The sequence below is a fragment of the Triticum urartu genome, chromosome 3A (assembly GCF_056163025.1).
Source record: "Triticum urartu cultivar PI428250 chromosome 3A, HENAU_Tu73, whole genome shotgun sequence".
Lineage (NCBI taxonomy): Eukaryota > Viridiplantae > Streptophyta > Magnoliopsida > Poales > Poaceae > Triticum > Triticum urartu.
This window is the reverse complement of record NC_141875.1, coordinates 83703144-83775232: the sequence shown is the minus strand read 5'-3', so window position 1 is coordinate 83775232 and position 72089 is coordinate 83703144. Positions and strand designations below refer to the sequence as shown.

The following is a 72089-nucleotide window of genomic DNA, read 5'->3' as shown; positions in this document are numbered from 1 at the left end:
GCGTTATTCTGCTTGCACCTGTAGGGCCATACTTCTGGCAGTGAACATGTTACATGTGCTAAATTACATACCAGTGCACATATAGTTAATATGCTTTAGTTTTGTTCTGATGCCACCTATTGGTTCCATCAGACTGCTTAATGTTCTCTATGCTTAATTACACATCAGCAAACTAGCATGTGGTTCCGCTGCTTTTTGTTCGTTTTACCCTACATTTTCTGATGCTAGCTATTACATCACTGCTCCGAGCCTCTGTTCATTACTTGTTTGTGTGTTCTTGATCTTCCCAAGTTGCATGACTAATTTGATGCTTCTATTAATTATGGAGCTGCCAACCCCATCAAGCAAAATATTTGTTCTTTTGGGGCTGGCACCTCGAACATGCATAAAAATAGAGGGAAGCAGATATACTCCCTCTGATTCTATTTACTATGCGCATAACTCTTGACCCGCATACCAAGGAGGGCACTGGTTTAATTTTCTGGAGTAATTTGACAATTAATTAGGACAGAGGCGGATGGGGCGGGGCACAAAAGGAAACTAGCGCTAGGAATCGGCAACGCGCAAACTAATACGAGAAAACTAAGAAAAAGTTATACGCAAAGTAAAAAGAATCAGAGGGAGTATTGTCGTGTATGCACACACCCTTCTTTCATTAGTTTAGATGAACCATTGATGATCAATTCGGACCAGTGCATGCGATTAAAATTAATGTTACCTAAATAGATGGTGCAGAATAAACTACAACAACTAGATTTGCAACCACGGGATGCTGACGATATCTTCAAAGAACATTGCAACAGCAGCTAGGCTTCACAGCAACATATGGTAAGCCAGTGTGTTTAAGTACATGTGAAATGTAATGCGAGTGGGCTGCTTTCTTGGCTTGTGCCCTCAACGTGTAATCCTACCGAATTACAAATAGTTCAGTTGTCTGCTTTGCTCTATTGCTTGATTCGAATGCTTATTTGTTGTTACGCTATGCCTGAGTTGGCCAATATGTCAGCAGTGCCTGCTGTACTATCGTAAAGAAATACATGCCTATTTCATTTGAGTCCTTAACTTTTCCTCTCAACTTCATCACAAGACTGTCTTCGTAGTTTATATGAGGCCACACTGTTAAGTGCTTTCTCAGATTATTTCAACTGCTTAGATGCCTTGGCAACTTAAATATAGCGGTTGTACACTCCCTTTCAACTAGGGATGTCAACTGGGTCCGGTTTAATCCCGGTTAAAGTCCACTAGTGGTATGATAGTTCAAAAGGGTTTCTGTTTTTTTTGACGAAAATGAACTAGGGAGGTAGCAAAAACTAACTAGATGGGACTGGCGGATTTCGTTTATTTGCCACTTACATCCCTAGTTTCATCTTACCATTTTAATTTCTTTTTGGCTGATGCTGCTTCGAATCATTTAAATATAGTTTGCCATGCTCGGCAATAATTCGTCCGTCGTTTACCATGTAAGCTTACTGCCTGGATTATACGATAACTATCTCTTACTGATGTCCAGCGGAAACCTTTCAGGATGCCGTTCACACTAGGACACAATGTACAACCCCAGAATCTATTTGTGGAAGCAGTGCGCCATCCATGTTACCAGATGGTAGCAGTTCAGAGGCAACACCGCCGGAGAGCAGTCTGAGCACAGATATTATAGTGCTTGAGGCTCTACTAGAGACAGAAAGAGATGGTGTGGCTGCCATGAATGAGGTAATATTTATCTTGAGGCTGGAAATTACGGAATTAGCGGCACGCATTATGCAAGCAACCCAAGAATTGGAGGAACTAAGAATGTTGCATTTGAAGACGGAGGAGGTCCTGCTGTTTCTGCTATCTGAAGCCCAAGATAATCCCGGTTCTTCTTTAGATACCAGTTCAAATTTTCATTAGATTATTGTACTTGCATGTTGTGTCATGTCTCTGAATGGATTATGTTGCAAGACCCCCTATGTTGTCCATGTGTTGTAACGATCCAAATTTTTTAGGTGAGGTAATCCTCAGAACTTGTATCATTGACATAAGGTGAACTGTTTGTCGTGTGAGCATATTGTATTGGATGAAATAACTGTTTGACTCAGAGTGTATCCAACCTACTGAATACGAAGATCACGGCATTTCTAAATCATAATCATATATAAAGGTGGAATAAATCTTTGTTGTGGTTTTGAAGAAATAAATAACAAAACGTATAATTATCTGTGGATATTCGTAATCGAATACAGATTGGATTTGAATTTAGTTTGCTAGGTCCCAGGGCAAACGTGAATGCTAATTCTCCCAAGTTTTGAACGAAGCGGCTAAACACCCACTATAATTTGTGGGCTGCTCAAAGCAAGTGTTTGCAAGATGGAAATTACTGTCTACCCCTGACACTTGACATCCTTATCGACGGGATTTACACTGCTGTCGATAGGGGTAGACTAGTAACTTCAATCAGACGTGACACGACGGCCTCTGAGCCCATTCAGACACGGTGGGCGCCAAACGTGGGCGGCAAAACACATTTGATTCAAGCTCATCCGAAAGACATGTGTCTCTTCCTCCATTTCCCCATTCATACACGGTGGGCGGCAAAACAAACTCTCCTCATCCGAAATCGATGTAGGCTTATATTTTAAATAGGGGCAGATGTGTAACTTCCATCAGACGTGACACAACCGCCCTACCTGTCAGCCCCGTTCATACACTGTGGGCGCCAACCGTGGGCGGAAAAACACCCTCTCCTCGCCCGAAATCGATGTAGGCTAATATTTTAAATAGGGGCAGATGTGTAACTTCCATCAGACGTGACACAACCGCCCTACCTGTCAACCCCGTTCCTACACCATGGGCGGCAAAACACCCTCTCCTCGCCCGAAGTAGTTACCGGCAAATATTTGGGAGATGCGAGATTACCGTCCTATCCCCAACTGACGCGATGTCCGAAATTTTAAACAGGAGATAAGTTCATAACTTTCCCCCATTTCAGAGAAGCGCGTCCCAAAGTTTGAGATCCCCCCTCCCCTCCATTTCCCCATTCATACACCATCGGCAGCATGACAACCTCCGCACTACGGCCATCCTCCTCCGTCCGCCACCCCATCCTCCACCTTGCCGGAGCCGCTACCCCTACCCCGTCGTCCACTGCAAGAGATGGACGTCTCTCATCCATGGCGCTGGACCAGCATCCTTTCATCGCCTCCTCTTGCTTCATCGGCGCTGTAATCCACCTTGCCATTGCCGCTCCTACGACCGCCTCGTCCACGGCAACATGATATATCCCCTGACCCGGCTGTCTGCCGTCTAAAGTCTTCTTCCCCGCTGCCGACAGCCATCGCACTACACGGCGTCGCAAGAGAGGTGGTACTCTTCCATATGTGCTTAAGTTATTGATCTCACCCGGAAAATAGATCGTAATTTGTTTACTGTACTTTTCTTGTTCGTACCAAATCGTAGTGGCTAGTTGAAAGTAAACATTGGTTGCGAAGTAGCTTTGTCTGGTTTGCACCTTTAGATCCGCCATGGCACGGGCACTATACTCGTAAAGCTTATGGTTTCCCCCCTTTATATTCACTACCATCATCGTAGGTGCTTCTTGTCGTGCTAGCACTGCTCCTCAAGACCTCAACCCAAAGCTTACGTGTTGAAATATGAATCTGATATGATGCTCATATCACTAAAACAGAGAATGTTTAATTGGTCACCTAATGTTCCTATATTCGTTTCGAAAAGCATGTGCGCCACCCACTGGTCCAGCTAGTTCCACTTTCCTGATTTTTCTCTTGATGCTTAGGGTTTTCCCCTTTTATCTACTCTACTATGATCTGCGTAGGTGCTTTCTGTCGTACTAGCATTACTCCACCCTTCAAGCTAAACAACACAACACTCAGAATTTGAAAGCTTAGTTGTTCAAATATGATTGTGATATGATACTGATATTAGTTAACCGACACATTTAATTGGTTAGCTAAAGGTCCCACTTGAGTTTCCAAATGCATGTCGCGACATATAGAGAGACAGCATAATTGCATTTCTTTGTCACTTGTTGACCGTACTTTCTTGTTCATACCAAATCTTAGTTGTTATTTAAAAGCAAACATCGGTTGCTAACTACCCTTTCTGCGACTTGCAACTTCAGATCTGCCATCCCACTGCCACGGTCAACACTGTACTCATCATGCTTATGTTTTCCCCATTTTATGATGACCACAATCATCCTACGTGGTTCGTGTCGTAATAGCACTGCTCCACCCATCGAGCTAAACAAGCTTAGTTGTATGAATTCATATCTGATATTATTGCTGATATTAGTAAAACTGAGAGATGTTTAATTGGTTAGCTAAATGTTCCTACTTTAGTTTCGAAATGCATGTGAGCCACATATGGAGAGACCGGAAAGAATAGTATTTCTCTGTGTGCTATGGTTCATCATGGGTGGCCAACCGACATTTTATTAAAAGACTTGTAATATCTTCAATCTGCTTGCTCTTCTGCTCTTCTTTAAGATGATACTCTTCTCTTGCGGTCGACTGGTCAGGTCGAGTTGTTCTCCCTTAGTATATTTTGAATCTGTCAGGTCGGGTCAACTTGTTCTTCTTTACTATATGTTGAAGCTATCATCTGCGAAGTGTCATCACTTCTGGAGCTCTCATATTTTGAATAGTAGGCCACATTATATTAATGCACACAACAAATTACAGCATGCATGCCATCTTTTAAAAGAATTGCAGAGATAGCACAAAGGGGTTTACAGGGAGGCAGTATTGGATTAGAATCACTTCTGCATTACAAAGAAAATCTCACTTGTTTTTATGTTTTCATGCATGTCAGATATTGATTATCAAAATGAATATGAGAATGGGCGCACGAGAGGAATATTGCGGAATGATCCACTGCCTAACAAACTTGGCATGGTGGAGGATGGCCTATCTTATTCACCCATCAAGGTGCTTGCTCTAACTTTGCAAAGTTGTATTGGTCGCACATATTTTGCTTCTGACCTCTTGCATTACTTCTACTTTGTTACACCATCTGCTTAGTTTAAGCATCATATATGAGTATATGCCATACCTATCCATTTTCTGTACCTATTCCATGTGTCGTCACACTATGTTTTTCCAGTCAAATGTTGTTCTTTCGTAATAGGTGTACAAAAGGAAGAGGGTGAGTGCAGGTCGTCAAGGAGTACAAACTAGGTATTTGGAAAATGTAGTGATACCTGTTAAATCAGATAGATCAGCAGCCATAGAAAACACAGGCCCAACTGTACCACACTTTACCCCTACTCTAGTGGCCAAACCCCTATTAGAACTGCTGGGAGCCCAGCGTTAGGTAATGTCTATGATATCAATTCAAAATTTGAACTCCTAAATTTCTTCTTGTGCCTTACCTTCTCTCTTGTATGAAAACTAATTTCAGATGAATCTCCTTACTCAAAGGATCATATGATCTCAAAACAATAATGGGCTCTGCATTGCTCTTGTCAGTACCTCTCTCCCTTTTGCCTTGTAACGATGTACTTAATTAATTGCTATTTGATTATGTATCATCAGTCTGCACCTGAGCTTCATTATCCTCTGTTTCTTCCAATATTATTTGATCTATATTTACTCTTTGCAAAATGTAGAATAATGGCAACACTTATAAAGAATTTTCTTTGGGGAATTTATTGAATTATCCTTCCATCAACATGGAGAAGGGCTTTGTCCAGCCCGTGTTAACATGTAATGTAAGTTCATCCTTCTCAAGCCTTCAAACTTTGTTCTAGTATAGATTTGGATAGGCATCATTTCCTCCACAGTTGTTTGCTTTGCTGTTTACATCTGATTGGATGTTTGCAACAACTACCAGTTTCAAATTGTAGTTGTAAAAACATGTTCCTTATGCAGAACAGATCCATTTATTTGCTTATATAATTGTGAAACCTATTACGTGTCTCCTTGTTTCTCTTTCAGACTCGTACCTCTTACGCCAGGCAGAACTTTAGGGAAGATAGTGAGCCAAACCATCTTGAGGACAGTGAGATGACCCCAATGTCCTGTCTTGATGAAGACAGTGAGTTGAAGCTACTCACCAGCAGGTGTGAGACAACCTCTGTGCAGTCGCTGCCTCAATCAGTTAGACTTCTTCAGTCTCGACTTAAAGCAGAAAGGCTTGCTTCAGCTCAGCTCCAACTTGAAGTCAAAGATGCAATGAAGATGTCAGAGGACTGCCGTGTGCACCATCATGCCTTAAATCTAGTGTTGATGCATTTATCGTTGACACAACTGAGGTCTACTCAGCTTCTTCAGCTGTTTGGGGGGGGGGGCAACCTGGCCAGGCCTAGTGCCTTCTGAAGTGCTCTCAGTTTTTGTATATTCTTTTGTCGGCGCGTTTATTTGCACTGGTGGCGAACTTTGATGCCTAGTGGATGTAATATGTGTGATAGCCGTGATAGCCTAGCGTAAGTTGCTTGCTTATTTATTTCCTTGTTGTCTTGTTTATTTTTTTGCTTCTAGTCATTGCAGTTCTTTTTCCGCGGTTTGCTAGTGGCTGCAATAACCTATTTTTTAAAACTAGGCCACAATAACCATGGGCTAATATTTACTATAGTGACACTAGGCCTCCTACGGGCCGTAGAAACAGTGGGCCTTCTACGGGCCGTAGAAACAATGGGCCTTCTACGGGCCGTATCATCAATGGGCCTTATACGGGCAGTATGATCGATGGCCAAACATGGGCCAATAACAGGCCGCATTATGGCTGTAAACGGGCTAGAGTTGGAATCGTCCGTTCATGGGCCGACCATAACGGGCCATCGTTAATAGGCCGTATTTGATGACGCTATGAAAACGGCCCAACGTATTAACGGACCACAAACGGGCCGACTGTAACCACGTGCTGAATTTGGCCCACAAGCAGAAAATGACAGTAACGGGCCGTAAGTAAACGAATGCTGGAAATGATCCCAAGAATAAATGGGCTCTAAGAAGGCCGAAAGATAACATGGGCTGGAAACGGCCCAACGGAATATCGGGCCGTTAATGGGCATAAAGTGATACACTGTTCATTACGGGCTAGTTTCACCCCGGGCCGTTAATGGGTGTAAAGTGATACACTGTTCATTACGGGCCAGTTTCACCACGGGTCGTTAGTAGGCCAAGAGTTACATAGGGCCTCATATGGGCCGAAAGACGTCATGGGCCATACATGGGCCAGAAGTGAAAACAGGCTGGAATCATATTGGATGGCCCAGATGACGCTACTGGGCCTAATTCGGATAGGGTGTAACGGGCCTTGGGTTAGCGGGCTGTAAATGGGCTATATTCGAACAGGCCGTTAACAGGTTTTCCATGGGCCGGCCTGCCAGCTTTTGACCAACTCAAACGGGCCGGCCTTTTCACAGGAATAGGCCTCTGTTGGGCCGTGCCACGTGTCGACATATCATAGGCGCCTTCCGTCCACTGAGTGGTTGACATCTGTCCCAACGATGAGCCGACATGTGTTTCCTCCAGCCAATGATGATTTTACACATGGAAAATCCCCATTGGTCGGGGCTGTTAATGGGTTACTGGATCCAAAACCCGACCCAATAGCTTAACGGCATTCCGTTACGGTGGATGCCACGTGTCGGTCACCCTTGACGAAAGCACTTCTGTGACACGCGATTTATCATCATGGAAGTGGACACTTCCGTGATGATAATTTTGGTAATGTCATGGAACACTTCTACGACAACACAACTATGACTATCTTGATTCTGTCATAAATTTGTCATGGATGTACATGCATGACAAAAAAGCGACCTACTGTGACAAACCCGTATCATCACGGAAGTGTATTTTTTTGTAGTGGGTGGTACCGCCGGCCTCTGCAGTATCTGAATGTCAACCTGCCGCATGGCTGGTATCTAGACCCGCACCGGATCCCCATTTCGGCGGCGCCGCGCTCGGCGCTGGAGCACGCCGACGAGGTTCACCGGCGTCGCGAGGTCCTAATGCCCGAACATTGCGCGATGTGTGCCTACATGCCAGACTCCCCCAACTGGGAGCGCTGGTTTGTGCTAGAGCGTGAGGAGGAGCGTTGCCGCAGCATCCATGTCGACCATGATGTTCTTCCACCACACCCGCAGGTTTTGCCAGAGGAGGAGGAGGAGGCGGCGTACCAAGTCGCCCTCAAGGAGGCCTTGCGGCACCCACTAGAGGTGAGCCGGCTCGAGTAGGACGCCCATTAGGATGGGCCGGCACCTACCTATTATGGCATTTCCATAGCCATTCCGAGATATATTGCCATGCAACTTTCCACCGTTCTGTTTATTATGACACGCATCATCATTGTCATATTGCCTTGCATGATCATGTAGTTGACATCGTATTTGTGGCAAAGCCACCATACATAATTCTCTCATACATGTCACTCATGAGTCACTGCACATCCCGGTACACTGTCGGAGGCATTCATATAGAGTCATATCTTGTTCTAGTATCGAGTTGTAACCATTGAGTTGTAAATAAATAGAAGTGTTGATCATCAGTAATAGAGCATTGTCCCATAAAAAAAGAAAGGCCAAATAATAAAAAAAAAGGCCCAGAAAAAGGGGGCAATGCTACTACCTTTTTTCCACACTTGTGCTTCAAAGTAGCACCATGATCTTTACGATAGAGAGTCTCTTGTTTTGTCATTTTCATATACTAGTGGGAATTTTTCATTATAGAACTTGGCTTGTATATTCCAACAATGGGCCTCCTCAAGTGCCCTAGGTCTTCGTGAGCAAGCAAGTTGGATGCACACCCACTTAGTTTCTTTTGTTGAGATTTCATACATTTATATCTCTAGTGCATCCATTGCATGGCAATCCCTACTCCTTGCATTGACATCAATTGATGGGCATCTCCCTAGCCCATTGATTAGCCGCGTCGATGTGAGACTTTCTCCTTTTTTGTCTTCTCCACATAACCCCCTTCATTATATTCTATTCCACCCATAGTGCTATATCCATGGCTCACGCTCATGTATTGCGTGAAAGTTGAAAAAAGTTTGAGATTACTAGTTATGAAACAATTGCTTGGCTTTTCATCGGGGTTGTGCATGATGAGAGCATTCTTGTGTGACGAAAATGGAGCATGACCAAACTATATGATTTTGTAGGGTTGAACTTTCTTTGGCCATGTTATGTTGAGAAGACATGATTGCTCAGTTAGTATGCTTGAAGTATTATTATTTTTATGTCAATATTAAACTTTATCTTGAATCTTTCGGATCTGAACATTCATGCCACAATAAAGAGAATTACATTGAGAAATATGTTAGGAAGCATTCCACATCAAAAATTCTGTTTTTATCATTTACCTACTCGAGGACGAGCAGGAATTAAGCTTGGGGATGTTGATACGTGTCCAACATATCTATAATTTTTGATTGTTCCATGCTATTATATTAACTATTTTGGATGTTAATGGGCTTATTTTTACACTTTTATATTATTTTTGGGTCTAACCTATTAACCGGAGGCCCAGCCCAAATTGTTGTTTTTTCCCTATTTCAGTGTTTCACAGAAAAGGAATATCAAATGGAGTCCAAACGGAATGAAACCTTCGGGAGTGTGATTTTTGGAACAAACGTGATCCAGAGGACTTGTAGTGGACGTCTAGCAATCAACGAGGAGGCCACGAGGCAGGGGGCGCGCCCTCCACCCTCGTGGGCCCCTCGTTGCTCCACCGACCTACTTCTTCCTCCTATATATATATCCATATACCCCGCAAACATCCAGGAGCACCACGAAACCCTATTTCCACCGCCGCAACCTTCTGTACCCAAGAGATCCCATCTTGGGGCCTTTTCCGGAGCTCCGCTGGAGGGGGCATTGATGACAGAGGGCCTCTACATCAACTCCATGGCCCCTCCGATGATGTGTGAGTAGTTTACCTCAGACCTTCGGGTCCATAGCTAGTAGCTAGATGGCTTCTTCTCTCTCTTTGGATCTCAATACAAAGTTCTCCTCGATTCTCTTGGAGATCTATTCGATGTAATCTTCTTTTGCGGTGTGTTTGTCGAGATCCGATGAATTGTGGGTTTATGATCAAGTTTATCTATGAACAATTTTTGAATCTTCTCTGAATTCTTTTATGTATGATTGGTTTATCTTTGTAAGTCTCTTCGAATTATCAGCTTGGTTTGGCCTACTAGATTGATCTTTCTTGCAATGGGAGAAGTGCTTAGCTTTGGGTTCAATATTCTGGTGCTCGATCCCGGTGACAGAAAGGGAAACGACATGTATTGTATTGTTGCCATCGAGGATAAAAAGATGGGTTTTACATCATATTGCATGAGTTTATCCATCTACATCATGTCATCTTGCTTAAGGCGTTACTATGTTCTTATGAACTTAATACTCTAGATGCATGCTGGATACCGGTCGATGTGTGGAGTAATAGTAGTAGATGCAGAATCGTTTCGGTATACTTGTCACGAACGTGATGCCTATATACATGATTATACCTAGATATTCTCATAATTATTCGCTTTTCTATCAATTTCTCGACAGTAATTTGTTCACCCACTGTAATACTTATGCTCTTGAGAGAAGCCACTAGTGAAACCAATGGCCCCCGGGTCTATTCTCCATCATACAAGTTTCCAATCTATTTTATTTTGCAATCTTTACTTTCAATCTATATCATAAAAATACAAAAAAATATTTATATTATTATTATCATCTCTATCAGATCTCACTCTTGCAAGTGGCCGTGAAGGTATTGACAACCCCTTTATCGCGTTGGTTGCGAGGTTCTTATTTGTGTGTGTAGGTACGAGGTGACTCGCGTGTGGTCTCCTACTGGATTGATACCTTGGTTCTCAAAAACTGAGGGAAATACTTATGCTATTTTACTGCACCACCCTTTCCTCTTCAAGGGAAAACCAACGCAGTGCTCAAGATGTAGCAGGTCCCGGCAAAACCCTCAAGGTTCGAACTCTCAGGTGCGCGCGAAGATCTCCCCCCACCGATCCACGTCCTAGCTTTGCTAAGATCTTACGGGCTAACTCGATGAACTCGCAACACAAAGGACACAAGATTTATGCTGGTTCGGACCACCGTTGTGGTGTAATACCCTACTCCGGTGTGGTGTGGTGGATTGCCTCTTGGGTCGAGGATGAACAGTACAAGGGGAAGAACAGCCTCCTGAGGAGAGGTGTTCTTGTGCTCGTTGGGCTTGTGGTGGTTCTGGTCTCTCTCGATCGACCGATCCCCCTAGCTATGGTGGTGGCTAGTCCTATTTATAGAGGCTCTGGTCCTCTCCCCAAATATTGAGCGGGAAGGGAGCCAATAACGGCCAATTCGAAAGGGGACAGCTAGTACAGCATATCCTGACAAAAGTGGTCTTCGCCTGTCAAAGGCTCTGGTGGTGACGCCATCTTGGGCTCCACGGTGACCTCCGTCTTGCCGTCCTTCTGGTCTTGGTCTCGTTGCACTGATATGGAAACCTTTGCTTGATGCCTCGGTACTCCGCGCCTGCGCCTGCTTCTTTAGCACCAAAGAGGAAACAAGGACACTGTGCGCGCTGGCGCCCGCCTGGCCTTGGTCGTCATGGCTCACGTCACTAGAACCTCGTGAGGTTTGCCTGGCCTTGAACTCTCTGCCCCTCGCGAGCCAGCCTAGTGAGGCCGCTCCTGATGAGGTCTTGTGTCGTCTGCCTCTCGAGGCTTGGCCCCTCGCGAGGGTCTTGAGTCCTTGCTGGTGAAGATGGGTCGTACGGGCCCGCTCGCAGTGCCACGCCGTGGGCCGCAGGCAGGCAAGTCTGGGGACCCCCGTTCCAGAATGCTGACACATGTTGAATGTTTTTTTATCAAAGGTCATCTTGCAGGTCAAATCGCTCACGCAAAATAGGCTATTATTCACATTACCCATCAGACAGGGTGTCTGGTAGGGCGCGCCACTTTTGGCTCGTGATAGGACTGTATTCGGATGGCTGTAACTTTTGCATACGAACTTGGATTGTGACAATTTTTATATCCAAATCGACCATTTCGACGAGACGAAGAACTTTGAAGTTGTAAATTTTCCCATCCGATGTCATCTTGATAGGGTTTTGTGCCATGCGAAAATCCGATGTCAACACATGCCCCCCTGTTTTTCAGCAAAGCTTGCGCGCTGAAAAATAACTTGCAATATGTTGGTCTAAGGACGATGTCAACACTCCATCAGCCATTTATATGTTGTTAGGACAATAATTTCTATATCGGCCATGTTTATGCTTAGGGCGATAATTTTATATCGGCCATTGATTTTAACTTCTTGTTCACATCATACCTTGTAACCGATTACCACCAATCGGCTTTAAAGAGATGGGAATGAACCCATTCCTTGTAGCACTAAGGAAATCAAACTCCGAGAGGTCATGCCATGTTAAGAAAGTAACATTGGGATGATTCCAATCCATCGATGCATCGACCAAAGCAACACAAGCCGAATTATCCACGTGAATGACTTCTACCTCATCATCGATCCATTGTATTAAGAATTGATGCATGGTAGATGGCACACATTGATTAGCATGAACCCAATCGCGGCCTAATATAACATTATAGTTACCTTGCACCTCAGCGATGAAGAATGTGGTGGCCAAAGTTTTACTTCCCACGGTGAGTTTCATGCACATCACACCTTTGGCCTCTGTCTTTTCTTTACCTTCAAATCTATTAAGTACCATATTGGTCTTCATCAATGCATCATCATCTAACCCCAACTTCTTGAAGACCGAGTAGGGCATAAGATTTACCACGGCACCACCATCAACGAGCATCCTAGCAACCGACGATCCGTTAATATGACCTTTGAGGTACAACGGCTTCAAGTGTTTCACCGGTTCTTTTGGCTTCTCGAAGATAGCATTCTTAGGACCAAAATCCAGCTGGGCTACATCCCCTTCTTCACCTATAGCATGAAACTCGGCAGGTAAGTAATATACCATATTAATATCGATACCTTCCCGAACCGGCGTAGATTCATAATCCACCATCTCATCTTCATCTCCCAATGTGTATATTGGGCTTAAATATTCCTCAACTAAAGAGGATGTTTCAGGTGGTGTGGACAATGTAATAGGGGTTGCATCATCCTCTTTTGATGGTGAAGGTGTTGCTAGAGCTAATGTAGAAGCATATGTGTTTTGTTTTTGTTTAGGCCTCCACACTTGTTTTGTGAGTGCCATGGGCCAAATTTCACTTAACAATTCGTCCCTTTGCCTCTCCTCTTTGTGCTCTACCTTCTCATGGTTCCTCATGCGTTGTAATCTCCTTTTCATGGTCTTGGTTAAACCGGGAGGACACCACTTAGGTTGAGTATATTTGGGATCCCTTGGTTTGGCCTTGCTTGTGCTCGCCTCATGATCACTAACCATGGAACCCTGCTAAACAATCACAATATCACCATTAGAAGTAGCCAGATTACCAACAGCCGGCTTTTCGATCTCCTTTTGCTTGTCGCATTCTAAAATTTTCGCATTAGATGACTTAACACGCCACACTTTTTTATTGGCCTTACTTGGAGAAATTTTTGTTGGCCGATTAGCACCATAGCTCAAATGGCCTTGTGTGGGATAATAAAGCCTCTCGCGAGGAAGCCTTCTAGGTACTGCCTACCCCATATGGAAAGCATAAGGAGCCATTGGGGGCTGCCCCCATCCTCCACTGAAGCCTCTCATGTAATATGGCGCATAGGAGGGTTGTGACATCCACGGTGTCGGTGCCCATGACCCATATGGTCTTGCATATCATCGAAACTCTTGCTCCAGAGGCAATCTTGAATGCTTTGAATGTGATGGCTCATTAGAGCTAGAACCAGCCGCTTGACTTGCATATTTGGATAGCAACATGTCAAAAGTTGGCCTGATTTGCTTGCGCTTAGCTTCACTCTTTTCCCACTTGCCAACTTCTGAATTCTTGGGCTTGATAAATTTAACATGAGTATCTTCTTGTACTTGTGGTTGCCCCCCGAGTGAAGGATTTTTTATGGTGATCTTCAATACTTCTTTGCCATCAGGTTGTTTATCAAGCACAACCTCTCGTCCCAAGACTTTGTCGCCCTCCTTGCCTTTCCTGGGTTCACCAATAACAACATTATATTTATTAGAATATTCGGCTATGTTAGGCCGAATCAACATTTTGTTTCCCTCCAAGTCCATGGTGTTTATCGGGAAGGGTTGTTTATCAACTTGCATCTCAGCAAAATTCAATCGTCTGTCATTAATGGCCGATTGTATCTGTCGTCGGAAAACATTGCAATCGTTAGTAGCATGAGAAAATGAATTATGGTACTTGCAATAAGCACGCCGTTTCAACTCCTCAAACGGCGGTATGGTGTGTGATATTCTAATCATCTTATCTTGCAAGAGAGCATAAAATATTTTATCACACTTTGATATATCAAAAGTAAACCTCATCTCCTCATCACGATTCTTGCGAATCGGCTTAAGAGCATTGCACATATAGGGTTTGGCCTTTGAGGACCAAACAAATTCAGTAGTATAGACATCAACCTCATCGTTCAAATTATCATCATTGTTTTCAACCATATGCATTCTAGGACGATCGGTTGTAGACCTATGGACCTCTTTACTTCGACTCTCTTGGACCAAAGCTTTTTGTAAGACTTGATTAATGCTCAAAAACTCATAACTTTCTAGCCTCTCTTTAATGTGATTTTTCAAACCATTAAGAACAAGATCCGTCAAGTCTCTCTCAGTTATCACTAAGCTATAACATCGGTTTTTTATATCTCTAAATCTCTTGACATAATTGGTGACCGATTCAACATGTTTCTGCCTAACCGATGTAAGATGTGAAAACTTTAGCTCATTATCGCCGCTATAAAAGTGATCATGAAACTTTTTCTCTAATTGCGACCATGAGAGAATTGAGCCATGTGGTAAAGCAGCAAACCATGAAAATGCGGTACCAATTAAAGATAATGGAAATAAACGCACTTCCAATTCTTCTATGGAACCTGCTTCACCCAACTACGCTAGATACTGACTCACATGCTCCCAAGTTGTTTTTGTACCCTAACCACTAAATTTAACAAAATCAGGAACCTTATAACCTTGAGGGTAAGAAATTGCATCCAAGTGTTCAGGATAAGGCTTTTAGTACACACAACTCTTTACTTTCGGCTCGTTTCCGAAAGTTTCTAGAAACATCTTATGCAAATCCTCCCTTAATTTAGCTAAAATTGGATCCGGGGTAGATGAAGATGTTTGTGGCAATGACACAGGAGCAACCTTAGTACTAGCTATTGGTGCAACTTGTGGGATGGGCGCCGAACCATAATTCGGCGGAAGACCAAACATGCTTGCACCTATGGGTGGTGTGAGAAAGTGATTCGGCGTAGACGCCGAATTGGGCACATTCATAATAGGAGTAGGGTATGTAGGTGCAGCCACAAGCTGGTCGGTTTGAGTAGGATAAAAATTCAACGGCATATTATATTGTGGTTGCATATGTGGTGCCGATGAAATAGGTAAAATTGGAGTAGGGTTTTTCAGATATACCAACAGTACCACTAGATGATGGAGGCATATTTTTCTGAGCATTAGCACTAGCCACAAAAGAATTGTATGCCATCACATTACCCTTACTAACAAGACTTTCAATCACAGCCACTTGCTCTGGAGAAAAAACTTAACTCATAGTGATTACATCTTGTTCGTCGATGAGGGGAGTAAGATTGACGTTTCCAACCGGAGTGATCTTGCCTTGACGGTCCTTCTTGAAACTTGAAAGAAACTCTTCCAAATCCTCCTCCTCACACTTCTTCTTGAGCATCTCAAAAGCCTCTTCACGCTGCTTCTTGCGCGCTTCGTAGGCTTGGCGATGTTCATCCGATAGTTCATCAAGACCGGGCTTAATGATGTTATCGGCGTCAACTTCTGAGGGCTAGGGGAGATTAGACATGGTTGATGATGATTCTTGATCTTTCTTCTCCAGCGGAGTCGCCAAAAAGTGTGTCCGCACACAAACACGTCACCATGTACCTCCAACGCCGAGGGTGATGCACCACAGCTCGCGTCGAAGGAGACCCGTTCGGAAGCGCGGTACGCAAGCAATCCGGCGGGTGCTTTTCAGGACCCAAAACCCCACGCGCCCGGGAGGGACCCCGTCTGGACGCGCTACGGCTATGGGCTGCCCTAGGTCGATTCGCCCGCCCCTAGAGCCTCGAGGATCGCTGCTCTTCAATACGAAGAACGAACGAAGAGCGAGAAAGAAAGAACAAGGGAGCGATGTAAAACTAGGGTAAAAAGTAGATGGGTTTTGCGATTGTGTGTTGTTGTTCAATCGGCCGTCGCCCCTTAGGTATATAAGAGGCGGATGGAATTCCCGTGCAAGGAAAAGGCTTGGATTCACGTCCAAAACCCTAGTCAAATTCGGATTGGTTTTATCCGAACTTTCCAAAATTGTTCGCTTTAAACTGACTGGACCTAGTGGGTAATTTTTGAGGTGGTAAACGATCTCAGATGGAAACGAGCCCAAAAGAAATCTTGACCGTTTCGACGAGACGAACAACTTTCATGTTGAATATTTTTTAATCAGAGGTCATCTTGATGGTCAAATCACTCGCGCAAAACAGGCTATTATTCACGCTACCCATCAGACAGGGTGTCTGGTGGGGCGCGCCACTTTTGGCTCGTGAGAGGGCTGTATTCGGATGGCTGTAACTTTTGCATACGAACTCGGATTGGGACGCTTTTTATATCAAAATCGACCGTTTCGACGAGATGAAGAACTTTGCAGTCGTAACTTTTCTCATCCGATGTCATCTTGATAGGGTTTTGTGCCATGCAAAATTCTGATGTCAACAAAGAGTTCTTTGGAATTTTGTTCGTGAGACTCTGGGGCCTGACTGGGAGGCACTGGACCTGACCAGGTTCCTTCAAACCTGTCCCAACCAGACCGGGAGGAGGAGACACCTCTTCTAGCTTGTGTTTGCGGCCCTAACTTTAACCCTTGTGGAAGATGCATAATAAGATGGTCATGGAGCATGTCTTTCTTGGGCGGGCCTCTGACTTGATCTTCAAATTCCTTACATTTTTGTAGCACTAGCACCCATTGTATAGACAACACGATTGCGATTGGCTGGGCAATATGATGGAACAATGATTGTTCTCGCTCACCGACTGGCCTTGCCATAGTACAATGACCACTTGGTGGTCTTTTTCATATTTATTTTATGCTTTTTTTGGGTGTGCTTGTGTTGATACCCTTCCAGATTATTTTATTCCTATGTTTCACTTGAACTTGTTGTGTGGACATGGTGGTTGCTTTGTATACATTCTCTTCTTCAAGAAAGCTTATTTTGAGACAATATGGACATTCCTCTTCTTCAAGAACGTCGACTACACAATTGTCCTTCATATACAATGTTGTGCCCTCTATGGGGGTGATGGCTTTTAGATGTCAAATGTTCCTACTTTGCTACTTGTAATTGTACACGAACATGATCAATGATCATTCTGACTAATTTGATCAATGATCATTCTATATATACATAAAGTGCAACATTATGTTGATTGATCTGTATTGTGTTGCATGTCTATGTCCAAATTCATATTCTGACTAATTTGATATAAAATGCATGTATTAAATATTAAATTGCATCCAAAAATGGTTGTGCTCATCATTGAGCATTAGACATGATTCGAGAAAACAAACCGTGTACAATAGATCTGAAAAATACAACAATTGAAGATAAGAAAATGCCTGCGATGATATGATTATCACACACAATTTTCTTCCAAATACGCGCCGGAGATAATGTAACAATCACACACATTGTAGAAGATATAACTCGTCCGTGCCAAAGAAAATTAGCACACAAGATTTTCTGCCAAGCTGCTAGAGATATTATGACAATCACACACATTTCCAGAAAGTCATCATGAGTACTGCGGAAACTATCACAAATGATTGCGGTAGAACGTACATGTGTTTTTGTCACAGCCCTAGCTTAGTCTTTTCTTGTCTTTGCATCAGCATTCATGCATAAAGTTTCAACTCAAGAAACTTGAACTACGGAAATTTGAAAGCATAAAAAATTTAAATAAAAAAGGGCAAAGAACCCAAAAATCTCATTCAATGTTTCCAAAAATCTCCTCATTGATGTTTGATAATTTTGGCAAGGGTTTTGGTCTAAACCAAAAATATTGAACATTTTTAAGGATTTAATTGTGGGAGTTCGAATTTAAATCAATAGCTATTTGAATTTGAATTATACTCATATAATTAGAATATAACTTCAAATGCCCCTGAAATGTTCTATGTGCTTTGGAAAAGTCCATCTAGCAACATAAAAATATTTTAGAGAAGTTGGCACTGGTTTTAAATCTTGTTTGAATTTAAAACAATGCAAAATAAATAAAAACAAAACAAAACAGAAAATAAAGAAGAGAGCAAAAAACCTTACCTGTCAGCCCACTTACCTGGTGGCCTAGTGGAGCCGGCACAGTCCACCTCCTCAGCGCCAGTCGTCGTCAACCTCATGCCAGAAGGCAAGAGGGCGCGTGTTCGACGTGCGCGGGCACACGCCCTCCACCTCCTGCTTGCCGTCGTTTCCTCGACGCGCCTACGAGCGCCATGCAACCCCTCTCCCCCTCTCTCATGTGCCTCTCCCTCGTCTGCCCCCTCTCTCGAGCACCACCGAGCGGAGCTCGTCGCTGCCGATGCTGTTCACTATGGCCACCAGCCCTCCCTCGCCCATCCAGCGTGTCCAGGAGAACCGCTGCGGCTCCGTCTTCCTCCTCGAAGACCCATGCAACTGGGGACGCACCGCAGCATCTGCATCGCCCTCTTCTTCAACCTCAGACGGCCGAGATCCCCAGTGCCCGTTCGCAACCTCCGATGTCTCCCTCGAGCTACTGGGCCCTGCAATTGACCCCCTATGAGCCCTGCCATCGTTCATACCTACCCCCTTCCTCTTTTGCTCACCCTAGCCGTCGATTCCATCAAGGCCGAAACCCACCGCTGCACGAGCTCAACGTCGACACCACTCCGGTGACCATTTGGTCGCGCGCCAGTGTCCAACTAGCCCGTGGCTGCACGTAGAGCATGGCTAGCGCGTTAGTTGGTTCATTTGCATGCTGCAACACCAAACCCGCAACCCACCCGAGCTCCGGCCACCACAAAGCTCATCGCTAGCGCCGCTACAGGCCACCCCAGCAGTACCCACTGTCACCATTCAACGTGCACAAGACCTAGCTATCTAAGGATGCCATTAGCGCATCATTCATGCCCTGAGCGGCGTTTCCGAGCCGCTCTGCCGCGGCGGGCCTCGCCGGCGGCTAAACACCGGCCAAAACCCAATTTAATTAGCGGTAATGACTCCCTCTATCACTAATAGGTGCGCCCGAGCACTCTAATAACTTTGGTTAGATTTAATTAAAAGCCCTAATTAACACTTTGCCTATGACATGCGGGTCCCACATGCCAGGTTTGACTCTAGGCGGCTCAGTTGACTGCTGACATCAGCATAGCATCATGCTGATGCGGTAACTAGTTTTCTGGATTTTGGAAAAAACAGGAAATGGTTTATTTAATTCAGAAAATACCTTAAACTTTGAAAAAACAAATAAATTAAACCGTAACTCCAATGGAAATAATTTATATATGAAAAATTATCAGCAAAATCCAAAGAATCTGTTTATGGTATTTTCATGCATGTTGAAACAACTTACAGCTTCTAAATTGGACAAACCAAATAAATAGCATTTGAATAATCACATATGGAGTTGAATTTGGATCTTTGATTCAAACCAACTTCATCTAATCTGGTTGCTAGTTCCATTAGCTCGATCAACAGCATATTGCCATGTCGTGATCATGCATCATATTGTTGTATTGCATTGATTGTGTTCCCTCTTGTTTGCCGGTGTTGTTCCGACGTTGTGATCGTTGACACCGATGAAGAGCTTTATCATCTTCAGAAGTGCCAAGCAAGCAAACCCCCTTTGAGAATTCTGATACAATCCCACTCCCTCGCTACTACTCTCTTTTATTGCATTAGGACAACAACAATTCAACTGTTACATGTTGCGGTAGTTGAACCCTTTCCTCGGCATGACCTGTCTTTGCCACGGTAAATAGTTGAAGCCCACTAGCATGAGTAGGATTTGTTTGAGCCATGATGTTCCTACTCATTCCTGCTTTCTTGTTATGCCTGCTATGCTTAGAGTTATGTCAGGTCTGATTCATCTGGAATGAATTCGAATGTGGTGAACATGTCCTACTGTTGTGAGCTAAGTGTATGAACATGATTTGGTAAAGGTAGCGATGACAGGCGATGTAGAAGTACATGGTGGGTTGTCTCATTGGGACCGTCCATAGGAACTAAGTTCCATGTTTGTGATCCAAGACAGTTACTACCGCACATTGGGCTCCGGGCACTCCAAACTCTCTCGACTTATTAGTGGCCTCGATCTTTGTCTAGGAGTTGCAACTAGTTTCTGGTGTTTGCAGGTTGTGTTAGTAGTCTACCAAGTGGCACCTGGTACATGTGGGCTTGGGACATACTAGGCACCATGGCCCGGTGTACCAAGTGGCACCCATTTGGTGGACTTGGGAACCCTACACACACCGTTTGGGGCCGTAGTGGAAACCTTGGCCGGACTTACTTGCGGATGGAACTCAAATAGGCGATAAAACTGGATTAGAGACTTGTGCGATTAGTCAGGTCGTGGCCGACACCCTCGCTGGGCTTCCGCTTGAAGGTTGTCGAGTACATGTCGTGTAAACGGCGGTAAGTGGTGACAGCGTTGATACGTCTCCGTCATATCTATAATTTTTGATTGTTTCATGCCAATATTACACAAGTTTTACATACTTTTGGCAACTTTTTATATGATTTACTGGACTAGCCTATTGATCCAATTCCCAGTGCCAATTCCTGTTTTCTGCATGTTTTTTGTATCGCAAAAAATCCATGCCAAACGAAGTCCAAACGCGATAAAAATTTATGAAGAATTATTTTGGACTATATTTGATTTTTGGGAGTTGGAATCACCGCAAATGGAGTCCCGTGGTGGGCACAACCCACCAGGATCCGACCCCTGAGCCAGGCGCGTGGTGGTGGGTTGTGCCCACCTCGTACGTCGGTTGGAGCTCTACTTCGGGCGCATGGAAGCTTATTTCCGGAAAAAAATTGTTAACATCTCATCCCAATCGGAGTTACGAATCTCCGGGAATATAAGAAACGGTTTTCGTCTAGATCTGGAAACGCGAAATAGAAGAGAACAGAGAGGGAGATCCAAACTCGAAGGGGCTCCTGCCCCTCCGCGACCATGGAGACCAAGGACCAGAGGGGGAACTCTCCTGCCATCTAGGGGGGAGGCCAAGGAAGAAGAAGGAGGGGGGCTCTCTCCCCCTCACTTCGGGTGGTGCCGGAGTGCCACCGGGGCAACGATCGGGACGACGATCTACATCAACAATCTTTCTACCGTCAACACCAACTTTCTCCCCCTCTATGCAGCGGTGTAACACCCCTTCTCCCTGCTGTAATCTCTACTTAAACATGGTGCTCAACTCCATATATTATTTCCCAATGATCTATGGTTATCCTATGATGTTTGAGTAGATCCGTTTTGTCCTGTGGGTTAATCGTGATCTTGGTTGGTATGATTGTATATTTTATTTATGGTGTTGTCCTACGGTGCCCTCCGTTCTCGTGCAAACGTGAGGGACCCCCGTTGTAGGGTGTTGCAATATGTTCATGGTTTTCTTATTGTCAGTGTTGCGGGGGATGACAGCAGCCCAAACGCGGATAGGTGGGTTATGGCGTATGGGAGTAAAGAGGACTTGATACTTAATGCTATGGTTGGGTTGCATGACCTTAATGATCTTTAGTAGTTGTGGATGCTTACTAGATTTCCAATCATAAGTGCATATGGTCCAAGTAGAGAAAGTATGTTAGCTCATGCCTCTACCTCATATAAAATTACAAGAATGATTACCGGTACTTGTTATCGATTGCCTAAGGACAAGTAACTTTCTTGTTGACAAAAACCCTTCTACTAAACACCTAACTTTTATTATCTTGCAAAGTACTTCTAGTTTTATTCTTGCAAAGCAGTTCTAGCATCACAACTACAAAATAGTTTCATACTTGTTTCCGGTAAAGCATACGTCAAGTATGCGTAGAGTTGTATCGGTGGTCGATAGAACTTGAGGGAATATCTGTTCTACCTTTAGCTCCTCATTGGTTTCGATGCTCTTATTTATCGAAAAAGGCTACAAACGATCCCCTATACTTGTGGGTTATCAAGCGTGTGTGAAGAAGTACATCCCTGCAGGGTTAACATGATCTATTCGAATAGCCGCGTCCGCGGATATGGACTACTTGGAACACTTACATTATTTATAGACAAGTTAAATGGATACTCTAAAATGCGCAAGATAAGCATAAGTGCTATGGATGGCCTTCTCGAAGGGAGACGGGAGCGGATCCATAGTGGTGTATTAATTTGGTGAATATGTGGACTCGTGTGTGCCACCTCAAAGGAAGTACTCGCAGTATAGGATAGCAACCGAGTCAAAGTTGGCTTGCTGTAGTTAAACTCCGCCACCACTACTAGGAAAAAGCCTAGTAGTAGCGCAGGTTAAAAGCTAGTAGTAGCGCGGGTGCCTGCGCTACTACTACGGCGCTACAGCTAACTAGTAGTAGTAGAGCGGTGCATCCCGTGCTACTAGTACGTGTGTTAGTAGTAGCGCATGTCTGTGACCCGCGCTACTACTATTAATTTGAAAACCCAAAAAAAATCTCAACCCCATGACGCGCGCACGTTGGCCGGGAGCAGGGAGATCTCGTCCATGACGCGTGCCTCGTGGACGCCGTCGAGGGCGGCCGCGGAGGCCAGCCCGGCGTGGGCCAGGAGCTGGAGGACCTGCATCTTGGCATCGTGCGTGGGGAGCAACACCTCGCGGCGGCCGTCGCTGTTGAGGTCGGCGACGAGCGGCGGCAGGAGGCGGTCAACGTCTTTCGGAATGAGAAGTCGCCCTCGTGCTGCCGGAGGAGGAGGGGGATGGGTCAGCTAGCGTTCCGGATCGAATCGGAGAGGGGGGAGGGCTGACCTGGAGCAAGAAGAAGACGGTGAAGGCAGCGAGGAGGAGGATGTTGTTGTCGCGCTTCCGCATCTTCGCGGCGGCGAGGAGCTCTGGCGACCGCCCACCGAAGGGATCTCGGAGAGGGAGGGGGTGAAGAAAGCAGAGTGTACCAGCGGCGGCCACCGCTGGAGTATGAGGGAGAGACGAGGAAACTGAGAGGGGGGAAGTGAGGGAGAGAGGAGGGATTCGGCTGAGGATACGGGGATTTCACCTACCTCGTACTTAGTAGTAGCGAGGGGTGTAAAACCGCGCTACTACTATCAACTTAGTAGTAGCGCGGGTTTTTAACCCTCGCTACTACTAAGCGGTCTCTACCGTGCCCTCCCGGGACATGCCATAGTAGTAGCGAGGGGTACAAACCCGCGCTACTAGTATCAACTTAGTAGTAGCGAGGGTTAAAAACCCGCGCTACTAGTAAGTAGCAGTAGCGAGGGTTATGAACCCTCGCTACTAGTAAGCGTCTGTCTATAAGCTTTTCCCTAGTAGTGCACCCCTTTGTTGACACTGATGCATATGTAGTTAGTTCTAATGTAAGTCTTGTTGAGTACATTTTTACTCAACAATTTCTTTATTTATGTTTTGTAGAGGAGACTTCAGTCTCACTAGTAGTTTCATGTGGGCTTCGACGATTAGCTTGGGAATCCCAGACAAAGGTCTGGTTCCTATGGAGGGTCTTGCAGATAACCTTTTCTTTTGTAGATGTCTGTACTCAGACATGTTATGCTTCCGTTGCTTGTATGATGGGTCATGTGACCTCTGTTTGTAATATCATGATATGTATGACTCTTCGGAGCCTTTCAAATAAATACTTTGAGTCGTAGAGTTTTTTTGTGACCATGTTGTACTTACACATATCGAGCATACTGTGTATGTTATTGAAATGCTTGGTATGTGTGGAACCGACACCTAGTTGTTTATTTTTGGTAGCCTTCCTTATGGAGAAATGCCTCCTAGTGCTTCCACTGAGCCATGGTAGTTCGCTACTGCTCCGGAACAAATGGGCTGACCGGCATGTGTCCTTCTTTGCTCCCGTGTCTGTCCCTACAGGGAGATGTCACGCGGTGTTTACTGGAGTCCTGATAGCTTGCTACAGCTCGGTTATAGTCGCTGCTGACTGACACGTGCATTGTTGGGTCATGTATGCATGTCCCTATAAGTTTGTGCCACCTTGGATTTACGACTAGTCATGTTGGCCCGGGTTCTCTTTCATATGGATGCTAGCAAAACAATCATATACGTCATCCAAAAGGCACAAACGGTCCCGGCCAAGGTAAGGCTGCAGCAGTGGGAATGCCGTGCATGAGGTCGCAAAGTGATATGATGTGTTACATGCTAGATCGGTGTGACTTAGGATTGGGGTCCTGGGTGTTTTTGCATGGCCCGTTGCACACGATTTCTACTTGGTCAACGATGACCCCCCCCCCCAAATAGCCAACCCACTTGAGTAAATAGTTCTAGAAACTGTGTGTGGTTGGGGTGTGCGTAGCCCTGTGAGGTACTAGTACAACAATGGTTAACAAACTAATAGTAATTTAGTTTTGCCACAAACTTGTGGGGTCTTTCTGATGTTGGAATCTTTATACCTTCTTATATTTAATAATTGGGGGCTCCTTTCGAGCCTCCTTGTTGATCCTAAAAAACTGCTTAAAACTAATTGTGGGATTTATATTTTACTTTTACAATAAAAAAAGAGGAATAAAGTTATATTTTGAATTATGTACGGCTGTATCACCTTGATGCATCATTTGAGCCAATAATATTCTTCATATCATGTTTTTCAACCATGAAAAACATATAAAATATAAAAATATGAAGCTCTTATTGATTATTTATGTGTCTCATTAATTGCTAGCCATGTGGAGTTGCACGGGTTGATGACTAGTTGCTATTAATGATGAAACAATGTCTATAACCAATACTGATGTTGAGTATGATATGCCTATTACTTATGATAAAATTCATGATTGGGATGACGATTGTGATGCATCTTATGATATTGAAAATCTATCTGGAGCCAATGAGGATTAGGAGGGAGGAGCAAGATGCAAGGACTTGTATTATCACAATGTTGGCGTTAACCATACAGCATGCTCCTTACAAAAATGCAATATGAAATAATGAATACAATTACGACACCAAGCAACCTTTTTTGGGTTTGAAGTGTAACTTACCCCTTGATTGGATAAGTTTTGATGATTATTTTCTATTATACTAGGAGGAAGAAAGAATCTCTATGCTTGCACAATGGACTAGGGTAGGACCACACACAGAGCAAATGAATGAAAGAAAGCATTTATGTTTCAAAAAGCCAATGCATAAAAACGAAGTTTAATGTCACTCATACATTCCCGGAAGTGAGCACGACACGTTTGTTTAACTGAAAAAAGATACATTAACATGGTGGCAATCTAAGTAGAGTGCTCTTGATCACCATTCTAACATGACTGGGCATTATTGTTGCAAAAGCAGTGTATAACTGCTACTTTTCTATCCCCTGTGGATGCATTCCTCGTACATCTATTCCACTGGATCAACAAAAAGCATTCTTATAGTATCCTTGATTGTCTCTGAATTAGTGTATGCGTCGGTATGCTTGCACATGTTATCCACGGTTCTTGAAAGGTCAAGTATAATTTGTGGCACAACCATTGGTTGATCTATCAATTCCAAATAATGTTTTAATATATCTTTCCATGAATTCTCAATAAGTTCCTTTATCTCTTTACACACGTCATCTTTTGTCGTCTCATGCTCCTTCATGTAAGATTGGATAGTAGATGCACAATGGATCCCTTGTTGCTCACGCTCCAAAATATAATGGTAGAAAATGTCAATTATGTTTTAGTACAATAGCTAGTTTAATCACATATAATGGTAGAAGGTGTCAATTATATTTTAGTACAATAGCTAGTTTAATCAAAGGGATGTTCAGAAGACCTCTAAAAGAAATTAAAAAAAGACATTTGTGTTCCACTTTGCCGCTCCTCACTTGAGATCTCATAATGCAAAGGGCTATGTTTCACCTTTCTTTAGTGAATTTATTTGCTACCATCGATCAAGATACATAAGACAAGGAAACTTGTAAACATAGCAGCCAATGTATATATTACACATGACACACATGTTTCATGGGCCCCACTCTCTACGATGAATGCCATCGTATTCATCGTCATGCCTAGGTCGGGCATGCTTAGTCCAGTTTCACTTCAAGCTTGCATAGCTAAGCAAGATTGAAAATGGTTATAGCTTCCATTTAAAAAAATGTCTATTAAAGTTTAAATATTCTAGCAATACCATAACAATATGTGGTTATCACCATGGAAGCATGCAAAAAGATACATATGTGCCTTAAATTGTCACGGTAAATATGATTGAATATTCATTGTGTATAGCTACTTCTTTAAACACATGACAGTAATTATGTTCAAATCGCTGCAAAACTTTCCCAAGATGCATGCAAAATATCCATTTGAAGTCAAGTACATCTCTAAGAATGTGTACCTCTGTTGATGCCATGTCGTTCCTGAGCCGTACAAATATAGCAAAAGACTTGAGAAGTTTCGCCTCGCTAGAAAGCCAATTGAAAGTCCCCGCATTTATGTTATCCATGCAAACGAGAAAAGCACATGCTACCACAGATGTCCCAATACTTATCGTTGAAACTTCAAGATGTTCGCTTATTTTCTTTGGCACATATTTTTCATCACGCCATTTTAGTTCAGCGTTGTTTGCTTGAACTAATTTCTTGAACTGCATTGTTTCAAAATTAATCACCCAAAATGTTTGTAATATTGCTAAGAATTACAAAATGATTAAAATTGTTTGAAACAAAGATACGAAATTGAAATTATCCATTGTCCATCTACATGTTTGGTATATATAAAGTTATCTTGTCATCCAAAACTTCAACAGTTACATTTGCGGGGAATGGACACAAGAAAATTTTACTAGGGAATATGGTTTTCATGAAAAATATCAACATTAACACTAACTCTTTCATGAAAAGCAATACCATTTTAGTGAATTATTGTAAGTCATACTATAATTTTTTGGAAACCTAGTACAAACACAGCTCAGATACACACACGTAGAGCCCGCTCGCCCACACACACAATGTACACAAGCATGCACACCCTAGCCCTATGAGCTCCTCTGAGAGGCTAAGCCAAAAAATCTTGAGATCAATGAAGTTACCACGGACAACTTGTAGGGAACGTCGACTCCCAATGAACAAAAAGCTTGGAATAAATCTAGTAAAATGGAAGCACCCTTTCAAAGTATAGGACTTAAACCCCGGTTGATAGGTTCACCACAAGGAATCTAATCTTCCGAGCTATGCTCAATTCGTTGATACTATGAAATTTCAAACAACATATGGGAAAATGAAAGATAATTACAGTGCCAAGAAGTCAATTGGTGGGTTAATTTTGTACTCTCATGAAATGTTTAAAGGTGTGTTCTATTTTGGTAAGTCATATCTTGTTCAAAAAATGTATGTGATAACATCTGATTTTTCTAAATTGAAGACCTTGTCCCATTTCTCTATTTTAAAATAAGTTAAAATTACATACATGTGAACTAGCTAGGTTTATCACACGACCTACATCCAAATTGTTTCATTGAAAGTACATCCAACTCCCTAAATGGATATTGATTACTAACGAAAATGTGTGGTGGACTAATAAATATATTGTTCAAATGTATAATTGTGTTTCAACTCTAACAACTAGAAAATTAATGTTATTGGCAGTCACCCACATGAATAAGAGAAGAAGAGACCACACTTGTTGATGATAAAATTATATATTCCAAAGGTTCCTAATGATTCAAGTATTATATTTATTATAGAACAAATTGTATCGGGCGTGACACATCTTATAGCAGGTGAGAAAGCTTAACATTGTTCTAATGCTTAACCGTTATCACCCGTAGCTACACAAGATTAACTTCCTGAGTGTCAGTTATTAACCACTAGTATATGGAATAGAAGATTGAAATTCTACGAGTCAATGAGTTCAGTGGAAACCACTATCCTAGTACTCCCTGCATCCCCTTATATAAGGCCACTTCATATTTTTATATCTAACTTTGACCATTAATTTTACCAATAAAACATGAGTTATATGCCACAAAAAGTATGTCAGTGAATGCACATTTTAAAGAACTTTCTAATGGTATGTTTTGTATGACATATATCCATATTTCGTTGACCAAAATTATGAATCAAAGTTTGACACGAAAAACAAAGTGGCCTTGCATAAGGGCATTGGAGGGAGTATTTTTTCCTACAATACTTATTTCAAAGTTTGAATTATCTAGAATTTCCATCTAGATCGATTGGTCATTATATCAGTTCAACCAAGACTTGGTTTAGATTTTAGTACACCGTCTCATTAATTTTGTAGAAGTGTTTGGGTTATGTACCAAATGCATAGGGCTGGAATCGCAACCTGTATCCAACCATCTATAGGTATCGACTTAAGTTTGATATGTATGTATGAGTGCTTGAGTAGCAACTGCAATTTGGATCTCGGGCAACGTCACCCGGGGCCACATAATTACGAAATGGGATTGTTGCAATAATGACAATTTCTATGTGATGACTATTTATAACTGGCTCTAACGCTAAGAAACACGAAGCATTACAAAAGGCTCACCGGGTCATCATAGTCCTACATGTTCTAGTTCCACTATTTGAAGCGAAAGTTAAGTATTTTCTCTTGTAGACTTGCAAACAGATCTATATGGTTTTAATTTATTTACTTAAAGTATGTTACCATTTTTACTTTATATCAGCCTAACAACATTAATAAAATATACCACTTCTAGTCTTAGCTAGATCATGGTATTTCATCTTGGCAGCACACGGCGACCAAATATTAGTAAGAGAATGCATATTAAAATATACTAAGTGCACATTTCAATATGCCAAACTAGTTTTCTATGGTAAAATATAATACTTGCCGATTCTTTAAGATAAACCACGCGGTAGCTCTTCTCAGGTCCTAAATGCTCCTCAAAAGAATGAAATGTTTCCAACAAATATAAGTAGATATCCTTCATGTATTCTGGAAGCACATCTATTGCACCTTCATCCCACCTGCATTTCACTATGTTATACCATACTACTACTAATTAATAAAGCAATACTCATACTGCATTTAAAAAACTTCGAGAATGAAATGAATTTGTGTTTCTACAAAAATTTAATACAGTTAAATGAATAATTAACAAAAGTACTTTCCTTCATATCTTATAAAAATATCGCTCCATGACGATGTCCCAGTTTTCACTCTAATGTTTACATGTGCATTAATAAATTGTTTCTTGAACTAGAAATACCATAATCCAATGGTACTACATTTTTTATATTTTGTTGCCAAAATGGAATTACTTATAGTTCTAAAATATTTATTTATTTATGGAGTTGTAGTGTAACTAGTGTGTGAGGTACAATGTTTATTACGTAGACAACTTAATATAACTATTTCACTTTTTCTAAAGAAAAATTGTATTAAGACACAAGGTACAAAAAATATAGTAATATAGCTAATATGCCATCCCAATAGAATCATGGGCGTCATGAGGACATACCCGACATAATACATTCTACTCATAATGCAACACTTCACTATTTCTTTTCTGTTTGTATGACTCGATATTGCTATTTATCTTCATGCTTATTCTAATATATATTTAGTTCATATATTAAAAATATTATAAAACACATGTATTGTAATTATTAGAAAAAACTAATTGGTGAAGGGAAGGAGGATTTAACCTATTAATTGCTTCTACAATTTGCATGCTCTCTTTAGTGCTACCATAGGTGTCCAATATGTCATCTATTATAGTCATGAAAGCAGTGATCTTTGTTGCTATAATACGAGAATAAGAATATTTGCGATTGTAGCTAGTTCCATTTATCCAAAAATAAGTTTCTACTATTCTATCTCTTATGAAACTCAAATTTGATCCGACGCTCAGTTTCTGCCACCACCTAGAATGAACATAACATAAGTCAGTTGGCATTCTTATGACTAGAAGAAAAAGAATGCATTGTAGAATAATTTCAAGAAGAGAATTATAAAAGAAACTTACAAGGTGACCTCTTTTAACTCCGCACAGAAATGAAATTGAAGAATATTAAAATTCAATTTCGCAAGCTCCAATATGGCTTCATTTCGTGTAGCCTCTTTTTCATAACAAGGTATGTAGCTTCTTGCTTCTAATATCCTAACCCTTCTAAAAGGAGGTGTAAGAAGGGCAGAAGACACTTCCTCTACAAATGGTGATTCCAAATGTTCTAATGCACCAAGGAGGTGTTTTTAGTGAAATAGATTGCCTTGTCAAGTACTTGCTCTCCCTTGATCCTCATATGTGCTGCACTATATAAGCTCAATAAACTATTTGTATCCGATTGAAAGAAATCTCCTTGTTTGTCTTGAAATTTATTGAATACATCTGCAATGATTATTGAAAATGGACATTAATAATTTCCAAAAAATTAATGTTTGATTGCTATATATCTTGGTTGCGTAAGTTTATGAGGCCTTACCAGATGAGACGTCATATCTATTTTTCCGCAAAAGATAAAATCAAAGTGAAACCAACTGTAGATTATTATCATCATAATCAGAGTTCAAAACGCCATCCAGTAGTTCCCCGATCTCATTCTCATAGTGGTAGTCCAAGCCAAGTCGTTCAAGCAAGAGTATAAGCTCTGTTACTTTTTGTATTCCATTTGACTCTTTTATTACTGTTCTTACTTGCTCCAATAAAACTTCCATTCTTTCTTTCATTTGAGGTTGCTGCAATAATATAAATGGTATTACTAATCAATCATGTGGACCACTAATGCTTTGCATCATAGTGTTTGCCATAATGCTACAATTTCAAGAACTGTGATGAACATGACACACCTTTAAAATATCTTAACAAACTAGACCATTTATTTCTAAGTTAGTTGATTCTTATTTTTTAGTCAATGTTCTAACCATTTAATATCTATGTAATGAAATTTGGATAGCCACACATTCAATATATTATAGCAATTTTAGTTCTAGAAATATGCAATGAGGCAGTTGCATGGTTTTACAAATAAACTTCAAATGGTGTGCAACTCTTGGTTTTACGATATGCTACTTGGCCAATTTAAAAATAATAGTTGCTCTCAAATAACTATGAAATATTATATAAGAAAAACATTCTTAATTAATACAAATAATGGTAGAATCTAATTTATACCTAATATGGTGACTATTGTTGTAAAAGTTTCGACCGAGAAAAATAATTCTTTCACACATAAAAAGATGTTACAACTAATTAAAACCTATACCCATCACACAGTAAACATTGCATAGCATCGAAACAAATCATGGGTGTTTTCTAGCATTTGTTTGTTGAACGCTATTTGTGATAACAAATCCTCATGATAGTGCAGACTGTCATTTAGAAAAACAATTTAATGTTGCATTGTACTCCCTCCGTCCGGGTTTATTAGGCCCCCTTGTATTTTGGGCCAAATTTTGACTCTAGATTTGATTTGTAAAATATAAGTAATATTTCAAACAAAATTATATTGTCGTATTCATATTCAAAGGAAGTTTTCAGTGACACGTTTTGCTACATATAATTCATATTATGTTACACAAATGTATGGTCAAACTTAGGCTCAAAATGTGAATGTGTCTAATAAACACAGACGGAGGGAGTACAAATAATGTATTTTGTGTGTACAACGTGGCATAGTATGATTGTCATGTTTTCACGAGAAAAGCTAAATCATGAGTTTACTTAATAGATATAATAATTTTTCTTTAAAATTGGGTCGACGTGTGCATGCATGCATGTTTGCTGTTGCATTGGTTCGGCAAATTGAAGTCATCTGTGTATTTACCTAAATAAGCCGGTGTCATGCAAAAAATATTTCCAATACCCTATAGTTATCTCCAAATGATTGTAACATCTACTTTATATGTAGTACTACGAGTATGTACAGTAATACCTTCCCTGAAGATTGTGGCTGGTGTGTAAGGAAGTAATCTCCCCACAAAGTCGGGTGAAAAGTTGCCATCGTCTCCTCCTGGCCGGAACAGTCCGTGTGAGCTGCTGCCATCGAGTTGTTTGGATATACGAATGATTCGGAGAACAAAGTGAGAGGTGTACTTGGAAGTACTGTACTGTGTGGAGGTGCTGCCCGTGCTGGTATATATAGAGATACCCAGGCCGACTTGTCCTCTTGTCCTTTTGTTGGCAAAAAGGACAAAAATATTAGTAACATGGAGTCGTGTACGTATCAACTCTCAGGGTTCAACGTTTATAAATCAAGTCGGATCCGGAGCAACGAGAAAAAAAGAGTATTATTCACGGTGAGAATAACTTCAACACTAACATGTTCAACTCAGCAAATTTGCTTTTATGACAATGATTTAGTGAGGAGAGAGTTGAATTGAGTAACATAACTAGTTACTCATACTATGAGTAACATCACACATGCCAAGACAAGATGAGTCTAGAAGCTAATAAATAAAGTATTGCATGACACCACACATATGTTGATCCCCACTATGGAGGTGGTAACATAGACTAGTAACATATGCATGTTACTAATCAAAGTTACTCCCCATTGTGAGTAGTCTATATATGCGTGGGAGGAGTACCTGGTCTAGAGGTTCTTCTCTCTCCTTGTTCATTTATATTTTCTTGGAATCATTTGAATCTACGATATGTCTAACATTTGTGTTCCAGGTGACAAGATCTTCAAAACAATAGCAATATTGAAAATGTTGATCCATTGGAACTTGGTGACAATTTTATGCAACCTTTGTGAAAATGTTGTGGGTACATGAGATATTATACGTTTTATATTATATTATGATAAGTATATTTTCTTCGAAAACAATTGGATCCTATTTATAATTTTGTGTAACTCTTATATGAGACTTGTGGCACCAGATGAACACTAGTATTTGTCGAGACTTATGGCACTCGATGAACACTAGTATTTGTCGAGACCTGACAGAGAAGCCCCCCCCCCCTGTTCGCTTGATAGGGTGATACGGGTGTGTCGCCCTCATCACCACCGCGCCACAGCCCTCCTCCCCACCACCCCCTCGCCGCTGCCGGACGGTGCTGCTTAAGAGAAGCCGCGTGTGGGGCAGGTGGCGGGACCTTTCTCCCATGTCTCATGATCTCCCTGTCCACATTCTCGTTTTTCGCCGTGGCCATGGCAAGGTGGGTCGGTGGCCTCTCATCAGCGTGTGGTCGTTGCTTGGAGCTTGTCTCGCCCAGGAGGGGCTTGATGGGGGTCGCTTGACTCGGGATTGGGTGGGCTCGGCCAGATGGGTTGTAGTTCCTCGATCCTGTTCTTGGACAGTGGTATACCGCTGGTGGATTCTTCTATTGCCCAGATCTAGGTGGGGAGTCCCCTTGGGTGTGAAAGGAGGCACCTTTCCGTCCCGTCGTGGCAGTCGATGGTCATGGCAGCGGGCAGCAGGTGGTGGCACGAGCGGTGGTGCGGGGTTGGGAGCTCTTGTATGCCGGGCTGACGACCGCGGTTATTGTGGCTGCGCGGTTGGCTTTGCAGCGAGCAACACGACAATATTCTCCATGGCTATGAGGGTAAGGAGGTGAGGGGCGCTGGGAGATCCTGTTGTCATTATGGCTTCGACAATGACGGCTCCATGGTCAAGATTTAGGGGACCCGTGCTAGCACGGCGACCCTTCCCTCGGGTTGGCTCGGTTTGGTAGCTCGGGTGTGCAAATGAGGCTATGAGCGAAAGCTCCACGCTGGCGATGGTGATGCATGCGGTTGTCTCTTCCCTCTAGGGGCATGAGTGTGTCTCCCCTCTTCGCGTGAGTGTTTCAGGCTTGATGGTAGGTGCATGTTGCATCGTTACCCCCTTCGGGGTGTCACTGGGGAGCTCGGGTACCTACTGGTTGCAGTGTGCCAACTTTAGATTTGCTTTGACCCTTGCGTGAAGCTTCTTTGACTAGTGTGTTGTGGATTAGTTGGTCTCCTACCATACATGTGTCCTTGTTGTCACCATTATCGGTCCTCGATATGCGCTGGTAGGGTCGGTGCCCCACAGCGGGAGCAAGAAGGCAAGCGACCCTCTCTGGTGATAGCTGAAGGAAATATGCCCTAGAGGCAATAATAAAGTTATTATTTATTTCCTTATATCATGATAAATGTTTATTATTCATGCTAGAATTGTATTAACCGGAAACATAATACATGTGTGAATACATAGACAAATAGAGTGTCACTAGTATGCCTCTACTAGACTAGCTCGTTAATCAAAGATGGTTATGTTTCCTAACCATGGACAAAGAGTTGTTATTTGATTAACGAGATCACATCATTAGGTGAATGATCTAATTGACATGACCCATTCCATTAGCTTAGCACCCGATCGTTTAGTATGTTGCTATTGCTTTCTTCATGACTTATACATGTTCCTATGACTATGAGATTATGCAACTCCCGTTTGCCGAAGGAACACTTTGTGTGCTACCAAACATCACAATGTAACTGGGTGATTATAAAGGTGCTCTACAGGTGTCTCCAAAGGTACATGTTGGGTTGGCGTATTTCGAGATTAGGATTTGTCACTCCGATTGTCGGAGAGGTATCTCTGGGCCCTCTCGGTAATGCACATCACATGAGCCTTGCAAGCATTGCAACTAATGAGTTAGTTGTGAGATGATGTATTACGGAACGAGTAAAGAGACTTGTCGGTAACGAGATTGAAGTAGGTATTGAGATACCGACGATCGAATCTCGGGCAAGTAACATACCGATGACAAAGGGAACAACGTATGTTGTTATGCGGTCTGACCGATAAAAGATCTTCGTAGAATATGTAGGAGCCAATATGAGCATCCAGGTTCCGCTATTGGTTATTGACCGGAGACGTGTCTCGGTCATGTCTACATTGTTCTCGAACCCGTAGGGTCCGCACGCTTAAGGTTTTGATGACAGTTATATTATGAGTTTATGCATTTTGATGTACCGAAGTTTGTTCGGAGTCCCGGATGTGATCACGGACATGACGAGGAGTCTCGAAATGGTCGAGACATAAAGATTGATATATTGGAAGCCTATATTTGGATATCGGAAGTGTTCCGGGTGAAATCGGGATTTTACCGGAGTACCGGGAGGTTACCGGAACCCCCCGGAAGGTATATGGGCCTTAGTGGGCTTTAGTGGAAGAGAGGAGAGGTGGCCAGGGCTGGGCCGTGCGCCCCTCCCCCCCCCTAGTCCGAATAGGACAAGGAGAGGGGGTCGGCGCCCCCTTCCTTCTCTCTCTCCTCTTTCCCCCCTCCCGAATCCTATTCCAACTAGGAAAGGGGGGGAATCCTACTCCCAGAGGGAGTAGGACTCCTCCTGGCGCGCCCTCTCCTAGCCGGCCGCACCCCCCCTTTGATCCTTTATATACGGAGGCAGGGAGCACCCCTAGACACACAAGTTGATCCACATGATCATATTCTTAGCCGTGTGCGGTGCCCCCTTCCATCATAGTCCTCGATAATATTGTAGCGGTGCTTAGGCGAAGCCCTACGACGGTAGTACATCAAGATCGTCACCACGCCGTCGTGCTGACGGAACTCTTCCCCGACACTTTGCTGGATCGGAGTCCGGGGATCGTCATCGAGCTGAACGTGTGCTAGAACTCGGAGGTGCCATAGTTTCGGTGCTTGATCGGTCGGGCCGTGAAAACGTATGACTACATCAACCACGTTGTGCTAACGCTTCCGTTGTCGATCTACAAGGGTAGGTAGATCACACTCTCCCCTCTCGTTGCTATGTATCACCATGATCTTGCGTGTGCGTAGGAAAATTTTCGAAATTACTACGTTCCCCAACAATAGCTTGGTGTGTTCGGTGCAACAGGGTTTGTTGGTTTTCCAAAGCGGCGATGTTTTGTCCCTGTCTAGTATTCTAGGTCGCCTTTTGTTAGGTGCAGGGCCTACAACTTTTATGCTCGGGCGTTTCCGCTTATATCTCGGATGTCGTTTTTCCCTTTTGAGCTCCTTGTATGGAGATTTTCTCACCACTTTGTATGGATTAGGCTTGGGTGAAAGCCTGCTTCAAGACTTATGTGTGTACTCGAGATCTTTTGAGTAATTAATGTGGAGCTTTGTGAAGTTTATGTGAGGCTTGATTAAAAACATTGATGTAATATTTTTTGGAGGAAAAACACATTAATTTAACTTGGTGCGACTGTAGACTATTGTGATTTGTAGAACTTGTGTGGAACCGTTGTGGTGTCGTCTGTTCGTATGTTGACGAAGAGAAATGGTGCATCTACGCGTTGGTAGATCTGCCTCCCACCACCATCAAATTTGACACATAATAGGACTATTGCAACTATTAAGAAACATACGCAGATTTGTCTGCTTAGATCACGGTTGGGCAAACACCAGCCAGAAAGGTTAGAAACTCCGCTTTGACTTACTATAAGTACACTTTTAGACTAGTCATAGTGGGAAGCAACTTATACTAGTGCCATGCATATGACACAAGTCTAAGTTACTATTTTTATAGTGCAAAGTAACATAGTAATACTAGTGTCATTTATTAGCTCATACACTCATTTTGCCTTAGAAAGCGCTGTGTAGTACCACAAGCACCTTTTTCCTTATTAAATATTTGCCACATAAGCAAAATTGTCTTGAGATGCGTTAAGTTACTACTACGTAAGTTACCCCCACTGTGGCTAGCCTTAGACCTGTTCAACCTTCCACATATCAACAGCCAATGGGTGAGTAACATATGGAAGGAAGTCAGAATTTATTAGAACCCATGGCACATGCATGCTGTGATTAAACCATACAAATGGGCGTAGCCGTTGCTGTTCTCAATAGATTAATTAAAGTCATAAAATACGAAAGGAATCTTCATAAACCATGTTGGCTATGAACATCGATATTTGATTGCCAGACCAAGGTATTTTTCAAAAGTTATAAAAGTACAATAAATAATGGGCATAGCCGTCACTACATTTACTGAAGAAAGCCGCCTAGTGAGAAGGCCTTGTTTGAAAAAAATAAGAGGTGTATTACCTCGGTCCTGCTTTACAGGTCCGGCAGTCAGTGTAGGTCAGTATTACCTCTGCCTCGATCAGACACCCCATGCTTGTACGTCTCCCAACACACAATTAATTTCTCTTTTAGGCCCTTCCCAATGCTCCACCTTGTACGGGTGCTAAGCATGCCATGTAGACGAAAAATCTGATGTGGCAAGGTAATTAAGAGAAAAGAGAGATGGGTTTGATGACCCTAGGAAGAACCAATGCCAAGCGTGCGAACCTAGGCAAAACATCTAAATGAAGCAAACTCAACAATGCATGAGAGAGTTTAGTAGCTAAATCATTAAATGGAGGGAGCTAGCTACAAGAAGCTAAGCACCTATGCATTGGGGAGTCTAGTTGCTAAGCTATTTAATATGCTTAGCACCCCATCTAAGCACAGGTCCATTGGGAGCAGCCTTAATCTCCATCCTTTAGTAAACAGATGCGGACCAATTCATGGGTAGACAGCTCGTTGATTGGATGATGTTGTCCACAGGAATGAGAAAGTGCTAAGGCCATTTTCAATGCATAGATGCTTAGATAAGGTGCTAGTAAAAAGTTTAGCAACTAGTAATGTTCATAATGCATAAGTGCTTCATTTGTTGGTGCTAAGTTTCCCTTATTTAATGCTTTAGCAATTTAGAGGGTGCTTGGATCCAAGGGACTTATTTTAGTCTGACTAAAAATAGTCTCTTTAAGAGGCTAAAGTTCCAAGCACCCCTTACTAAAGAGGGGCTAAAACTAGTCTTAAGACTAAAAAAATTTAGTCAGGGGTACCCCTACTAAAATGTGGATTAGTCCTCTCTCTGTTCATTTAACTCCTCTTCTTTAACACAGGCGAGTTCTGGATTGGAGGGTTTGGAGGATAATAAATGCTCATTAACTTGAATTTAATCTTTCTAGTATTTGGATCCAAACATGGATAAGGCTAGCAAGTTTTAGTCCCACTACTTTTAGTCATGGAACTAAAATGTATCCAAACAACCTCTAAAGTATTTCATGCATTGATGGATTTATGTCATTTAATTGTTTTTGCCTAGGTTCACGTGCTTGCTGTTGGTTCTTTCTGGAATCATCAAACTCACGTCTCTCCTTTTTATGACATTGTCATATCAGATTTTTTTGCCTACATGACAAACTTAGCACCTGTACAAAGTGGAGCACTGAGAAGGGCCTAATTTCTCAGGACTACGTACATCTCCCTGCACGCATGCAAGTGAAATTAGGGGTGGAAATCAAAGTGTTTCATGCAATAACTACCTGCGTGCATTGCTAGGAAATCGTGTCTCGTTAGAGTCAGATTCTTGCCTTGGTCCATGCGTTTTGATGGAGGGGACCTGTTTAATACTCCTCTCATGAGCAGCCTTAGGCTGGTCATAGTGGAGAGTAACTTATACTAGTGTCATGCATACTCCCTCCGTCCGCGAATAAGTGTACTTCTAGCCTTTTTTCTAAGTCAAAATTTTAAAATTTTGACCAAATATATACAAAAAAGTAGTAACATATATGACATAAAATTGATATATTATGAAATTACAATTCAAAACGAATCTAGTGATACTAATTTAGTGTCATAAATGCTGCTACTTTTCCCTATAAAGTTGGTCAAAGTTTTAAAACTTTGACTTAAGACAAAATCTAGAAGTACACTTATTCATGGACGGAGGGAGTATGACACTAGTCTAAATTATTACCTTCATAGTGCAAAGTAACATAGTAGTAGTGTCATAGAGGACTTCATTAATTAGCTTGTAGACTCATCTTGTCTTGGAAACGCTATATTACAGTAACATATTATGTTACCACTTCTCATTAACTACATGCCACATAAGCAAAAATTTCTCGAAGTGCACTATGTTACTTGCTAAGTTACTCCCACTATGAATAGCCTTACACTTTTTTAAAAAAACAAGGCCCTCTCACCAGGCGGCTTTCTTCAGTAAATGTGGTGATGGCTTAAAAACAAGAGTGCGGCGAATCTGCACCCGGGCTCAGCTGCACCCCTGCTCACGGAAAAAATCAAAACAAATACAAAAAAATTCAAAAAATTCCAAATTTTTTGTGTGTGATAGATAATTAGATGCGTGAGGTTCGCTGAAAAATTCAACTCGTTTGGACATTTGAGCAAGTCTGTGCAAAAAAGACAAAATTGGGGTCTGTAAAAAAGTTTACTGTTCATGAGCTGTTTTGACCCGATTTGTCTTTTTTGCCGAGACCTACTCAGATATCCAAATGAATTGAAATTTGGAGCGGACCTCACGCATCAAATTATCTACCACACAAAAAAAATTAGATTTTTTTGAATTTTTCTAGTATTTGTTTTGAATTTTTTTCTGACCGGGAGCAGCTGAGCCCGGGCTCCAAGATGATTTATCGTAGAAACAAGGCCTTCTCACCAGGCGGCTTTCTTCAGTAAATGTGGTGGTGGCTTTGTTCAGTAAATGCAGGGACGGCTATGCCCATTAATTACCGTAGTTTTATAAATTCCAAATAATAGCTTGGCCTGACAATCAGATTATCGATGTTCATGGCTATAGACTATCCATAGTGAGAGTAACATATTTCCTCCATTTCTTTTTAGTCTGCATATAAGATTTGGTCAAAGTTAAACTTAGTCAATTTTGACAAAGTTTATAGAAAAAAAATCAAGATTCATAATATGAAATCAAAATTGTAGATGCATCATGAAATTAACTGTCATACCATATAACTTTAGTATTGTAGATGTTGATATTTTGTCCAACAAAGTTGGTCAAACTTTATAAAGTTTGATTTTGACCAAATTTTATATGCAGACTAAAAAACAGAGCGAGTAAGTGGTAACGTCACACATATATGTGGTAACATAGTATGACAAGTAATTAATAAGGAAAACAAGGCATGTGGTAACATAGTATGTTACTCACACTATGAGTAACATCTCACATACCAAGACATGATAAGTCCACAACGTAATAAACGAAGTGTTGCATGACACCACACATATGTTACTCCCCATTATAGAGGTAACAACATAAACTAGTAAGATGTGCATGTTACTAGTCTAAATTACTTCCCACTATGGGTAGTCTTAGAGACTTTACTTCCGATGATCGGTGTGCGGGCTGTGTTGATGAGGCAGGATAGCACCAGCGACTCCCTATTGGCATCGGCGAAATGACATTTGCGTCCCTTCGTCGTTGGCTAGATCATGTGTGTTTCCCGTGGAGGATGTCGAGGCCGAACAAGTATAGCAAGACTGTTCTTGGCAAGATCATTCACTAGGAGGACGCCAGGGCAACATCCTTGAATCATGGTGGACATTGAAGGTAGGTTCACCACGGTGTGGAATGGCGGCAACTAGTTGAGCGTCGTGTCATGGGCACCCACGACTAGAAAATGTTTATTGATGGGCTCACATTACTTGCAGCCAGGCCGAGGGCCCGCCACTGCTATTTTGGCCAAATGACATTGGCAGGTTAGAGAAGATGTCCAAAAATTCTAGACGCACGAACAAATACGGAATTTTATAGGCTATTTTCATCTAATAACTAATCACAAACTTGCACCTTCAAATTTCAGGGGGTGGGCTGGATCCCTCACCTATTAACCAATCATAAGGTGAAAATTTAATCCTGTTAGTAAAACCATGTAACCTATTCTTGCGTGTAGCATTATTGAAAGATGTCGGGTGGTGGTATTTTGTTACCAGTTACGGGTACACATTCTAACCCACCACTAACTTTCTGGGGCTAGGTTAGCCGTGGGCAAACAATGCCACTAATGGGTGTCATACGACTGCCCGCCACTGATAGTTAGATCAGCAACAGATGTCCGAGTTATTTGCCCGACATTGCCAATAGCCAACGATTTGGCCCTCTTTAGTTGTGGTCGGAGGTGGCGGGCGTCTACCCTTGCCCGCCACTGCTGAAACATGTAGATATTTTGTTTAGTTCCCTGTATTTTTTTATAAAGTAGTGTTTTTATTTTTCTTATGATCTTAACTGGTATTTTCACAAATATTTGGGCCTTTTTAATGTACATGAAGTTCAATTGTGATTTATGTCCATTAAATGACCTAAATACACCATATTAACCTAGAATGGTCCCAGATTTGACAATGAAACTTGCAATGGTGTATATTCAACATAGGAAAAAGTTACAAAAGGGAAATGATGACAAAATAAGTTTCAGTTCAAAACCCCGACAATTTTCTTTCAAAACCCTGATACTTCCCCAGAGACTCTTTAGTTTCTATGCAAAGTGCATCAACATTTTCCCGTAACTCTCTCAAAATTTTACCACACCCTACAGGGGTCATATAATGACACCGTATCATTTTCAATGTTTTTTTACATCTTTTATTTAATAACAAATCATTTAGCTCATCTTAATACGTAAGAATTCATTTAATGCTTTAAAAATAGTAAATCAACCCAAAAGTGGGTAAAGTTTCACTTGACCCGACTTATGAAATAACTTCAACGCCACACAGAAATGTGAACAAAACTCTACCCCTAAACCAATAAAACTTGACAATTACAAAAAATGTGCCAAAAAGTAGCAGCGGATGGCACCACAAAACACCCGCCACTAGAAAAGCCTTTTATTGGCGGGTACTACGCTACACATGCCACTGCTAATGTTGTTAGGTGTGGCGGGCTCTACTTTTCGCCTGCCATTGGTTGGGACATACCCTTCAACAACGTAGGCATTATCCATTTCAATCAAAACCAGATGGCCCGACCCCCTTTCATTCTGCTAAAACCCCTAGCTAGTGTCGTTGTCACTGTCATCATTTTTGGCCAGCACCGCCGTCACGTCTGTCCAGTGCTGCCGTTGATGTCATAAATCCCCATAAATGCACTCAATCTCATAATATAGCAACTGGACCTGAAAAATGTAAAATTTAAACATGTTATATGTAATGGAGTTTGTTGATTTTAAGACAAGCTACAAGGCCAATGGATGTAGCAGCAACCGTTTTGCCTCCAAGCTAACTCATCCCTCCTTGAAACCTAGATTCTTACTTAGAGATGGTCCGGTTTATAAGCAGTCTACATGAGTAAATATGTGAAACATTCTCAAAATTCTATCACAGCCTCTTGGGGTCATATCCTGACACGATGTCAAGTTTCGTGTTTTACTGGCTTTGAATTTTCAGAATTAATAAAGCACTAGGATCCATGTCGATGCTTGGCCCCTGGTGTTTGAAACCCCCTTTCTTCTATTCTATAACGCTTGAAAATAGAATATAAACCACCACTAAGATTTTTCAACCCATTCCTAACCCTATTTTAATGCATCCACAATTCAAATTTAAATTTCATCAATTAAATGCTTAAAATGCACTTAAAGACTTAAATATAGCAAACAGATCCAAAAATGACAAATTTTATATATCACATGTAATGGTTGTATTGCGTGTGGAATTTTTTTAGGCCAACGGATGAAGTGACCCGACATTTTGCATGCAAACCTAACCCAAGAAGAAAGGAAGAAAAGGAAAGAGAAGAAAGTAAAGAAAACAAAATAGAAAGGAAGGAAAGAGAAGAAAGCAAGCAAAGAGAACAAGAAAAGACAAGAGAAGAAAGCAAAGAAAATGCAAGAAACAAAATGGGGTTTGCCGAGTTTTCTTTGTCGGGCACTTGACAAAGCTGACCGCACCATCACTCTTCCGTCAACCATCACGATGGCGATCACATGTCACCTTGTTTGCCGAGTGCCTGTCAGTAGACATTCGACATAGGTGTGGCTTTCACGAGTGCCATTGTGTTGCTGAGTGTTTTTTGGCACCCAGCCGACAAAGATACGACTTTGCTGAGTGTTTTTCCTCTGCACTTGATTAGACGGTCCTTTCCCAAGTTCCCTGCCTAATGCACTCGGCAATCCCGCAAGAACTCGACAATCTGGTCGATTCTCGTAGCGCACGTTATGAATAGTAGTTATTTTAAACTAAGCTATGAGTTGGACACGTTGATGAACATACCACAATTTTTGGATCACATGTCCTTACATACACATCCTTACAAATAAAAATACATTCAAATCTTTGGCGGTGCCAAAGTCTTTTTCCTTCTGCATCCATCAGCGGCACGTCGTGAGCAAAACTCATTGCCGCCTCCAGGCCTGTCTGTCTCGATGAAGCAAACTTGTTTAACCTAGAAGCTTCTAGAAGAAGCGGCTCGCATCGACGTAGACCAGAAGAGATCGATGACCATGATTTGCGTAGCAAATTGCCGCAGTGGAAAGAAGAACGGCAAAGGGATCCTGCATATACTCCAAAAATCACGAGCGTCGGCCAAATCCAAACAAATCTATGAAGACCGGAACCAACCGGATTTACGAAGATTTGCCGAAAAAACACCACCACATGACCTTTGGCGATACTAATCGCATCGATGAAACGGGGATATGACAAGAAAGACACTATTGCTACACTGGGACAATGCTGCAGCCGCCTCACCGTCTCAACCAAGATACTTCCTCCGTTCCACAATACATAACTTCTATTTGTCAAAATATAGATGTATCTAGACATGTTTTAGTATATAGGTACATCCATTTTTAAACAAATAGAAGTCTAAGTATTTTGAAACGGAGGTGGTACATAGAGTACCAAAAGCACGCAACCAAGCCACCATCCAATCATGCTTTACCCACGGCGCACTCGCCACATCAGTACACGACCAAACCCCGCCACAACATGGCCCCCACGACCACTATTGAATTTTTCACTTTAAGTTTATCAAGCTTTGAGTTGAATTAACTGAAAATTTGTGACATGCTAGATATACACTATATCTACTTATTTAATCAATTTCAGATTTCATAGGAGCTTGTAAAATATATTTTCAATGATGGTTGCACGGTTACATAAAAACTTGGAATGGACCGGATATGTTTTTGCTCGGTGACTATCTCGTCCACAATCTGCATGCATACGAATTGGACGAAAGTTTGACCCTTAGCGGCCACAAACTACTCCTTCCGATTTCATAATATAGAAGTATTTTGACACTAATTTAAATGATACCATATGTCATCCCTCGCCGACCAAGGCTAGGATTCTGCCTGTCTCAGATCCAAACGTCCCGGTCCCGGTAATAGTACTTATGATGCGCCATGCTTAAGCTGAAAGCCAACAAGCTGGCTGCCTAGCTAGCTGCCATGGAAGCGTGGTTAAGCTTGTGTTTCATAGCCCTGCCCGCGGTACTAGCCCTTTGGTTTCTCAAGCTCTCCAGCGGCGAGAGCAAGCCAGGCAAGCGGCTGCCACCTGGGCCATGGACCCTGCCGATCATCGGCAGCCTCCACCACATCGTAAGCGTCCTCCCGCACCACACGATGACAGAGCTCTCTCGCCGGTACGGGCCGCTGATGCTCCTTAAGCTGGGCGAGCTCCCCACGGTGGTGGTTTCCAGCGCCGAGGCAGCTGCGCTGGTGATGAAGACGCACGACGTCGCGTTCGCAAACCGGAAGAGCAGCGTGACGCTGGACATCGCCGCCTGCGGCGGCAACGGCATCTTCTTCGCCCCCTACGGCGACCGGTGGCGCCGGATGCGCAGGATCTGCGTCACGGAGCTTCTCAGCTCCAAGTGCGTGAAGCGCATGGAGGGCGTCAGGGCGGAGGAGGTGGGCCACCTCCTACGCTCCATCGCAGCCTCGGACGGCGCCGTCGTCAACGTCAGCGAGAAGGTGTCGGCGCTCAGCAACTCCGTCGCGTCGCGCGCATTTTTCGGCGGCAAGCTGGCGCAGCAGGACGTGTACCTGCGGGAGTTCCACCAAGTCATGGAGCTGATGGGAGGCTTCTGCCTCGTCGACCTCTTCCCGTCGTCCCGGTTGGTGCGGTGGCTGAGCAACGGCGAGCGCCGCATGAAGAAGAGCCACGGCAGCATCCGACGCATCATCGAGGACGTCATCGAGAGGCGCAAGGCTGAGCGCCTCGCCGGTGGCGCCTGCAGCACCGAAGACGAGGGCCTGCTGGACGCGCTGCTCAGGATGCAGGAGGAGGACTCGTTAGCATCACCGCTAACCACAGACGCAATAGGCACCATCTTATTTGTGAGTATTCTTACTTTTTTTAACTCATACTCCCTCCTTTTCTAAATACTAAGTATAAGTCTTTGTAAAGATTTCATTATGGACCATATACGGATACAGATGTATATAGATGCATTTTTAATGTAAATTCACTCGTTTTGCTTCGTATATGATTCATAGTAAAATCTCTACAAAGACTTATATTTAGAAACGGAGGAAGACCATACACACATACTCTGCCGGTCATGCTGTTCGTTCACCTTATGTCACTTCCTCCGATTTGCTGCCCACCACCGACTTAACTTGTTTGGGGGAAACTAAACATGCAGCTATAAGATGAAATTTACTTGTAACATCTTAATTTGATAAAGTAATATTGGTCTTTACTGTTGATTTCAACTCGCTAATAGTACATTTTCATCAACATATATAAAGGCAAATAGTTCTACAGATATATAGAGTTTCGGTGACAAATTTAATTCTTTAATGATCCACAAATACAATCTCCATTCATAAGTATACGACTCTCTAGAAAGTGTGTAATAAAATCTTTTTTTAAGATAGTGATATTTGTGTTGGGTGGATAAAAGCAATATACTAAGAATTGTTGTGTAAAATAGTTGAAAATATACGTCCCATAATATAAGATCGTTTTGCAAGCTGTTTTAGCTTGCAAAACGATCTTATATTATTGGACGAAGGGAGTATTAGTCAAAGATACATGTTAAAGAAGTGTCAATGTTTAAAATGTCATCTATTTATAAAGAAAAGGAGTATTTCCATATTCCCATTGGTCAAATCCGAGTAAAGAAATCAAAGCTAACAAAGAATTGTATTGATTTGGTAAATGTGCATCATTGTTCCATCTTTATTGAGAATCAACTTGTCTTGCTTAAGTAACTATAGAACTTTTAGTGTCGACATAGACTAGACTATGCGTGGTGGCAATTGTTCAAAATACAATCTAGTATGTCCTATGGTATATTCGTATCAATATAGTTAATTGCCTCTATTAGCAATATGTTTAATTCTAAGAACCGCAACCATCATTTTCAGGACATACTTGGAGCTGCCACGGAAACCACGGGGCTTGTTTTGGCATGGACTATGTCAGAGCTCATGAATAGTCCTGAAGCCATGTCTAAGGCACAGCTAGAGGTTAGGGGGTTGCTAGGACAAGGTAAAGCTGTCATTACTAATACCCACCCCCTCGTTGAACTCCACTATATGCAGATGGTCATCAAGGAGGTTCTTAAATTGCATCCGCCCAGTCCTCTTGTGGCCCGTGCAGCTAGAGAAGATTGTCAAATTATGGGCTATGACATTCTTAAAGGCACAACTGTATACATTAATGTCTACGCAATCTCCCGAGACCCTAAATACTGGGAAAATCCAAAAAGTTTTAAGCCAGAAAGGTTTGAAACTAAAAACATGGATTACAATGGGACATACTTTGAATTCACTCCCTTTGGTGCTGGGCGGCGACAGTGTCCTGGGATGATGTTTAGCTCTGCAATTATGGAGATTGTATTGGTAAACTTTCTTTATCACTTTGACTGGAAGCTTCCCGATGGAGCCAGCCCTGCGCCACTGGACATGTCCGAGAAATTTGGGTTAACTGTGGGCAGAAAGTCTGACCTGCAACTCAAAGCCACTCCACAAGTCTGGTCTAATGCTACGGAGATCTAGATTATGTGGTGATGCATGTCGACATACTTGTGCCATGAAGCATCACATTGTATCTTTATGCATTAGAATAAGGGAGACACGTTGCATAGAACAACATCTTCTATCAACGTGGTCAAGCATGGATTATCATATTTTGTTCTTTGCCTTTGCAATGTTGAATAAAGCATAAATTTCGCAATAAATAAATCCAATGGTATAAATACAAGGTTCACACAAAGTTGAGAACATGCATCACACACAGCTTTAGAGGGTTGAGGAAAGTCTCTGAAACGTGTTGTGCAAGGAACAATTGTGTGCGATGTAGGGGTTTATTGCACATGGTTTGTGTTTCTAAACCGTGTGGACCAGAACTATGCCCGAACATGTGCGGTAGGGGGGGTCTGGCGCACATGGTCAGAAACAAGGAAACATGTGCGACTAGGTGGGCATCACACACGTCGCGGGGAGAATAACTCCGTGCGATGTAGAGGTTTCATTGAACATGCATGGTTTGTGTTTCTAAACCATGTGGAACTCAATGACCATTACAAAATTTTTTTTCCTATAATTTAGTCCATGCAATAAGAAAATTCGCTAATAATTTGAACGTAATACATATATGAAACACAACATATTTCATATTCATCAAACATATCCAACATAAACTCAAGCACCATATGAACAATGCCATATTGTTTCAAAAGCACAAAAACAAGTAATAAAACGGTAGCATTTCACACTTGAGTACAAAACCATTAATATCATCAACATCATAAATAGGTAAGAGGCCTGTATTGTTTCCTCTTGGATGTGTCCAACCACTTGTGACGATCACCTGCCCCTCATTTTTATACATATTGATGGGGACTTCAAAATCAGCATCATGCTATGGGTGAAATACTTGTAAGTTCCATATCTAATCAAGAAGGTAGTGTGTCAGGTTATCCAAAGTGAACTTCAATGAGAAGTGCCAAGAAGGAAAAAAACAGATATTGTTATTTCAGTTGTTGTGCATAAGAAATAACTTGGATAGCTAGTTCATACCATCCTATATTTGACTGTTGTCTTGTGTATTGTGCAAACATAAGAGTGGAACAACTCGTCTCCTTCTCGAAATGAGCTTTCTAGTATGTTTACTTTTTGCTTGTCCACGAAGGCCTTATTGTCCCATGTACAAAAATGGTTTAACACTATCAATACCCGTGACGTTGGGAGAAACATGAAGCAGTAACTATTAGATTATTATCCACAATTGCATAGTAATGTACTATAATCCAAAGGACCGAACATATCTTGATGATAACCCTAGTTGTCATACAAAAAAATTCGAAACGTAAAAAAATGGATGAACAATTTCCTCAAATACATTTGCCGCAGCGGTTTCTTGAGCTAGGGCTTGGAGTCGAAGGCCGGAGCGGGCAGTGGAGGAGCCGAAGAAGGGGATGATGACGAGGTAGCAGAGGAGGACACGTCTGGCGTAGGACGGCAGTGCCCCTGAGCCGTGGCAGAAGAAGGCGGCGGTACGAGATCCCAACTTCCCGGCTGAGGGAGTCCTGGACTAAGGGGTCCTCGGGCGTCCGGCCTGTTAGCCATGGGACGGACTGATGGGCTGTGAAGATATGAAGACCGAAGACTGCACCCGTGTCCGGATGGGACTTTCCTTGGCGTGGAAGGCAAGCTTGGCGGCCAACTATGTAGATTCCTTTCTCTGTAACCGACCTTATGTAACCCTAGATCCATCCCGTGTCTATATAAACCGGAGGGCTAGGTCCGTAGATAGGCCAAATACTCATTACCTTAGCCATACAAGCTAGATCTCTAGGGTTTAGCCATTACGATCCCGAGGTAGATCAACTCTTGTACTACTCGTATTCATCAATGTCAATCAAGCAGGACGTAGGGTATTACCTCCATAGAGAGGGCCCGAACCTGGGTAAACATCGTGTCCCCTGTCTCCTGTTACCATCGACCTTAGACGCACAGTTCGGGACCCCCTACCCAAGATCCGCTGGTTTTGACACCGACATTGGTGCTTTCATTGAGAGTTTCATTGTGCCGTTGACGACAGGATCGATGACTCGCCTCGTCCTTAAAGACAATATCACTATCAGAGGAGAACTGGCCCCAGGCCAAACCCTCTGGTTGGGCAGCTTTACCATGACCGCCCGTTCGGCCGTTAAGCCGACGATGACCTCTCGGGCCACCGAAAATCCTCTTCGTATCGACCCCAAACACTCCAAGCTGATGGATCTGGCGGAGTTTTCGTCTTTAAACGAGCTCCTTGATCATATCGCCGCCCTGGGAATCGCCACAGATTACAATCGGATCGGGCTTAAACCCGACCAAAGAGAAATCAAATATCCACCGATCACCCACCAGATTGCGGTAGTCGAGGTGCAAGATGGCGACTCTTCCCCTATACTGAAGACGGACTACGTCTGGATCACCGACCCTACAGAGCCGGATACCCACCCGCAAAAGGAGGTGACCGGCCTTCCGAACATAGAATCGGATGGCGAGCAAAGGCAACCATAAGATACTCTGGAGCCCGGACTGTTAAGTGTGGAAAAACTTCAGACTCCGGATCATTGATCGGGTCAGGGTCCAGATCCAATTCCACCCACCCACCCAGACATAAGCGCTCTCACGAGCATACAACAGCAGTCTCAGGAAACGGTCCACCACTTCTGGGCCAGATTCCTCCTTGTCAAGGACAAGGTTAAAGATTGCCGCGACGAGGACGCAATATCATCGTTCCACAACAATTGCACGAACGAAGGAATCCTCAACGCCATTAATCGCCGCCGCATACTACACTTCGCTGACTTGGCAACTATCGTATAGAAGTACAGTGCAATGGAAAGCGCTTGGAGGGATCAGGCAGCTTGTTGGGAGCCATCGAACCCAACTCAACCACTGGTCCAGGCGAAAAGGGCACATCCCCGTGATGCGCCCAGCCCAATAGCCAAGAAATACAAACCCATTACGCGGCGCGGAACCGTTCTGGAGGGATGGCTTGATGGCCCATGCAAAATACACACAACACCGGATACCATACCAACCCACAACCTTAGAGCATGTTGGATACTCCGGCAGGTAGCCAAAAGCGGCGAGGACATCCTTACCAAAAACACCCTAGAGCAACACCCTCCAGAAGACGACGACCCCAGTGTACTGACGGTCTTTGAGACATTCGCTTCAAACAATAAGCGCAAAAGGGCACTTCACGGCCTCGCCAAAGTTTGTCAAATCGCCACAGTAAACCCTTGGAACGACACGGCTATAACCTTTAATGCCGGCGACGCACCAAAATACAGGACAGCCCGAGCACCAGCCGTTTTAGTCCTCAGTCCCATCGTGGGTGGCTTTCGACTCACCAAGGTCCTCATGGATGGTGGCAGCGGACTAAACCTCATCTATGAGGATACACTCCACAAAATGGAAATAGATAGGAGTCGCATCAAGCAAAGCAGCATGACCTTCCGAGGAATCATTCCCAGTCGGGAGGCGCGGTGTGCGGGAAAAATCACACTTGATGTGGTATTCGGCACGCCGGAGAATTATCGGTCTGAAGAAATCACCTTGCAAGTGGCTCCTTTCAGCAGCGTATACCACGCCCTGTTGGGGCAGGATTCTTTTACATGCTTCCAAGCTATACCTCATTACAGGTATATGAAGCTCAAAATGCCCGGACCAAACGGCATAATCACTCTTATCAGTGATCCGGACATAGCACTCTGTGCCGAAAACAAAACCGCATCCCTGGCCCTTGAGGCATTATCTGAAGGCCTCGTGGCCGAAGAATTAACCGCACTGCGCTCCACGGTGGATAGGAACGATGTGATCTTAGACAAACGACCCAAATCCACCTCCTTCAAACTGGTGGAAGAGATAGTCAAATTCCAGGTCCACCCAACGGACCCCAAGAAGACATCATCTATTGGAGCACAACTAGACCCAATGATCGACACCGCACTAAGGGATTTCCTTTGCGAAAACTGGGATATATTCTCCTAGCACCCTTCTGACATGCGTGGAATCCCACGTGAGCTGGCCGAACATAGCCTTAATATCTTAAAGGGATACAAACCAATCAAACAAGCACTGCGGCGCTTTTCCGAGCCCAAACGCCAAGCTATGGGGGGGAGCTGGCCAACTAATTGAGGTCGGATTCATCAGAGAAATAAAACATCCGGACTGGCTGCAAACCTGGTGATGGTACCAAAGAAGGACAAATCCTGGCGGTTGTGCGTCGATTTTAAAGACCTCAATAAGGCTTGCCCTAAGGATCCCTTCCCCCTCCCCCGCATTGATCAAATCATCGACACTACCGCAGGACACGACTCACAGTGCTTCCTTGATGCATATTCCGGATACCATCAAATTAAAATGAAGGACTCTGATCAAGCTGCAACAACATTCATTACCCCATATGGGTCATTCTGCTTCAACACCATGCCCTTTGGGCTCTGCTACCTCCTGAGCACTGTGTTGGTTTCCCTTGAAGAGGAAAGGGTGGTGCAGTAAAGCAGCGTAAGTATTTCCCTCAGTTTTTGAGAACCAAGGTATCAATCCAGTAGGAGACCACGCGCGAGTCACCTCGTACCTACACAAACAAATAAGAACCTCGCAACCAACGCGATAAAGGGGTTGTCAATCCCTTCACGGCCACTTGCAAGAGTGAGATCTGATAGAGATGATAATAGTAAGATAAAGATTTTTAGTATTTTTATGATATAGATTGAAAGTAAAGATTGCAAAATAAAGTAGATTGGAAACTTGTATGATGGAAAATAGACCCGGGGGCCATAGGTTTCACTAGTGGCTTCTCTCAAGATAGCATAAGTATTACGATGGGTGAACAAATTACTGTCGAGCAATTGATAGAAAAGCGAATAATTATGAGAATATCTAGGCATGATCATGTATATAGGCATCACGTCCGAGACAAGTAGACCGAAACGATTATGCATCTACTACTATTACTCCACACATCGACCGCTATCCAGCATGCATCTAGAGTATTAAGTTCATAAGAACAGAGTAACGCCTTGAGCAAGATGACATGATGTAGAGGGATAAACTCATGCAATATGAGGTAAACCCCATCTTTTTATCCTCGGTGGCAACAATACAATACGTGTCGTTTCCCTTTCTGTCACTGGGATCGAGCACCGCAAGATTGAACCAAAAGCTAAGGACTTCTCCCATTGCAAGAAAGATCAATCTAGTAGGCCAAACCAAACTGATAATTCGAAGAGACTTGCAAAGATAAACCAATCATACATAAAAGAATTCAGAGAAGATTCAAATATTTTTCATAGATAGACTTGATCATAAACCCACAATTCATCGGATCTCGACAAACACACCGCAAAAGAAGATTACATCGAATAGATCTCCAAGAGAATCGAGGAGAACTTTGTATTGAGATCCAAAGAGAGAGAAGAAGCCATCTTGCTACTAGCTATGGACCCAGAGGTCTGAGGTAAACTACTCACACATCATCGGAGGGGCCATGGAGTTGATGTAGAGGCCCTCCGTGATCAATGCCCCCTCTGGCGGAGCTCCGGAAAAAGCCCCAAGATGGGATCTCTTGGGTACAGAAGGTTGCGGCGGTGGAAACAGGGTTTCGTGGTGCTCCTGGATGTTTGCGGGGTATATGGATATATATAGGAGGAAGATGTAGGTCAGTGGAGCAACGAGGGGCCCACGAGGGTGGAGGGCGCGCTCAGGGGGGTAGGCGCGCCCCCTGCCTCGTGGCCGCCTCGTTGATTGCTTGACGTCCACTCCAAGTCCTCTGGATCACGTTTGTTCCAAAAATCACGTTCCCGAAGGTTTCATTCCGTTTGGACTCCGTTTGATATTCCTTTTCTATGAAACACTGAAATAGGCAAAAAAAACAGCAATTTAGGCTGGGCATCCGGTTAATAGGTTAGTCCCAAAAATAATATAAAATTGTAAAATAAAGCCCATTAACATCCAAAACAGATAATATAATAGAATGGAACAATCAAAAATTATAGATACGTTGGAGAATTATCAGCATCCCCAAGCTTAATTCCTGCTCATCCTCGAGTAGGTAAATGATAAAAACAGAATTTTTGATGTGGAATTCTTCAATGTATTTTCCTCTATTGTGGTATGAATGTTCAGATCCGAAAGATTCAAGATAAAAGTTTATTTTTGACATAAAAATAGTAATACTCCAAGTATGCTAAGCAAGCAATTATGTCTTATCAAAATACCATAGCCAAAGAAAACTTATCCCTACAAAGTCATATAGTTTGGCCATGCTTCATTTTCTTCACACAAAATGCTCCCATCATGCACAACCCCGATGACAAGCCAAGCAATTGTTTCATACTTAGCCTTTTCAAACTCTTTCAACTTTCACGCAATATATGAGCGATAGCCATGGACGTAGCACTATGGGTGGACTAGAATATGATGATTGAGGTTGTGTGAGAAACAAAAAGGGAGAAAGTCTCACATTGACGTGGATAATCAATGGGCTATGGAGATGCCCACCGATTGATGTCAATGAAAGGAGTAGGGATTGCCATGCAACGGATGCACTAGAGCTATAAATATATGAAAGCTCATCAATGAAACTCAGTGGGTGTGCATCCAACTCGCTTGCTCACGAAGACCTAGGGCATTTGAGGAAGCCCATCATTGGAATATACAAGCCAAGTCCTATAATGAAAAATTCCCACTAGTATATGAAAGTGACAAAACAAGAGACTCTCTATCATGAAGATCATGGTGCTACTTTCAAGCACAAGTGTGGAAAAAGGATAGTAACATTGTCCCTTCTCTCTTTTTCTCTCATTTTTTTATTTGGTCCTTCTTTTCTTTTGTTTTGGCCTCTTTTATTTCTTTCTTTTTTATTTTTCGTCCGGAGTCTCATCCCGACTTGTGGGGGAATCATAGTCTCCATCATCCTTTCCTCACATGGGACAATGCTCTAATAATGATCATCACACTTTTATTTTCTTACAACTCAAGAATTACAACTCGATACTTAGAACAAAATATGACTCTATGTGAATGCCTCCGGCGGTGTACCGGGATGATCATGCAAAGCAATATGACAATGATGATGCGTGTGATAATAAATGGAACGGTGGAAAGTTGCATAGCAATATATCTCGGAATGGCTATGGAAATGCCATAATAGGTAGGTATGGTGGCTGTTTTGAGGAAGATATAAGGAGGCTTATGTGTGATAGAGTGTATCATATCACGGGGTTTGCATTGGATGCACCGGCGAAGTTTGCACCAACTCTCAAGGTGAGAAAGGGCAATGCACGGTACCGAAGAGGCTAGCAATGGTGGAAGGGTGAGAGTGCGTATAATACATGGACTCAACATTAGTCATAAAGAACGCACATACTTATTGCAAAAATCTACAAGTCATCAAAACCAAGCACTACGCGCATGCTCCTAGCGGGATAGATTGGTAGGAAAAGACCATCGCTCGTCCCCGACCGCCACTCATAAGGAAAGCAATCAAAGAACACCCCATGCTTCAAATTTGTCACATAACATTCACCATACGTGCATGCGACGGGACTTGCCAACTTCAATACAAGTATTCATCAATTTCACAATTACTCAACTAGCTCACTTCTAATATTACCACCTTTATATCTCAAAACCATCTATCAAGCATCCAACTTCTCTTAGCATTTAAAATTTATAACCAAAGTGAATTACCATGATGTTCTAAAGGACTCTCAAAATGATATAAGTGAAGCATGAGAGATCAATTATTTCTATAAAACAAAATCACCGCCGTGATCTAAAAGATATAAGCGAAGCACTAGAGCAAAAACTATATAGCTCAAAATATATAAGTGAAGCACATAGAGTATTCTAATAAATTCCAATTCATGTGTGTCTCTCCCAAAAGGTGTGTACAGAAAGGATGATTGTGGTAAACTAAAAAGCAAAGACTCAAATCATACAAGGCGCTCCAAGCAAAACACATATCATGTGGCGAATAAAAATATAGGTCCAAGTAAAGTTACCGATAGACGAAGACGAAAGAGGGGATGCCTTCCGGGGCATCCCCAAGCTTAGGCTTTTTGGTGTCCTTGGATTTTACCTTTGGGTGCCTTGGGCATCCCCAATCTTAGTCTCTTGCCACTCCTTGTTCCATAATCCATCAAATCCTTACCCAAAACTTGAAAACTTCACAACACAAAACTTAAAAGAAAATCTTCGTGAGCTCCATTAGTAAAAGAAAACAAACCACCACTTCAAGGTACTGTAATGAACTCATTCTTAATTTGTATTGGTGTTAAACCTACTGTATTCCAACTTTTATATAGTTCATAAACTCTATTACTAGCCATAGATTCATCAAAATAAGCAAACAACACACGAAAAACAGAATCTGTCAAAAACAGAAGAGTCTGTAGTAGTCTGTAGGTTTCGAATACTTATGGAACCCCAAAAATTCTAAAATAAATTGCTGGACGTGAGGAATTTATATATTAATCATATGAAAAAATAATTAACTAAATATCACTCTCCAATAAAAAATGGCATCAATTATCGCGAGCGCTAAAGTTTCTGTTTTTTACAGCAAGATCAAAAAGACTTTCCCCAAGTCTTCCCAACGGTTCTACTTGGCACAAACACTAAGTAAACACGAAAACCACAACCAAAACAGAGGCTAGGTAAATTATTTATTACTAAACAGGATCAAAAAGCAAGAAACAACAATAAAATTGGGTTGCCTCCCAACAAGCGCTATCGTTTAACGCCCCTAGCTAGGCATAATATTTCAACGATGCTCACATGAAAGATAATAATTGAAACACAAAGAGAGCATCATGAAACATGTGACAAACAAATCTAAGTCTAACATACTTCCTATGCATAGGCATCTTATAGGCAAACAAATTATCAAGGCAAGCAAAAACTAGCATATGCAAGGAAGCGGAAAGAAACAATAGCAATCTCAACATCAAGAGAGGTAATTTAGTAACATGAAAATTTCTACAATCATATTTTCCTCTCTCATAATAATTACATGTGGGATCATAAGAAAATTCAAAAAAATAGCTATCACATAAAATATTTTCAATGTGATCCACATGCATGCAAAGTTGACACTCTTCTAAAATAGTGGGATTAACATTAACTAAAGTCATGACCTCTCCAAACCCACTTTTATCAAAAAATTCATAAGATTGAACATTCTCCAAATGTGTGGGATCTAAAGTTGACACTCTTCCAAACCCACTCTCAATAATATTGCAAACACCATTATCAATCTCAAATTCATCATGGGGCTTAAATAAATTTTCAAGATCAAAAGAAGAATCACCCCAATCATGATCATTGCAACAAATAGTAGTCATAGAAAAACTAGCATCCCCAAGCTTGAGGTTTTGCATATCATTGACACAATTGAGATTAAGAGAATTTATGATAACATCATCGCAATCATGCTTTTCATCGAACGAACTATCGAGTATGGGTGCAATAGCAATGATCTCGCGTTTAACATAAGGAACTATAGCAAACTCATCTTCATAAATATTGGCATCATGGCCACAAGAATAGCAAGCATCATGTTCATCAAGGGATATTTCAATCAAATCATAGAAATCATAATTATCTATAGATTCATGCATATCATTATTTTCTTCCGAAGCAACGGTCATTCTTTCAATAAATTCTTTGACATAGACATTATGAGCATAGTTTTCATAGCAATATTTAAGTATGTCAAAATTTTCAGATTCATAGAGAGTAATGTCATACTTTTCAATCAAAGAAGCAACTTCATAAGCACCCTTAAAAGCAACAAATTCTTCAATTTGTTCGATACCGTAGTAACTATAAACAACCTTTGCATAAGAAGATAAGGTTTCATTATCATTAAACTCACATAGGTAGGGGAGGTGTTTTTTAGGGTTCTTAGAGCAACAAGTAAAATCACAAATTTCACAAAGATTCCAAGCATAACATGGCAATCTGTTTATTTGATCCCATAAGAGTCTTCCTTTTTCAGAAAAACGGTGACGCACAAAATGAGCATGCTCATCTAAAGATTTCCCATCAACTAGGCTAGTTGGGGTTTCAGCACGAGCGCATAAGGATCAAAGATGATCCAAGTAGAACAATTTAAGTGGATCCATATCAATAGATTTTTAGCAAGCAAAGATGCAAGCAAATAGAAGGCACATGGAAACACAAACAAGGATACATAAGGGAAGAAGGCGAACGAAAAAGGGCGAATAAAACGGCAAAGGTGAAGTAGGGGAGAGGAAAACGAGAGGCAAATGGCAAATAATGTAATGCGGGGGATAAGAGTTTGTGATGGGTACTTGGTATGTCTTGACTTGGCGTAGATATCCCGGGCAACGGCGCCAGAAATCCTTCTTGCTACCTCTTGAGCACTACATTGGTTTTCCCTTGAAGAGGAAAGGGTGGTGCAGTAAAGCAGCTTAAGTATTTCCCTTAGTTTTTAAGAACCAAGGTATCAATCCAGTAGGAGACCACACGCGAGTCACCTCGTACCTACACAAACAAATAAGAACCTCGCAACCAACGCGACAAAGGGGTTGTCAATCCCTTCACGGCCACTTGCAAGAGTGAGATCTGATAGAGATGGTAATAATAAGATAAATAATTTTGGTATTTTCATGATATAGATTGAAAGTAAAGATTGCAAAATAAAGTAGATTGGAAACTTGTATGATGGAAAATAGACCCGGGGGCCATAGGTTTCACTAGTGGCTTCTCTCAAGATAGCATAAGTATTACGCTGGGTGAACAAATTACTGTGGAGCAATTGATAGAAAAGCAAATAATTATGAGAATATCTAGACATGATCATGTATATAGGCATCATGTCCGAGACAAGTAGACCGAAACGATTCTGCATCTACTACTATTACTCCACACATCAACTGCTATCTAGCATGCATCTGGAGTATTAAGTTCATAAGAACAGAGAACCGCCTTAAGCAAGATGACATGATGTAGAGGGATAAACTCATGCAATATGATGTAAACCCCATCTTTTTATCCTCGATGGCAACAATACAATACGTGTCGTTTCCCTTTCTGTCACTGGGATCGAGCACCGCAAGATTGAACCCAAAGCTAAGCACTTCTCCCATTGCAAGAAAGATCAATCTAGTAGGCCAAATCAAACTGATAATTCGAAGAGACTTGCAAAGATAAACCAATCATACATAAAAGAATTCAGAGAAGATTCAAATATTGTTCATAGATAGACTTGATCATAAACCCACAATTAATCGGATCTCGACAAACACACCGCAAAAGAAGATTACATCGAATAGATCTCCAAGAGAATCGAGGAGAACTTTGTATTGAGATCCAAAGAGAGAGAAGAAGCCATCTAGCTACTATCTATGGACCCGAAGGTCTGAGGTAAACTACTCACACATCATCGGAGGGGCCATGGAGTTGATGTAGAGGCCCTCCGTGATCAATGCCCCCTCCGGCGGAGCTCCGGAAAAGGCCCCAAGATGGGATCTCTTGGGTACAGAAGGTTGTGGCGGTGGAAACAGGGTTTCATGGTGCTCCTGGATGTTTGCGGGGTATATGGATATATATAGGATGAAGAAGTAGGTCGATGGAGCAACAAGGGGCCCATGAGGGTGGAGGGTGCGCCCAGGGGGTAGGCACGCCCCCCCGCCTCATGGCTGCCTCGTTGCTTGCTTGATGTCCACTCCAAGTCCTCTGGATCACGTTTGTTCCAAAAATCACGTTCCCGAAGGTTTCATTCCGTTTGGACTCCGTTTGATATTCCTTTTCTACGAAACACTAAAATAGGCAAAAAATAGCAATTTGGGCTGGGCTTGCGGTTAATAGGTTAGTCCTAAAAATAATATAGAAGTGTAAAATAAAGCCCATTAACATCCAAAACAGATAATATAATAGCATGGAACAATCAAAAATTATAGATATGTTGGAGACGTATCAGGCTCAAGAACGCCGGCGCCACATACTAACGCATGATTCAAACATGCCTGGAGAAACAGATCGGCAAGACAGTTGAAGCTTATGTAGACGATGTCATCATCAAAACTAGGCACATCGAAACACTAATAGATGATTTACGTCTCACATTTGATAACCTCCGCGCGTATGACATTAAGCTCAATCCGGAAAAGTGTGTTTTTGGCATCCCTGCTAGAAAACTGTTGGGCTCCATCGTTTCCAACAGAGGAATTGAAGCAAATCCAGCCAAATTCCGAGCTCTGTCACAATTGGCTATGCCAGCAGACCTTAAACAAGTCCAAAAGCTCACGGGTTGCATGGCAGCTCTAAGCCTCTTTATCTCCAAATTTGGAGAAAAGGCACTGCCACTCTATCGCCTTCTACGGAGAACAGACCACTTCAAGTGGACGGACGTGGCAACAGCTGAGCTGGAGGAAATAAAAACCCTTCTTGCGAGCAACCCAATCCTAGCCGCGCCAAACATCGGTGAACCGATGTTATTATACATATCGGCAACACATCAGGTGGTGAGCGCCGTGCTCGTCGTTGAACGAGAACATGACTGACACAAATTCCCGCTTCAGAAGCCAGTATACTGCGTATCCACTGTTCTTACACCATGCAAATCTCGGTACCCCCATTATCAAAAGATAGCATACGCGGTCTTCATGGCATCTCGAAAGATCCGTCACTACTTCCAGGAGTGCTCGATCACGGTGGCTTCCGAAGTACCACTCAATGACATTATAAACAACCGCGATGCCACGGGCCGGATTGCCAAATGGGCCATTGAACTCCTTCCATTTGATATTACATACAAACCACGTCGAGCTATTAAATCCCAAGTACTAGTTGACTTCGTCGCTGAATGGACAGAGGCCGAACTCCCTAAAGAGTACGGCGCATATTCCAATTGGGTTATGTATTTCGATGGCTCCAAAATGCTAGCAGGGCTAGGCGGGCGTCGTTTTAACGTCACCTACTGGAGATGTTGTTCAGTACATACTCCAAATACTATACACAGACTCCAACAATGCAACCGAATACGAGGCCTTGTTGCATGGTCTTCGGATGGCTGTCTCCATGGGCATACAATGCCTAGAAGTGTGCCGGGACTCAAACCTTGCAATATCTCAAATCAATGGAGACTTCGACAAGATCCGAAAATGGCAGCTTATCGTAATGGCGTCATAAACACTACCGGAACAGGGCTCGATGCCGACGGCCAAAAGTATGCTGACGGCCACCGTCGGCCTATTCTAGACTATGCCGACAGCTGGCCCAGGCCGTCGACGTACAACGGCCGTCGACCTATCCCAGTATATGCCGACGGCCCCCGTCGGCATAGACCAATCTATGCCTACAGCCGCCGTCGGCATATATAGGCTATCGGCAAAGCTGCGGGCCCGGCGACCATGCCCGTAACAGGCGGCTAACGGCGTCAGATCTATGCCGACGGAGGGGACGGGCGGCCGTCGGCATAGATATGAACGCCACATCATCGATCCAAAGCGCACCGACCAAGGCCTATGCCGACGGCTGCTGTCGGCATAGATGACACGTCATCTATCCGCACCGCGCCGGCCATTTTCCCTGGCCGCAACTATTGCCGTCGGCATATATATATATTTTCTTTTTTTCATAGCTATATTTTATGTTTTCTTACATATTATTATTTGACTAACTTACATATAGCATAATATAAGCATACATACATTATTTTTGGTTCTATACGGAGGGGTGTGACCCCCCTCACGGACGGCGCCGCCGCTGGCCGACACCTGGAGTGGGGAACAGCAGCATCCGGTCTATATATAGGAAGGGGACTTTGCTCCCAAGTGTTTATTTACATCGGATGACCTACCACAACCGGTGGTGTTGTGGCATGTCCGAAGAGAAGGCACGGGTCTCCGGGACATGGCCCCCCTCACGGACAGCACCGCCGCCGGCACCTGGAGGGGAGAAACAGACGCGTCGGGTCTACACGGAGGGGATGTAGCTGTCGGTTTGGCCCGGATGTTGCTTCCAGGTGTCCCTCTGAGCTGACCTGACACAACCGGGTGGAGAGGTCCACTGTTCAAAGCCCGTACGTGGAAAGTCAAAGGGCTAGATCTCGTGGTCAACTGCTCCAGGGTTAGGCGGGACGGGGGCCCTGGGGGGTGGGGTAGCAATGCCACCGGAGCGTCGCACCGGCCCCTCATACATGCGGGGTGGTGTTGTGGCATGTCCGAAGAGGCGGCACGTGTCTCCGGGGTTTGGCCCCCCTCACGGACGCGCCACCGCCGACACCTCGAGGGGGAAACGGACGCGTCGGGTCTACACGGAGGGGATGTAGCTGTGGGTTTGGCCCGGATGTTGCTCCCAGGTGTCCCTTTGTGCTGACCTGACACAACCGCGTGGAGAGGTCCACTGTTCAAAGCCCGTCCGTGGGAAGTCAAAGGGCTAGATATCGTGGTCAACCGCTCCAGGGTTAGGCGGGACGGGGGCCCTGGGGGGGTAGCAATGCCACCGGAGCGTCGCACCGGCCCCTCATACATGCAGGGTGGTGCGGTGGCATGTCTGAAGAGGCGGCACGCGTCTCTGGGGTTTGGCCCCCCTCACGGACAGCGCCGCCGCCGGCACCTGGAGGGGGGAAACGGACGCGTCGGGTCTACACGGAGGGGATGTAGATGTGGTTTTGGCCCGGATTTTTCTCCCAGGTGCCCCTCTGAGCTGACCTGACACAACCGGGGTGGAGAGGTCCACTGTTCAAAGCACGTCCGTGGAAAGTCAAAGGGCTAGATCTCATGGTCAACCACTCTAGGGTTAGGCGGGACGGGGGCCCTGGGGGGTAGCAATGCCATCGGAGCGTCGCACCGGCCCCTCATACATGCGGGATGGTGTGGTGGCATGTCCGAAGAGGCGGCACGCGTCTCCGGGGTTTGGCCCCCCTCACGGACGGCGCCGCCGCCGGCACCTGTAGGGGGAAACGGATGCGTTGGGTCTACACAGAAGTGTTCCTATGGGCTGCCCTAACACAACCGGGTGGGGAGGTCCACTGGTCAAAGCCCGTCCGTGCAAAGTCAAAGGGCTAGATCTCGTGGTCAAACGCTACACGGTTAGGCGAGATGGGGGGCCTGGGGGGTAGCAATGCCACCGGAGCGTCGCACCGGCCCCTCATACATGCGGGGTGGTGTTGTGGCATGTCTGAAGAGGCGGCACGCGTCTCCGGGATGTGGCCTCCCTCACGGATGGCGCCGCCGCCAGCACCTGGAGGGAGGAAACGGGCGCGTCGGGTCTACACGGAGGGGATGTAGCTGTGGTTTTGGCCCGGATGTTGCTCCCAGGTGTCCCTCTGAGCTGACCTGACACAACCGGGTGGAGAGGTCCACTGTTCAAAGCCCGTCCGTGGAAAGTCAAAGGGCTAGATCTCGTGGTCAACCGCTCCAGGGTTAGGCGGGACGGGGGCCCTGGGGGTAGCAATGCCACCGGAGCATCGCATTGGCCCCTCATACATGCGGGGTGGTGTGGTGGCATGTCCGAAGAGGCGGCACGCGTCTCCGGGGTGTGGCCCCCTTCACAGACGGCGATGACACGGTAGTAGACGGATCGGGCACTCGCATAGTTACCGGATCACGCACTCGGTAATGGTACAATTTAGCAAGTAATTGTATCATAAAGAAATGTTGCTGACCATAGAAAAAATTCGGTTTAGAAAAAAATATACATGATATTATAGAAAATTGGTGTACAATATAAAAAAGATCATGTAATTAAAAATCATGTTTCAAACCATTAAAGAAAATGTATGGTACATTTTAAATAATGTTCATGCATGTCAAAAATATGTATACCATGTATCATTTTTAATATAATTATATGCCATGTATCATTCAAAAAAATTCAAGAACGTGTATTTGGAATATTTAATATGTGCGTACAAATTTTTTATATGTACATGAAACTTTTCAATGCATATGACAATAATATACACTAAAAATATATTTGAAGACAGTTAATAATATATTTGGAAAATGTTAAACATGTATAAAAATTGTTGCTAATAAAAAAAATTATATTCCTACGGCTAAGCCGTCGGCATAGGTGCCACGTGGCGCCTTCCCCTATGCCGACGGCTTAGCCGTCGGCATATATAACCTTATCCATCCCCCGGGGCGCCCCATCCACTCGTTCTCTTCGTCTCTCCCCGACCTCCCGCGCCTCCGAACCCGCATCGCCGCCGCTGCGTGCCTCCACCGGCCCACGCCGCCGCCTCCTCCACACCCGCGCCGCCTCGCCTCCACCCCGGCCCAGCCCTGCCCCTGCCTCTCCAACCCCCCACCGCCTCGACGCCACCCCGGCCTGCCCTCTCCAACCCCGGCCGCGCCCCGACCGCCCCGCCGGCCGTACCGCCGTCCCGTACTCCTCCCTACCCCACCGCCGCCCCGACCACACCACCTCCTCCTCGACCCTGTGCGGCGCCGGCGACGGTCCCGAGCACGGCTGGCCGCGGCTCTCACCGGCCCGCGCCCCTGCTGTGTTGGCCAGGCTTCTCCGGCCGGCCCAGCCCCGCCCCGGCCCTCCCGTCACCTCCACCGATGGCCCCTGCCTCCAACTCCACCACCGTGACGCCTCTCTGCCTGGTGAGCTAACACTCATTTTTTTCATTTTTTTGCATTATTTAGCTACTGTTGGATGTATGAATGGATGCATGGATGGATGTTGGATGTTGTTAGGTTGCTAGATGGATGAATGTTGTATGTGTCTTAGATGGATGGAGGAATCTCGGCAAAATGAATTATTTTGCTACGGTTAGGTTGCTAGATGGATGAATCTCGGCAAAATGAATTATCATAGTTAAAAAAGCAACTTGAGTCACTTAGTTTATAAAATTGTTAACGAAGATTTTATTTTCAGTTTGTGATGTTGTTAAGTAGCTATGTGAGATGTGCTTCAAATTTGGGATATGATAAGTGATTATTTCATCATGATGATCTTGCTAAAAAAATTGATGTGTCAATGCTTAATGTGAGGTGATGACCTAAATTGCGATATGATAAGTGCTTCCAAATTTGACAGTTGACAAAATATGATTTTTCTTTATAGTTTAAAGTGTCAATGCTTAATGTGAGGTGATGACCTAATTTTTTTCACTCGGTGTAATTAACAAGATTTGTGGTGTTTCCGTCTTCATGGAGTGATCGTCGACGTTGGAGGTGTTGGTCCACGATCGTCCCTCTCCTTTGATCGACTACATCGGAGGGTGAGCAACAATTCCATGCCCTCATCCATTTTTTTCCATGTCACTAGATTAAATTTTCATATCAAGTCGCGTAACCTAGGTCTCCCGTCCGAAAGGTTTGCATCGATAAATATGCATTCAATTGCATATTTATCACCGCAGCTCTTTCGGATTGTCCAGCGCTTTCCACGGACAGCCCGAGGATGTATAGATTGGGTGCGTTGTTCATTCTCTACCCCGTTCTGAGACAGGATTTCAGCGGCGCCTCCCTGTTGTTCTCCAGATGCACATTCTCTTGGCATTTTGCCGAGATGTGTATTTGGAGAACAGCGGGGAGGTGCTGCCGAAATTTTGTCTCGGGTGGGATTAGGACCCATCTTTACCTATTACATATGTAGGTGGATTAAATGTTGTTTCTCGTCAAGCTTGTAAAAATAAAATATTGATGTGAGTAATTTAAATGAATCCTTAATTTTGTTGTGTGGCTTCCAATAAAGCAGAGATGGCAGATAATCAGTGGATATATAGTGGGTTTTTTCTGTCGGAATCAAGTAACAACAGAGTGGGACGAGAAAATTGATGTGTTTTTGAAAGATATATTCCGTAGTCCAATGAGGATGGTGCCAGAATGCCCGTGTGCCAAATGTAAGAGACGTATCTGCAGAGATAAGAGTGAGATGACTAAGAACCTTCGCACGCATGGATTTATGCCCAACTTTAATATGCCGATAAACTTTGCCCAGCGGGACCGTGGTAGAGAGGATGTGATATGACAACGCGTCGCTGGTTATGAGGACGATGGGGTTAGAGACATGCTAGATGATGTCTTTGCTGCACAGCCGACACCTCCGTCACATTCAGCCAATGAACCGGAGGAGCCGGAGGAAACCGCAAAGGCCTTCCTGGAAATCTTGGCCTCGTCAAAGAAACCTCTCTATGAGGATGCCAAGCTGTCTGTGCTGGATGCCATCTCGCAACTGATGGCAGTCAAGGCTGAGTACGGCTGTAGCCGAGGTTGCTTCGAAGCATTTCTAGGAGTATGGGCTAACAGCCTGCCTGAGGGCCATGAACTGCCGAAAACCATGTACGCTACGAAGAAAATCATGAAGGCGCTCTCCATGGACTATGAGAAAATACATGTTTGTCCAAAGAATTGCCTTTTGTTTAGGCATGAGTATGCGGATGACAAGTACTGTAGGAAGTGCGGTTCCTCTCGGTATATTGAGGTGGTCGATAAGCATGCTCAGAAGCAGCAACTAAAAATCCCTGTGAAGGTTTGTCGGTATCTTGATTTTATAAAAAGACTGCAGCGCCTTTTCGTCACCGAGGAGTCTACCAAAATGATGAAGTGGCACAATGAAGGGAAAAGGTACAATCGAAAAAAAATTGTACATCCATCAGAAGGTGAAGCATGGAAGTCATTCGATATAGAGTCCCCGGAGGAAGCAGCCGAGGCTGGGAATGTCAGAATTGCTATAACAGGTGATGGGTTCAATCCATATGGTATGTCGTCTAATCCATACAGCTGTTGGCCCGTATTTGTTATTCCACTCAATCTCCCTCCCGGCACTATAATGCAACGCAAGACCATGTTCCTGTCGCTTATAATTCTGGGGCCTGAATATTCGGGGAAGAATTTGAGTGTGTTTATGCAGCTGTTGGTGGATGATTTGCACCATTCTTGGTACTTCCCGAGGTTGACATACGACTGACATCTGTAGAAAAATTTCTTGATGAAAGTTTGGCTACAATATTGCATGCATGACTTTCCCAGCTATGCCCTATTCTGCGGATGGTGTACAAGTGGAAAGATGCCTTGCCCAGTGTGCATGCAGGCCTTGATTTTCATTTGGCTGAAGAAGGGTGGCAAGTATGTTGCCTTTGACCTGCATCGACAGTTCCTCCCTCCAGACCATCCTGATAGGGAAGACAAGAAGAACTTCACAAAAGGCAAAGTTGTCCATGAAGTAAACGAGATTCCAACTTTTTGTGGTGCGGATGTGCTTGCTCAGTTGAAAGTTCTTAAGCCTGCCAGTGAAGGGAAAGGCAAAGGCAAAGGAAAAGCCACAGGCGAAGACGAGGGTGAGGGCAAAGGAAAAGGTAAAGGGAAAAATGTTTTAAGGATATGGTGAGACGCACAACTGGACTCGCATTACCCCCTTCATGCAGCTTCCCTATTTTAAGGACCTCAAAGTTCCATACAACATCGACGTGATGCACACCGAAAAGAATGTCGTAGAGTCCCTTTTTCACACGATCCTCAACATTCCTGATAAGACAAAGGATAATGTTAATGCAAGAGTCGATCAATAGAATATTTGTGATAGACCACGTCTACACATGCAGCCTCCCACAGGCAATCAAAAATCTTGGTTCAAGCCAGATGCTGACTTCGTACTTAAAAAGGATCATAAGATGGAGGCATTCAAGTGGCTGAAACACGTCGTGAAGTTCACTGATGGTTATGCGTCGAATATAAGTAAGGGGGTCAATCTTTCAACGGGCAGAGTGACCGGGCTCAAGAGTCATGACTATCATGTATGGATTGAGCGGATTATGCCGGTGATGGTTCGGGGCTATGTTCCCGAGCGTGTCTGGCGTGTGCTTGTGGAGTTAAGCCATTTCTTCCGCACGCTTTGTGCTAAAGAAGTATGTCTTGAGAAGATAAAAGAAATGCATAAGAATGCGCGGAGTTGATATGCAAGCTAGAGAAGATCTTCCCACCAGGCTTCTTTACTCCGATGACACATCTCATTTTGCACCTCGCGAATGAGGTATTGTTGGGGGGGGGGCCTGTGCAGAATCGTTGGCAGTACGGCCCTGAGAGACAGAACAAGCATCTGAGACAGAAATGTGGAAACAAAGCTAAGATTGAAGCTTCCATAGCTGAGGCGGTTATCCTAGAGGAGGTGGCAGACCTCAGGACAGCCTACTATCCGGACCATGTTTCCACGTTGCATAATAAGGTGTCTCGATACAATACAGAAGAACCCAAGTATAAACCCAAGTTGCCTCTATTCATCGGGCAAGGTGGCAGGGCTGGATGCTCGACACCTTATCTCATGCCACGAGATGAGTGGGAGGATGTCATGTTCTATATCTTGCACAACATCAAGGAAGTTGAGGATGAGTGGATGAGGTAATACCTTTGCACCATTCTTTTAGTCAATTCGTTATGTTCACTTTGCCTAGTTCTTATACCGCTTTTCTTATTCTAGTCGATTCGTTGAAGAAGAGTGGACGGGAATGCTGCCTCCGACTGAAGCGGAGGCACTTGCTCTTCTCCGAAAAGGTGCTGATGGAAGGAAAAATTTCGTTGCGTGGTTCATGGAGAAAGTAATTTTTCACACTTCACTATTACCTCAGTAAATTCAAAGGACTTACTTGGAGTGGACGAGCCCACAAGGTTCCCTCCCGACTACGCGAGGATGACACCTCACAGGGAGGTGGAGGGGTCGGGGGAGGAGACCCTAGAGGAGGAGGCGGTGGGGGGGAGAGCCCCTAGAGGAGGAGGCGGTGGGGGGGAGGCAGCCGGAGCAAAAAACTCCGGGCCATGTCCGAAATAGGAGGGTCTTCTTCGATGCCCTCCTATACAGAGGCACCTTCTGAGTCTGAGGAGGAGGAGTATGTTCCTGATGGTGAGGAGGAGGAGGGCGGGGAGGAGGAGGCCGAGGAGGAGGAGGCCGAGGAGGAGGGTGAGGAGGAGGGCGAGGAGGGTGGTGGAGGGGAGGTTGATCCCGAGTTGTGGGGTGACTTGCCACCTGGTGCTCCGCAGGGGTGGCTGTGTGGTAATGCCGGACTACCTACACCACCTTCTATCGAGGCGCACAAGTGGCTCATTGAACCTGCAGGGACAGAGTAAGTGCCTCTCAATCATATTTTCAACACATGACAACATTTTCTTATTGTACACATGGCAATCCTTTGATTCTTTTGCAGAAACTGGATCCTTCGCGGAAAGGGCCGTAAACCGAACGGCCTTATCACTGTCCTGTTGAAGGAGTTTTGGCCTGGCCTATTCTACCCGCGGCCAGACAGGGACCCGTAGCTGCGGGTTTTGGCCACGAGCTGGGCCCACTACGAGGCTTGCAGCAACGCGGAGTACGGGATGGCCGCTAAGGCCGTGATCACCAAATTTTGGGTAAGTTCTCTTCTGAATCACTTGTCTTCAGTTTCGTTCATAGTTTATCATTGAATCACTCAACTCATGCCTTGTTTGCTTCTGGTTTATGCATGATTGCAGCAACTCTATAGAGTTCTAGACGAGCACAAGGCCAGAGCCGACGTTGTCTTGCTTGCGGCTGCGAAGAAGAAAGCTCGTCAGTTGTAGTACGAGGTGCGTTGCGTTGCCGTCTCGTAGTACTACCACATCTACCTGCAACAAAAGATGACCAAAACTCAAGCGCAGAAGCAATGACTTACCTTGAATAGGGAGCAGTTCATGATGGTAACTATTACTAACTTTTCATTGTTTCAAGCAGTCAACTATATGTTTCATGCTCACATGTCATGCTTCCAAAATTTGCATAGGTTGTTCCTCGTTGGTGCTATGGAAGGCATGACGGATGGGCGAGTTTGGTGGATAGGTGGCTTGGCGATGATGCAGAGTTTGCTGCCAAGAGCATCAAGGCCCGGGCTAACCGTGGAAAAGACGGGACACACTGCCAAGGAAACAGGAACCACTGGGGCTTCAAGGCCATGAAGGTATATCTATATGCATGATGCATTTTTGTTCTTCTTTACCGTCATGTTCTTATGTATGGCTAACTTCTGTTTGACGTTGCAGGAGGACAAGTTGAAGAGGCCGCTCTCAGACATTGAGTCGTGGAAGCTGGCCCGCGAGCGGAGTCATCCCAAGGAGGGTGAGAGCCAGTACTATGGCAAGACCGAGGAGCACCTGGAGTCTTACACTCAGCACTATCAGAAGTTGCATCCGGATGTTCCTGTTCCTGAGGTCGCCCAATCTCAGATCGACGACACGGCGGTGATGGCCATCCAGGGGAAGTCACATGGCCGGAATCCATGTTTCGATGGCTTGATCACTCCTTCGATCTCGTACACACGGCTTCGGTCTACCAACCCGAGCCAGTTAGAGAGTACGGGGTGTTCACAGACTCCCTTAGCCCGCCAGCATGCTGTAAGTACTTCCCCTTTATCTTTTTCTCTCTAGCATTCTCAGTTCATTTTCAGCATTGCTCACTTAGAAACAACCTAAATTATGTAGGCATATAAGGCCTTTGTCGAGCATAGGAATCTCGAGGTGCGAGAGTACTTGCAACGAGTGAAGGCAAATGATGATTACAACCGTCAGATGATGGCGGTTAGTTTTTCCCTCTTAAAACCAAGCTAAATTTTTGCACTTTCATTCCTTCTGACCTTCTAGTTGGCTTGTTTAACTAACATCCAGGCTATGTTGGCGTCTTGGAGTAACCGCACGGATCCACCACAAATGGGACCCCCACCACCACCTGCGGGAGAATCCCCACACGTGCCCACGTTCGATGAATGGGTGGCACTAGGCAGTGATAGTCCGGTTAGTACATTTGCCTAACTACTGACAAACTAGTTCTCGTTCATTCAACACTATCATATCATATTTACCGTTAGAATCTTCTCTCAAACATGTAGGGGACCGGTGGCTCGACTCCTGCTCCGTCGACCCCAGTCACTATGATCTTCCAGAGTGATGGTGGTCGCGGTGGCGGTTTTGGTGGAGGTGGTCTTAGCGGTGGTGCTTTTATTGGAGGTGGTCTTGGTGGTCGTGCTTTTGGCGGAGGTGGTCTTGGTGGTGGTGGTTTTGGCGGAGGTGGTCTTGTTTGATGTCGATGATGATTCCGTGCATGTGGCCGTCGTGCCATGCCTTTCATGTTCCTACTTTTATTATGTTCCATGTCTTGCACTAGTTTTATGTTCATGAACTTTCGCCGGTGATGATCTTTAGATGATGATGATGAACTTGAGTATGTTTAGATGATGATGATGAACTTGAGTATGTTTAGATGATAAACTATCATATTTCTGCATAATTCTATATTATTCTGCTTTGAAATGCTGTCAAATGAATTGAAAAAGAGAAAACAGAGAAAATAAAAAATAAAAAAATATGCCTACGGCAAAGCCGTCGGCATATATAAGCCCAGGAGATACCAGGACGCGCCATGTGGCAGAGATATGCCGACGGCAAAGCCGTCGGCATAGTTTTCAGTCTATGCCGACGGCTTTGCCGTAGGCATATCTCTGCCACCAGGAGAAACCAGGGGCCGACACATGGCAGAACTATGCCTATGGCAAAGCCGTCGGCATAGATTTTGTCTATGCCTACGGCTTTGCCGTAGGCATAGACCTTCCACCAGGAGGCACCACGGGATGCCACGTGGCACTGATATGCCGACGGCTGCCGTCGGCATAGGCATACCTCTGCCACATGGCATTCCATGATTCGTCCGCGCTTTTGATGGCGTCGTCCGTTGCCGTCAGATGAAAAACAGTGTCGACGGCTATACTATGCCGACGGCTGACGCCGGGCCGTCGGCATAGGCCCCTATGCCGACGGCTATACTACGCCGAAGGTCTGCCAAGACTACGCTGACGTGATCTACGCCGACGGGTCTATGCCGACGGCAGCCGTAGGCATAGATCTATGCCGACGGCCCTGGGCCGTAGGCATAGTCCGCGAGTCCGGTAGTGAAAAATGTCGGCCCGGTTCGAGGGGCTCGAGTCCCATCATGTGGCTCGAGAAAGTAATCAAGCAGCGGACGTTCTTGCTCGTATCAGTGCTAAGCGCGACCCCGTCCCACCTAATATCTTTCTGGGAAGGCTTTTTAAGCCATCCGTGGTGTGGCAGGGGAAAACGGCGACACTAGTCCGGATCCAAACATGACCCCTGATTCTGAAAACACCAACATCATTGGAGGCTCAGGCACCAAAATAACACCGTCGGCACATCTCATCATGGCAGTCATTGCCCCATGGACCGAACCCTTCTTGGCCTACCTTAACAGGAAGGAGCTTCCTGAGGACCAGAATGACGCCCGCCGCATTGTCCGACGTTCGAAGGCCTACAAGGTTCATGACGAAGATCTCTATAAGAAAAGCTCTACCGAAGTCCTTCAAAGATGTATCTCCGAGGAGGAGGGGGCAGCTCCTGGCTGAGATTTATGTCGGTCTCGGCGGGCACCACGCTGCAGCTCGAGCCCTTGTTAGCAAGGCCTTCCGTACAGGGTTCTATTGGCCGATGGCCCGAGCGGATGCATTCGACCTTGTCCAACGTTGCGTTGGATGCCAACTCTTCGCCAACCAAAGCCATATCCCCCCACTGCCTTACAAACAATCCCCATCACTTGGCCTTTTGCGGTCTGGGGACTCGATATGTTCAGACCCTGAGGGAGTCCTGGATTAGGGAGTCTCCGGACGGCCGGACTATATCCTTTGGCCGGACTGTTGGTGTATGAAGATACAAGATTGAAGACTTCGTCTCATGTCCGGATGGGACTCTACTTGGCGTGGAAGGCAAGCTAGGCAATACGGATATGTATATCTCCTCCTTTGTAACCGACCTTGTGTAACCCTAGCCCCCTCTGGTGTCTATATAAACCGGAGGGTTTTAGTCCGTAGGACAACATACAATCATACCATAGGCTAGCTTCTAGGGTTTAGCCTCTCCGATCTCGTGGTAGATCAACTCTTGTAATACTCATATCATCAAGAATAAAATCAAGCAGGAGGTAGGGATTTACCTCCATCAAGAGGGCCCGAACCTGGGTAAAACATCGTGTTCCATGCCTCCTGTTACCATCCTCCTTAGATGCACAGTTCGGGACACCCTACCCGAGATCCGCCGGTTTTGACACCGACATTGGTGCTTTCATTGAGAGTTCCTCTGTGTCGTCGCCATTAGGCTTGATGGCTCCTACGATCATCGATAGCGATGCAGTCCAGAGTGAGACTTTTCTCCTCGGACAGATCTTTGTGTTCGGCGGCTTCGCACTGCGGGCCAACTCGCTTGG

General features: G+C 43.9%; 2 protein-coding genes and 1 pseudogene across 2 annotated transcripts; 2 read left to right on the top strand and 1 right to left on the bottom strand.

The window, feature by feature from the left end:
• Window positions 1-25617: 25617 nt before the first annotated feature.
• Window positions 25618-32176, bottom strand: LOC125548025 ((S)-beta-macrocarpene synthase-like; annotated as a pseudogene).
• Window positions 32177-44249: 12073 nt separating this feature from the next.
• On the top strand, window positions 44250-47020 carry LOC125548024 (desmethyl-deoxy-podophyllotoxin synthase). The gene is made up of 2 exons (XM_048711731.2): window positions 44250-45218; window positions 46254-47020. The coding sequence occupies exons 1-2, from the start codon at window positions 44328-44330 to the stop codon at window positions 46884-46886; spliced, it is 1524 nt and encodes a 507-aa protein (XP_048567688.2). The 5' UTR covers window positions 44250-44327; the 3' UTR covers window positions 46887-47020.
• A 21810-nt stretch (window positions 47021-68830) lies between these two features.
• On the top strand, window positions 68831-69903 carry LOC125548023 (uncharacterized). The gene is made up of 5 exons (XM_087514852.1): window positions 68831-69220; window positions 69308-69403; window positions 69491-69616; window positions 69712-69814; window positions 69860-69903. The coding sequence occupies exons 1-5, from the start codon at window positions 68831-68833 to the stop codon at window positions 69901-69903; spliced, it is 759 nt and encodes a 252-aa protein (XP_087370978.1).
• Window positions 69904-72089: the final 2186 nt, after the last annotated feature.

Coding starts and splice junctions, on each gene's coding strand:
- LOC125548023 (XM_087514852.1), top strand. CDS start 68,831: ATGTTCTTATGTATGGCTAACTTCTGTTTGACGTTGCAGGAGGACAAG. Junction 69,617..69,711: donor CACTAGGCAGTGATAGTCCG/GTTAGTACATTT, acceptor TCAAACATGTAG/GGGACCGGTGGCTCGACTCC. Junction 69,815..69,859: donor TGGAGGTGGTCTTAGCGGTG/GTGCTTTTATTG, acceptor CTTTTGGCGGAG/GTGGTCTTGGTGGTGGTGGT.
- LOC125548024 (XM_048711731.2), top strand. CDS start 44,328: ATGGAAGCGTGGTTAAGCTTGTGTTTCATAGCCCTGCCCGCGGTACTA. Junction 45,219..46,253: donor CAATAGGCACCATCTTATTT/GTGAGTATTCTT, acceptor CATCATTTTCAG/GACATACTTGGAGCTGCCAC.